Here is a 72,089-nt window from a genome sequence, read left to right as displayed (position 1 = left end):
CTAATGGGGAAAAAAAACTATACCGACCTGCACAAGAGGACAAATAGCTGTCAAACAAACAAAAGGGTCAGTGTTTGGGGTCAGTGTTTGAGGTTTCATTAACAAGATAATGCAAAGTGGAAGCAAGCCAATTTGTAAGTAGATGCCTAGAAAGACTAGGACAGGGGGAAAAAGATAAAAAATGTCAAAAACTTTGGCTTTTTATACAGTAATTACTATTTTTTTGCACACAGGTGGATGTGGAGGTTGAGGCAGAAGTCGATGGATTCAGGTACACAAGTTCCATCCAAAATATATTTGGATTTTACAAAATACAACTGTTCTCAAGTGACACAAAATCAGCTCAGACCAGTATCTGATTTAGGCTACTTATGAAAGTTGGAAGGGTCCGTGTCAATCCTCCTGGTCATACTAGTGTAAAAAAAAACAGATTAGATGCACATGTCATTAAGTTGCTCCAGTTATCACAATTTGTTTGGTTCAATTTGATATGGCTTAACCTGCTTTCATCTCGGTTTGAAAAATATTTTGTCATCTTATTAATTAATTTTAAGTTTAGCTACACATTCTTTTGTTAAATATTAGTTGGTGGGGCACTGGTGTACAGAGGCTCTAGTCCTTGTTGCCCTGGTAACAGGTTTGACTCCTGGTCCTGTCGCTATTTGGTGCATGTCACCCCCCGCTTTTTCCGCTCCGTCCCCAAGTCGTCTCTCTGAAGTTAACATATCAAACAGTCGCAGAAAAACACCTCAAAATAATCTTGAAAAAATATCAGCTGGTCACAGCTGCAGAGTCACTAATCTGCATTCACTGAAACATCTCCTTTCATTTTCAGTGTGATCAAAAGATGATTACAGATCACAAGTTCAATTTGCTCTTCCAATGTAAATATATAAAAACTGAACGCTGGGTAAGCCTTAAAAAAAAACTAAATATTTTGAATGATAATTTCAGTTTGTCATATTTTCTCCACTGAACTGTTTCATTTCATATATCCCTCTCTGCTTTTTGAATAAAACATGCAATAAACTCTCACAGTACGAGTCTCTCCGAGTAAATGAGGGAACGAGGTGTACAGGTATTCAGGGGTTGTACCTGAAGGCAGCAGGCGACCCAGAATATTTAAACCCAATAACAAACATCAAAGCTGCTTTTTTTCAACCACTATTTCCTCTATAAAGACACACCGGCACTTAAAATGATTGCTACTGTACGCTCAGGCACAGCAAGCTTTTTCACTCTGATACATGTTTAGCATTAAGTCACAGCCGGCCTCCTCATCATCCTCCTCCCCCTCCTCCTCCTCGTCCTCATCCTCCTCGTCCTCCTTCTCCTTCTCCTCATCCTCCTCATCCTCATTCTCCTTCTCCTCCTCCTTCTCCTCCTCCTCCTCCTCCTCCTCATCCTCCTCGTCCTCCTTCTCCTTCTCCTCATCCTCCTCGTCCTCCTTCTCCTTCTCCTCATCCTCCTCGTCCTCGTCCTCCTTCTCCTCCTTCTTCTCCTCCTCCTCCTTATTCTCCTGCTCAACAAACAACAGGAGCAGGAGAACAAACACATCATAAACAAAGTGTAGTCTTTTTTAGGGTGTTTTCTTTATATGAACACACTGGTGTAGGTGTAAATGACATGTTTTTGACTACATCGCCTCTCATTGGTCGACCAAACAGAAATAACATTTAACTAGAAAACTTCACAGGGTCCCAAGAATGAAACTCAAGAAAACACATCATGAGGGCCAAATAAAAGTTATTTTTTTACTGCATGATTCCCTCTCAGTGCCTTTCAAACAGAAGTGATTTACTTAATCACTCAATCATTTACTTTAATCTGGCGCCTTCACTCTCTTGTTATTCAGAAGAAGCCACTGGGCACTTACTCTCTTTTTTCTGTTCTTTTATCTCCTCTTCTATCTCTCTTCACCTCCAAAATGATTTTTGAGGAGTTGCACTGTCCAGTCTTAATACAAATCAAATTGGTTAAACTATAAGATAATATACTCACTGGTTTCTGACCAGTGAGATAGCGACATCATGATACATGATAAGATGATTAAAAATCTCCAGCTGCTACTTGCTGCTTACAATTTATCAAAGACAGTTATGTGCCACCTTACTAAGAGTCTTGTTACAGTTCAGTTATACAAACTAAATGTTTCTTTAACCAGGCCACACTTGAACTCTTACATAATGAAGAGTAGCAGTGGTAATAAACTACAGGTAAATGTAAACGATGTAAGCACAGGTAGGTGATACCTGATTCTGCCAATTGCCCTTCCAACAATGCTATGAGCACCGTAAGTAAATGCACAGGAGTAAATACATGTATATACATCGCATGAATATAATTAACCAGTGCATATGGGTCTGTACACTTCTGAAAATGAATTGTTCAATCATACTTCTTCTTCCGCTGAGAGTCTTAAACGTGATAGAGCGAAGTGTTTGTGCGTTCGAGGGAAGCCTGTGATTTAGTCGTTCCTGAAAACAGTCTGGCTGAGCCTCCACACAGAGACAAACCATGATGGAAGGTTACAGGCTGTAATTACACAAGGACAGAGGATGAGTTCAGAGCCTGCACGGTAGTGCTTCAAGTCAACGGTTTGTCGGGATTTGTAAAGTCACCATATGGGTGTCCACAATGAGCCACAATAAACACACATATAATTATCTGGGGGGGGAAATGTAAAGTTACAAACAAATATGGTCAGACTAAACCTGTTCAAGTGTAAGTCATAATGACAACATGCTATTGACGTATGTTATTTTGATTTCATTGTCCTCAGATACAATTAGATGAAAGCACAAATACAGGAATGATCCACAGACGTTATCTTAAATCCTCTCAATAGTATATGGTTGAAAATGTGTATGTGCTTAATCTGTACAGAGCACCTGAAGTCCCGAAAAGGTGATTTTTTTTATTATCTTGAGCATACAAATTGTTATCTTGTGTAAGAATATATTGCTGAGTGCAACTGATCACTTCCTTTGAAACCTACCCTCCTGTAGAGATTTCAGGCATGAAAAAAAAATACTCTAATAAGAGACATCAGTAAGAATGTCACTTTGTCAAATAACATGCTCACAGGAGCGTTAAATATGAAACATAATTCTGTCAGAGGGCGTGGAAGAAGACTTTTCTTTTGAGTTCAAACTTGATGAAACTCTGAGTCAAAGCAGCAGACGTCTGCAGCTGCACAGTTTGGTGACGTGTAAACCAGGGAGCTACACTGCAGCAGCTAGGACACAGTGTTCCCTCATCAGAGTATGCACACAGGTTTTTTTTTTTCTTACTGTATCTGGCTTTAATCTTCTAACCACACACATTCACACACACACACACACACACACACACACACACACACACACACACACACACACACACAGACAGACACGTACACACATGGACACACACACAGAGGCTCTGACTTGCAGGCCGTGCAGTAAGAAGTTAAAGTGCTTTCGATTCTCAACATAAAAAAATGTGTTTCTAAGCTGACTTGTGGATGGACAGAGGACAGAGCTTTATTTCTGCTTCGTCTCATTAAACTGAGAACACATTCACTTCCTGTTGGACAGAAAACATTTTCAGACGAGGCGAGGAGGTGGCAGAAGAAACGTCACTTCAAATTAGCTAAAAAAAACCTGTCAACTATATTTTAAATTTCCTCAAAAAATGTGTGTTAAGACTGCATGATGTTAAATGTAACTTTAAGGGACAAAGCAACTGAACAAAGTGAGGCCCTTTATGCTCCAATGCGGCCTATAATAAGCAGCTCTAAGGTTTAGGTGAGGTAAATGGCATGTATTGTACAATGACACAAAAATAAAAAATGTACTTGCACATTGCAGTAGATCAAAAGTTCTAAAACTAATACCATTTTTTAATCCTTAGTCCCATATAAGTCCCAACAAAATCAAATAGTCACCAGGATGCAAACAATTGACAATCAACACAACCCAACAAGCTTCCCATCTTCAAACTGACTTAAATCAAGTAGTGGTTTAGATCACTTGAATCTGACTTTACATCCATGAGCACCTCACTCACACATGTAACCTTTGGCTAACATTTGCTTCTGGTGTTACAAGTTCTGCTTTAAGAGGTTGCAACAAACTGCGTTCATGTCATCTGTAAAGAATTATGACACTTCTGGCTTCTGTTTGGATCTTTGAGAGCTTTCGATTTTTTTTTCATTCCTTTCTACAACCTCAGCAGATAGGAAATCTGCTCCTTCCCCCCGCCTTCTTTCGCAGGTTTATACATGTTTTATCATGTTCAGAAAATAATTGCTATCAAGCTTTAATTCTCCTCAGAAGCGGCACGTCGGCTTTATGGGAAACTCGTGCTATCTGTAGGACTGCAGCTAAATGCCAACAGAATGTTAAACGTCACAATGTTGAAGTCCAGTGTGCACAGAACAGAAATTATCTTTAGACTTCCAAGAAAAGGGGATCCCATTCACACCATTAGGCAGACAAAGTACTCATCCGTAATGACCCTGCAATATGGGCCCCATGGCCAAACTTGACATTACAGGTTCTACTTATTACTGTAATAATATTTCCTGCTCTGTATCTTTGGCTGGCACAGGCTGACTCCAGTGTCCTCTTGGTTACCGGGAAAGAGTCTGCAAATTCAACCTCCACTCTTTGAACCACATACAGTACATTTTTATTTATTTTGCATGCCTGAGCATGTACATGGTCTTTTCATGTCAACTTTAATCTATTATTTGATCTGTTTCAGGCTCCTTCCTGTGCCGTGGCTGGGTGTGTTTACCTTTGTGTACATGACATGCATCTTTGCAGGTGCATGTAGAATGAAGACAAAACCGTGCAGAACTTCTGATCCATATCACATTCCAGCCTTATCTGTGCTTGTTATTGCACTTATTTATCTGGGCTAAACTATCTGATCCAGATCCAGGGACTCTTTCAATTTTTTGGAATTCAAATCAAAACTGGAATCGCACTTGTACGTGCAGAAACAAGGCAGCTGAACTGGGCGACAACGAATTCCACATGGCTTTGTGTTGTTGTTTTTCTTGAACATGTCTCAACGTTGTCCTCGCCAGGTGCCGCTGCCAGGTCTGATGTAAGAGTAGCAGCAGCGCCCTCAAGTCCCTGCACAACTGTGGTACAATCACTCATTTAGGGGTATGAAGCCTGGTTTGTCGTTGTGTGAGCCGATCTTTGATGGACATCTAATCTCCTCTCCTACACGCAAATGTTTGTTTGTTAAATTCCACCTGTTTTGATATCTTAAACTTATCAATCGCATCAGGTCACGGAGTGTAATGAATTCAGATGAGTTTCTGTTATAGTTGACCCACTGGGAATTGCAGAATCATGCAACATAAAAAGTATTTTGGAGAAAACAATCGGTATGAAGAAACTGCTAAATCATGAACACCTTTACTAAGAGTCATGAACATGCTAACATGATGCTAACATTTTGATGAAAAAAAGGAGGCAAAATGTCATGGTAAACCATTTGTGTTAGACCCATTTGTATGTGCAGTTATCTAGAAACTGAGACAAATAGTGCTTTTCATATTTGTTCAAAACTCCTGAAAAAAACATTTTCAGGGTGAGCTGCATGCTTGAAAACAAACAGCCAAGACATTACCGAACATTTTTCCTGACAGCCTAGAAGAATTTTCTCTGTGAAGTCCCAGTGAGCTGATGTGAGATTGAAGCAGGATAAAGACAATGTACAGCCAGTGAATGGAGGGGAGTGTTTCTGTTTATTCCCTGCAATCAGTGCATGACCAAAGACTGTATGCTATGCATGCAACCGGTGGGATCTCTGTGCATGTAATGAAACGGCTGCATTAGGTTTTCTGTTCCAGTATGTTCTTATCCTCTCTTTTGTTGATATTGTGATTCTGTCAAACTACACAAAGCATTGATATGAAGGCAAATATTCTCATTTTTCATTCATGCAAAGGTATACAAAAAAGTTCACCTCAAACCTGTCTAGTCATTAACATGATAATGTTTCTTTTATGTGAATTACTGGCGAAACGCCTCCATGAATTTCCACCCGGAACGGGACGATACATTTTCACCAAACATAGAGGGAATATACAGCGAGACTCCCAGAGAGACGTGAAGCCGCAGGGTCAGCTGACTGTTTGCTCTCGTCAGTCAAACCGCTCCCCCCCCCCCCCCCCCCCCCGACTGCCGGTAACCCCCTGGTGATGGGTGTGTGTTTGTTTTGGCACACTGGACAGGATCTGACAACCCTGACTGTACCCCTAACTCACCCTCCCCCCACCCATGGGACACAAACACACACACACACACACGCACACACACACACACACACACACACACACATTACCTGTCACTGGTCAGCTGAGGACAGAGTGTGTGAATGTGTGTGTGTTAGGGCTATTTCAGCGTGTTAATATGCTTATATGCTAGCATTAGTGCAGCCAAGCCTAATACAGCTGAGGAACGTTGAGCCAAATCTGACAAACTGAGTCTGGAATATGTAAGAATGGCTGCAATCATAATCTCCTTTGTATGGTCAAAATATGCGGACATCAAAACATCTTGACATGCAAATCCAAAACCATGGCTATTTAGCTGCCGCCAAAATGAACTCAAAATTTGAACGCTCTGGAAACCTGACTTCAAATATTAAGATTTGAAGACTCGGATCATTTCTAAGGACTGTGTGGACATGGCTGCTCACATTTCGATCGACATACGTCACTTAAATTTGCCCCCATTCATTGTGTATTGCGACAATCCGACTCACTGCTCAAAGCATCATGCTAACAGAGCTAGCAGCGCCACTTTTCTCCATCGTTATGTCATAATCATCCACACAAAGACAACGGTAACGATAAACTGTTTGGAAAATAAACCATGGATAGTAGGTTTGTTTAATTGGAAACTTAAATTTAAGACAACAAGTGACCAGCGGAAGGTGGGCAGCGCCTCTCTCACCGAACTGTTGGCCTTCAGTGGGCAAGCACAGAGAGACTGACACGAGGGGAAGCAGGACGCCGCTTCAGGTGTTAGACGGATCTGTTTGGCAAAGCCCGCAGCTTGACTAAATCTGGAAAGTAACTTGTAACTTGGCTTTAAGACTTTTCACCATACAGATGTTGTAACGTAGCTGCAGGGATTTTCTTCCTTTAAGTCACATGTGATCGGACACTGATGTAGATACAGACTGGGTTTTTTCTGTTCATCCCAAAGATGTTGGATTAGGTCGAGGTCAGAGCTCTGTGCAGGTCAGACAAGTTCTGTAAAATTAAATAAGCTTGTTGTTGCAAAGGGCCTTCCACAAATAAGTTGCTACAAACTTTAAAGAACAGTATTTGTAAGTACCATTACTTTGGTTACCATTAAATGTAGCGTACAAATGACAGAAAACGTCCTCGACTGCAAAGTAAAGTTTGCCTGCTTGAGGTGGTTATTGTCACTGTAAAAAAAAAAAAAATGTCCCAAACAGGATATGAAAACTTAACATCACATTAATGTTAAGTATCTTAAACAGATGCAATGCATTACATTATCACTCACAGGACTTAAGTTGTTTATACTGCCACTGTCTTCAATTCTTTACAACGTAAAGGACATTTTCTTTTCTCCTCCAGTTTAACACTTCTTGTATTTATTGCTCTGGTTATTTTTTTTGTTACTGTTTATTTGATCTAATGTAAGTCCCCTGACAGTAGGAGTACTATAACTCAATATCGTCCACTTTATGTTCTTTGTTTTTTGCACTAAATAAAAGACACATTCTGTGTATTTGTACAGTTAAACAGTGAGATGAACTGAAGAGAGGCAGCGTGTGTTTGTGTGTGTGGGAGGGTAATATGATGAATTTGGTGACTGTGCTGACAGCCCTGTTATCTGTGCAGTTTGTGCTGAACACAATGAGTCTCTGTTTGCCTCAGTGGCTGTTTCAGTCCGAGGAGGCCAGAGAGGGAGTCTTTACCCTCTACAGTGACTACAAAATCCTTGATCTCATTATTTAATGAAGATTATAAGCTATTCATTTTTTGTTCTTTGGTTATCTTCAAACTCAGAACTGTTTAAACAAAAAAAAGGATAGTTCCGCTGCTTGGGTTTTTGTAAGATGGAAAGAAAAAACATCCTTGTTTTTCCAAATGAAAAAGATGGTGAAGTATTTAATTTAGAAAAACAGATCAGATTTGTAATATTTCCTAAAAAAAATTCTCGTTATTCCATGATGACTATCTCATAACTTCAGAAAAACAGCAGATTTCTTTATTGTCACTAGTGAATGCTATGTGCTTCCATATAATGACAATGCTATTTTTAAGATATCTTTTTTCTTTTATTTGATAAACAGTGGACAGAGTATCAGGATGAGAGAGTGGGGAATGACATGCAGGAAAGAAGGACTCAAACTTGGGCCGCCCACTTAGAACATCATATCATAAACATCATAAATGACAGATGATGACGTGTCTGCCAGGAGGATTTTAGTCCTAAATTTGACACATTAAACTCTTGTAGATGAGTTTTCTTACCTTTTTTACACAAAACATTTTCTCTTTTTGGGAGGAAAAAAAACACCAGTGGTACTTGTGTTTCTGAGTCATAACTCAGTGGCTGTTCAGTTATATAAAGAGCTAAACATCAGAGAAACTACACTATTAAACACGTTATATTCCAAACAACTGTGTGAGAAGGTATGCTGAGCAAAACTTTACATCCATTTTTTTTTCAGCTCTTCAAGAAAAAACATGAAACATCTGAAAAAGTAAGGCAGTAAGGAGTTTTTTAAACACTGAACAACTCTCAAGAAGAGACTACTTGACCTCACAGCGCCTCCTGGTGGTCTAATTACTGAGTAATTATGCAACATTAACATTCTCATGCCTCCACTTTTGTATGTAGCCAGAAATATGCTGGACGTTTGACATGTGGTGACAAGATGACTATGCAACAATGATGTAGTTTAGTCTGTTTATTGTTGTGCTAATGTGAATGAGCTTTTTTCTTCAGCCTGGATTACATGCACCGTCATGTACTAACAGGATTGTGGAAACTGGAAAAATTATTTTTTGGTGTTAAATTTTGGGCTTATAAATTAGATTATTTTGCCTGCAGGAAGCAACAAATATGTACAAAGTGATGTAGAGAGATTTTTCTTACAGATGACCTAAAAATTTCAAGATACAATTAATGTATGAGTCCTTATAGTGAAGCAATGAAACAATGAGCTGCAACATACTGAGGCAAAACTGATTTTATTTCCTCTGTGCCGACAAATATTCACACAGACAATTAGAAAAGTACAGGAGAAGGGATTATCTGTTTGAGGAAGTAACAAAAGAGAATCACGTTGTGAAGAGAAACGTGTCAGTAAATCTCGATTAAACATGATGAATGTGACCTGTGGTGCTCGTGGATTACCGTAGTGTAAACTGTGTTGAAGCTAAAAGGAAGCTGTAAGACAAGTTCAGCTAAGTTATCTGAAGTAGGTTTTACAATCAGGGAATGTACTTTAAATGATTCTGAGGAATTTATTAGAGTCTTATTGTAATGCTTCAAACACTTAACAAATACAGATGTCTGAAAGTAAAACAAAACAAGTGCTGGAAATAAGAAATAAGATTTAGAATGGCCTTCCTTTCAAAAACATCCTTTACCCAATCAAACTCCTTGTATGTGTAGTAAACTGAAAAGAGGCGTGTTGGAAATTCTTGTAGATTGATTAAGACCATACCACCGTGTTAGAAGACAGCATCATCACTTTCTCATCTCTTCATTTCACTTTTCACACAAACAAGAGCTCACGACATGACCGATAGGATTTTGTTGTCTTTCTCCATACATGTTTGCCAGTTCTGTCTATGCAAAATTATACTAAAATGAAACGATCTGCGTCGATTTTTTTATTTTGTGCGTTCGAGCATGGGGAGGGAACGGACGGGTTGTTGGCCCGTCCATCTCTTCATGAGGGGTACAGGACTTCCAGCATGATTCTTCATTTTATATGAGCAGCAATGATTTCCTGGAGACACAGAGAGAAGACAAGTTATTGTAGGACTTATGTGCTCCATGTGGATTTAGATTTACAGATAAAGACAGATCAATCAGTCCATCAATCTGTATTTGTATAGCGCCAACTCATAGACCTTACTGCCATTTTCTACATAGTCCATGCGTGCTATGTTCCATCAACAGTTTTTTTCTCTGACGGATGGCGTGCACCCTGCCCCACCGGCTCCGTTTCTGGAGTGTGAGTGCAGCCATGATCAGCTGTACACACATCACAGGAGAGTTTTGATGTCATGATGATAAAGTATTTTTGAAATTGACTGGATGATCTGTGCGTTTTCTTGTATGACTTCCTGTTTTCATCCTACAACAGAGACTAAACAAAGCAGTAGCACTTAAGTTTACTTTTTGAAGGTGTACTCATCCTAAACTGTCAGATGAGAAAATAATTCATTTAAGGGACAGAACAAGATAAATTATATTTAGATCTATTGTGCACTAACAGTGTAAAGTGATGATATAGAAGCCTACATTTACGTATTAACACAGTCAGTGATATTATTCCTGCAAGTCCTTCCTACATTTGTCGCTGCAGCTGTGTTGATTTTAGTCTGAATGATGTGTTTAACTTCTTCATACTTTAACATCATCCTTTGCTCTGGCTTTCTTAACTACGATGATCTGCCGATGCCTTCATGTGTATAACTGGTCATAGACTTCCATCACTTCCTCTTCTATGTGAACATGCCCAACCTCTGGATTTACTTATCCAGCTTCATCTGACCACTCAGTGTTTGTTAGGGTTAGTGAAAACAGAAAACCATAAGATACCCTGGGTATGATGACTGGGTTAAAATAATGACTCATTGCTGACCCACACATGTTCACAGATGACCAGAATCCTACACACTTGGAAGGGTGGATGACGGGAGCAGTTATTGAATCGGTTGCAATCTGCAAACTCACAGCTAGATGTCACTAAACACAAAAAAAAGCTGCTCCCATAACATCCTCTAATCCCCCCTCTTTGCTGTTCAGAAAAACAGGTACAGGTTTACAGCTAAGGTTACGGAGATAATAATCATTAACATGACTAACGTTTTATCAGCATTTTCACCCCTTGTACGAGAAGCAGATTCCTTCATTTAGTGCCGTTGTACTTGACCTCCTTCCCACATTTCTCCAGTGTCTTGTGAAGAAATTCCACATCTTTCTCAGACTCGATCCAAACCAGTTTCTTGGGCAGATCAATCTCGAACGTCACACCTGAAAAGATCAAGAAGAAAACAAGACAAAATGAACTTCAATGAAAGTACATTGACTCACACAATGTCAAATACAAGATTCCCTAAAGATGCTGCTCATGTACATGTTTTTCTCCAATTCTGTAATAAAATGTATCTTTTCAATTGTAAATGTATCAGGTTAAGTGGATGAAGAAACTGACTCGGGGGTGGGGGTGGGGGGGATTCTTGTGGTAACATCACAAACATCACAGACAGACCATGAGAAAACAGAAGTGTCACTTACAAATCAATGTTATAAAAGAGAGTACAGCTGCATCAGGTGACCTGTTGGCTGACTCAACACTGTGAGAAAAGGAATCACAAGATGCTTCTGATGCAAGAAGTCTATAAAAGCTGTCACACTGCACTGAAGCTAAATCTTTGAGATGGAAAAAAAAAAGCTGTACGCTCTTTTTAAAACATTCTTCAAGCAATACCATTTATTTTACCAAACGATCTCCATAATTTTAATGACTGATAATATCCTTTAAAAGCTTTTACAAATCTTAAGCCACATTTTAACTGAAATCTTCAACTTTTCAGTACCAAAACATTGCCAATGTATTTATGCAATTTTTGACAGTGTGCAGGAGTTTGACTGCTATTTTTCAGTAATTAAAAGAACTGCAAAGGCCAAAAATGTAGTTTCTTGGACTTGTATTTTTGTTTCTGTGGAATTGAACAGGGATTGAAATCCGCTGATTTTGACTAAAATCGTATCAAAGTTAAGAAATCTTGTAACGTGAGAACAACCCAATTTAGACAGATACAAAGTCAAGTCGAGTTTATTTATAGAGCACATTTTATATGACAAGCATAGACTCAATGTGCTGAAATAAAAATGATTCATAATTTCATCGCAGGTGTTTAATTGAATGTTTAAGATTGGAACTCACATCACAGAACAAGTGAATGGTAGGATCTGCTAATATCCAACTCATTAACCTGCATATTGATATTAAGGAAAATATATTGAAATAAAATGCAGGGACATAAATGTAACCTGATTAAATTAATTCATGGTGGATTGCAATGGGATCAAAATTAATTAGAATTGTGATTCTTAACGTTTGACTTCTAGTAGAAGTTGAATCTACTGTAGGTAGGACAAGGGGGATCATTTACAATAAAACTAAATCGTTTGTATTTTTTAATTAAATTAGATAACCTTTACACTTATTATTTTAGTGAATGGATTATTTATTTGCACTGCATTGTAATCGCCCCAATTTGGCACAGAATCTTGTTGGTTTTAAAATATTGAGGAAAACCTCCGTCCATCTAGGTCCTAATTTATGATCAGAGTCACGTTATTAAAGAGGGTGTTTCCTGGAATAAAGTAAGACTTCGATTTAGTTTCAATTACGTTTTGGAATGGCGGAAATAGAAGATCACCTGGGGGGGTCTGTGTTCTCTCTTCCTATAGCACCCAGAGGAGAATAGAGATAAAGAGATGCAGACGACCTGTCACTCTCACCTTCCACCTTGTTGAGGACTCTGGTAACCGCTCCTGAGCATCCCTCACACGTCATAGCAACCTCAAACTCGTGCTTCTGTGACAGACACATCAATCAATGTCATCAACATAATCTTAATGTCACTTCCCAGTGTTCCCAGTGTTCCCAGTGCATGTTAAGAGTGTGAGGACTGCCTTTTATTTCACTTTGATCATGTAATGACTGCAACACCTACGCTGCAGTTTAAAGATAAGGAAAACCAAATCCAGTGAGGTCAGATCACATATAGTTTAGAGATATATCAAAGTTGGAAACACTGGGCCAAACACAAAACCAGCACTACCAGTATTGCTCTAACTGTGACGTCATGCTCAGCAGGTTTCAGTTATGACATGAGTCAAAACAGATAACTTCATGTTCTGCTAAACAAGTCAATAGAGAAAATCTATTTTCGTGTTACATAGTCTCTAATAGTGCTTATTACAGCTGCATAGATTGTAAATATTAAGTCTATGAGCCAACTTAACCAAGTTTCCAAAGCTAGTTAGGTTGCTACGCAGCACTGAACATAGGAAATGCTCGATATTTTACTTCGCAGTAAAGCTAATTTCAACTTAAAATATGGGTTGTATCTTACCGTCATGTTTAATGAGATCTTGCGCAAACTAGTTCAGCTTTTGACCTGTGCCTCTGATTTCCGAAAGTATCGTGAAAGCCTCCAGAAACGTCCACTAGCTGGCTGGCTAGCTTGCTAGAGTAAAGGTAGCTGTGATTAACGCCACTACAGGATATCCGGTGTGAGAAAAAAATATCAAAATAAATTATTTATTTTTAGAAATAGAACTGTTTCGCAACGTTGACGAGTGCAGTATAAGAATTAGAAGGAAAAAAAGTGTTTATTTTTTATTATTCTCAATAAAAGCGTAAACGAGAAAAAGATACTTTATTTAGCCTGGTTTTAAAAACCAAAACCAGTGTCACCTCTTTCTTTTACGTTGGAAAACGACAGACAGAATTTATTGTTCAGGGAGCTTGACTGTTTTTTGTTTGTTTCATGACAGTAGATCATAAATATCTGATCAACATAGACATATAATGAAATTTATCAACATTAATCAATACAAGCAACTGTAACGAAATAAATAGGCATTAACACATTAAACACTCAAAATGTGCATAAAGTAAAAATAACCTAAATAAATTTGAATACCTTAATCAGGGGCTACAGAATATAATTCAGTGTAATATGATGATTTTAATGTATCCATGTAGCCTATTGAATTTTACCATGAAAATATTAAAAATGGTAAAGGACTAGGAGACTCTTGTTATGTAGCCTATGTGAAATTCACTACCGTGCCTAAATAGCCTATAAGATTTGTTAAATAACTTAAAGGGTGTGTTTTTTTTGGGTGAAAGGCTTACTTGTTTTGGCCAGTGATTTTACAAACAAATGATCTATGTAACTTCAAAGTACTGATGTAGAGGAGCAGTGACAAAATAAGTGTAGGCTATAATTCTCTCTGGCATTAGTCTATTCAACTTCATTATTCGCGCAATGGAAGAAGACAGAATCAACAAAATCCTAATTTCCTATCTTTATTGACTATATATTTCAGGAAGTAGGCTATACAAAACACATGATATTTTATATTAATCTTATTGAAATGAACATTGTCAAATTGTCGAATGCAAGAAACAATGTTACCCAATATAAGGAATATCTTAAAATAAAATAAATGCATCCAGAGACGCCTATACATAGGCATATAGCCTATGTAAATTAATCTAATCGCAAACTTGAAATCAGTTGTCATTTTCTGCACAAACCCCCCTATATTTTTTTCTTTGTCAACTTGTGTATTTATTCAATTTCTATTTTCAACTCTTTTTTTGCTGTTTTGTTTATAGGCTACATTTTGTTTTATCTGACGTTAATTTCTGAGCTCATTATTTAATATTAAATTACAAATCATTCATGGAGGAAATGTCAGTAGGCCAAGGTCTAGAAAAATTTGAATAGGCCTAGGCTAACATTGTGATTTTGTAATAAGAAATGGGGTCATGCAATCAACGTTAGTTACCAAAAATGAAACTACAGTGGGATAGAGTTTATTTTTGTAACTATTGATAAAATGCCTAAATAGGCAGTAGCCTAAACTCTTCTTTTTAAGTTATAATCCGTATCTATGGCAACAGCACGTTGGACAGCACGAAGCAAAATGTATTCACGTACTCCTCGGATACTTGGCCTTCTCAAGTCTAGATAGCGTTTGTCCGCATTTGATGCGTTCAGGAGCTCTAATGTAAAAACAGCGTGGCTGCAAATAAGATATACGTCCTCCCATTGCTCAGAACATAACTACTACAGTTGCCAAACTTATAACACAGCACAAAGAACCGTCTGGACTAAAAGTAAATATGCATTACGTAAACTATTGTAATATCAAGCTAACATTTACTTTTGTCTGTCATTTGCGCATATGCGTAATACGACCTCGGTTGATTAGGCACTAATTATTTTCTCCTACTTTTCCGGTTGTTGTTCCGTTTTCCCTCAGTAAGAGATTTTTTTTCCGATTATTTCTTTAACACTTGAACGCACAGCTACTCGTTCCCGAAGAGGTCATGTGAACACAGCTCTGACTCCCATTGACGACTGCTGTTTTGCCTTCAATCGGTGCAGTGTATCCGCCCTGTATCCTGACATATCTGACATGGCTCCAATATGAAAATAAGAGGTTCTGCGGCGAGGTTAGCCTCTTGAAGCCAGCCCGAGACCAGGGGAGGAAAGCAAAACTGCGACGTTTCTCCGAGGCAGGTTGGTGTTGGGTTACGGAACAAACAGCTAGCTAACGTCTGCTACTGTTGAATGATGACACACACACTGTAGCTGAACTACTGCGTCAACAAAACAAACGAGTATTTCCACGCAAGTCGCAGGTTATTACAAAATGTATAGTTCGCTTGTTTAACATAACATTCTCGGAGGCAAACAGAAGCTACACCGCTTGTACACAACCCGATTCAGCTGTTCTCTTAGCACGGTATAATTAGGCATAAGCTCAGTTGATGGTATAGTTTCCCGGTCAGGTCTCATTAGTGATGTTTGTCTCGGTTCTCTGCCTTAACGCGTTTGTCCATTGAGACGATAGTGACCCTAACCCGGTGTGTCTGCAGTGTCTTTGTGTCTGTATTTGTTTTGCTATGAAAGGACAACACTTTGAATTTACCGACCCGATTAAGCAAATGAAGGCAGGAGAGTTTGGCCTCACCTAGCACAATAAATAATGGACTGCGTGTCATCTTATCATATGTAAACACCAGATCCTGTGATAGATCAACAATTGACCCTTAATCATGTAATTAGGGCTGCAACTAACGATTATTTTAATAACCGAATGAATTATTTTTCCGATGAATCGGGAATAAAAAAATAAAAAAACATTTTGAAGTTTATTCAAAAACAGAACATTAGTTCATTGACAGTGAAAACAAAAGTGCAAAAACAACAGGTTACTGCTTGGACGTGTCCATGAGCTTTGTGAAATATGGAGTTAGATCAAGTCTCAATATTCACAAATGCACACAGAAGGATTCACAAATGTATTTCAATGCACACACAAATATATTTCATTCTATATAAATGTAAAACAAATCCACAAATACAAAAATGAGATTCACAAATGTATTTCGGGGCGTCTGTGGCTCAGTTGGTAGAGTCGAGGGTTCGATCTCCAGCTGAGCAACATGTCCGATGTGTCCTTGGGCGGGACACTTAACCCTGCATTGCTCCCGCTGCTTCGGTGGCGGTGTTTGAATGGATTACGGTTGTACTTACTTACTCTCTGATGTACGTCGCTTTGGATTAAAGTGTCTGCTAAGTGAACTGTAACATTGTAACATTTCAGTGCACACACAAATATATTTAATTCTATATAAATGTTAAACAAATCCACAAATACAAAAATAAGATTCACAAATGTATATCGGATTCACACACAAATATTTATAGTTTTGTATATATGTAATAGAAATCCACTAATATACAAACTGATCAGTCTGCATTTACAAATTGTTTGTCACTTGTGAACCTCACTGCATTTGTGTGTGGGATTTTTGGTTAGATTCACAAATGCAGCCAAACTGGTCTGTGTCGCCGTCTTTCCCAGCACAGCGTGCACTCAGATTTCAATACACAATGAATGGGGATGAGTTTTTAATCACGTCAGGTCGCAGTTAGGGGCTGCTGCACCCGATGTTATGACGGCGTGTGTTTCAGTATTTTATACTGGTATATTGGTCGCACCGGTGTATAAGACGCAGCCAACTTTTAAGACGAAAAAATAGGTATTAAAAATGCGTCTTATACACCGGATTTTACGGTAATTGTTGCTTGAAATTAGTTAAATAAATGAAGAGTGCACAGGTAGCTTTCTAGTGTGCTCTTGTGCACCTCCTTGTACCTATTTCAAAATGTTTTGTTAGGTTATATAATATGAAACATAGCCCATGTATGTTTCCATGGTCATTCAAAGCCTGAAAAGACTGACTTTGAGGCTGCTTTATAATAAATCTTGTGCTGAAAGTTTCCTAGTACCCTAACAAAAATGCTCAGTATTACAGCGATTCCATTCTAACCCATGGTGATGCAGGCCTGTTAGGGGCAAAGATTATTGGTAAATTTGTGAAAAGTTTCTGGACATAGCAATTTCCTGGAGGGACTGAATATTTGTGTCTTGGACTTCTGAAAAATATACAGGGAATTTCAATGCTACCACCTTTTTTTTGTATGACAAAATTTCAGCTCAAAACTAATTTCTTCCTCGAGTAATATCACTCATCGCTAGTTGGGACTGTCCAAATGGAAACAATGAAATCAGCGAATGTTCACTAATTTTAATGATTGCTAGTGTTGCATTCATTAACATTTTATTGTTGTAAAAGACACTATAAGCATATCTGTATTTATATGTTTTAACATTCTTTCACTGTAATAACTTTCTGTTTAAAGTGCCGCTTTAAGTGCACTCCATGCTATCTGCATTGCCACAGTGGTTAGTTTCGTTTGGTCTTCTCATGACACAGTGGTTAAAATTGCTTATAGGCTTGTAATTGAAGCCCTTTAGCCTGCCTTCAGTTACATTGTAGTTGATGTGGAAGTCACACTTCTTCTCTGGTCTTCTCCTTTTCAACACTTGAGAGGCCTTGTATAAAACACAATAGTTTAGGGTAGGGTCGATTCAGGATAAACACACGGGGGGATTTGCAACCCCTTTAAAGGCTTTTTTGTTTGGTGAGAAATCTTGGAAGTATGTTTTATTGTGTGTAAATGCATACCATCTTGTTTCTCAGGTTCTGCTAAGCAAGTGGACAGTAAAGCCTGCATACAAATCCCAGTTTGATTAGAACAAGAAGCTACAACAACATGCAGCAGGTTATGAAGACCTTCTCACAAACCCTGTTGGTGCTTTTACGTAACACTGTGACTAAGCTGGCTGTACCTCCCTCAGAGACCATCCAACAACTCAGCCTGTCAATCCCTAAGCTGCCAGAGCCTTGATCATTATATCTTCTTCCTTAACCTTGGTCTTTTACTCGATTGAAATTAGAGTCTCCTCATAATCACATACTGTAAATCCTTTCCTGAGTAACGGGGCCTTATTATAATTCATGTATATTAGATGCCTTGTTGTTCAAATACAAGTGAAGCCTCAAGCCTTAATGAACATTTTCAAATGCATTTTTAGTTTTTTGAGTCGAGAATGCTTAGTTTCTTTTGAGGCTACTCATAGTGATTATGATTGAAACAAACCCATTAGAGTGATCCCAGATACCTAGTCAGAATCTTCAAATGTATTTTTGTAAAACCATTCGAAAATTTTCTTTATTCTGATATAATACGGAGAAAATTGAAAACTGAGAATATTCTAAAATTCAAGGAGCTTAAATCAATCTTGGGAGAAAATATTTCCTTAAACATTTTTTTTTTATCCCTCATTAGATTTGTGTCTTGAATCTTGAATCAATCAATCATTATTTGTATGGCACCAATTCATAACAAGTGTAATCTCAAGACGCTTTAAGAGCATCTGCGATAATATTCAGGCAGGATTTCTCTTTTGCATTCCTCGCGTTCCTGTTGTCCACACCTTTGTGGCACTGAGGTGGAGGTCGAAACAGTCCGTTCATGAATGAGGACGCCGGTGGTTGTGGGGACGACACAGTCCGATGGTGGTGGCTGGGCGTCGCGTAATTGAAAAAGATCAAATAATTGAGAATTTAGCATTAAGGAGAATAGTTATTTGCAGCTTAAATTTATCTTAATATTGTTTTATAGCCTTCTTCTCAGTGAGAAGTGAGCTTACAGGTTTCTCCTTGTGGCTAAGCAGGCTGCACCTCCCTCAGAGACCATAAAACAGCTCGCCTGTATGTCAGACAATTTCCATGCTAACTGAATTTGATCATATTACGATTTTCCAGATTTTTCCATATAATCCCAAAAAGCCTTTACTAAATAGATGGGACTTATTATGATGACCTGTTTATTAGATGACCAGTGAAGTTAACGGTTTCTTCCCTGGTTGTTTGTACAGTACTGCAACATTACACCATAAAAACACATTTTCAACTATAGTGTTAGCTAAAAGGGGGATATTCTAATTTCTTTTGTAATGACGGAATTGTTGAATGTTTGCAGAGTTCAAGTTTGCCTCTTAAAACTTCTTATTTTGTTCCAGATCCTTAGAAAATTATTTTTGCCGTATAATACTGAGAAGAAAAAAATTCAAGGAGCTTAAACCGGTCTTTGGAAAATTCCAAAGTACTTCCTTGAAAACCAACATATGGGGTTTATTATGCTTGGTTTAATTTCCATCGTAAATAGATTTCAAGGGAGGGTTAGAAAACTAGAAAGCACAAACATGGAGACATTCTATCCATAAGAAAAATACACAGAAACAACGGCTGGCTGAAAATGAGTGATTAGGGAACTGCTTGGGTGATTTATTTCCAGCAGAAATACCAAATTTCTGCATGTTTGATGAGCGTTTTATATCTTTGTAATTCAATATTTGGGGGTTGGGATCTGTTTAATGATTGACTCTTTCATGTTGGGAAACTGATGGAAATATGTATTATTACTTACTTATTATACTCATAAAGGGAAATATTACAGGCATCCTTATTCTAGTTTTTAAATATAACATTTTTAAATTGCCCACTCCTTTGCACTCTGAAATTTAAAATTTTTATTTACAAATGCTAACAACTGAATCAAAGAAGCAACACGTCACTAAACGCCATGAAGATCCGCCCGTGTAACTTCCATTCACTGAATTAATGTTTAAAGGTTTATTTGATGATGTTGAATCTTACACTGATATATTTATTTTTGTAGTGCAAAGCTGTCAATGCTGGACTCTTTGACCTCCCAGCATTACGATCTGTGAGGCTGGGGGAGACGACACCCAGCCAACAACCCGTCCCAACATGATGGCCTCCAGTGATGTGGACACTAGAGGTGAAGGTATGTCAAACATGTGCATTGTTTTTGTCAGTACATTATAATGGGAAATAACACAACTCTGGGTATGGCACACACTTTATATCCACCATAATCTAAAGTAGACTCAGTGGGATTATATGTAAGCCTAGTTGGATGTTTGACAGAGAATCATTAAAGCAGCTTTAATGTCTAATTAATTTGGCAGGATGTCACAACAAAGGATTAAAACACATTTTGATTAATGTACAGCAGCTGTCATTTATTTTCTCCATAAAGTAAAGTAAAGCCTGGCGTAGACAAGGGGTCATAGAAAAGCCTCGGGGGAATCCCCAGATAGTCCGGCTTGACCTGAGAACTCACACTTTACAAGTTACATTGGGATGGAGCATACACAATTGTCAATGGAAAACTCAGAGGGGGGTTTGAAGTCAGATCTACATATTTTCATTTCAGTTGCCTCCTATGCACGGCTCAAATATGCACACCGTCAAAAACGCTTGCTCTCACTCACTCACTCACTCACTCACTCTCACACACACACACACACACACACACACACACACACACACACACACACACACACACACACACACACACACACAATCTGCATCAACAATAAACACATGCTTTCTAGCTGCTTAATCGTAACTAATATTCCCTGTCAGCTGGAGGTCCGCAGTTGTTTCTTGCCAATGTTTCTCTCATGATAGGAGGGGGACGACAGATTAAACAGGCAATCCTGTTGTTGCCATGGTGATTTTAAAAGTTGTCTGTCAGTTTGTGAAGGCCCAATCAGGAAAAAAGTCCCAGAGTTGGGGAATCAGCTTTGCTCTGCGTCTATCTTTCAATATAACAGAAAATCATCTGACTAGTCGGGAACAGCAGTTTGGGCCGTTATTGGCCGTTGTGACTCAGTGTACACTGAACAATTTACCACTTGACTCAAAAATCAGGTCTTAATTTGACGAAAATTGTACAGTATATGCCCAGCTTCACTCAAATATCCTTTACTTATAATCTGTATTGTTACAGAGAGCAGTTCATTTTCAGCCATGCATATTTGTGTTGGTAAAACACACCCTGCAAATACACTGCCTGGCCAAAAAAAAAGTCGCCACCAAAAATAAAGATCACACACTCTAATATTTCGTTGGAGCGCCTTTAGCTTTGATTACTGCACGCACTCGCTGTGGCATTGTTTCGATAAGCTTCTGCAATGTCACAAGATTTATTTCCGTCCAGTGTTGCATTCATTTTTCAACAATAAATTGTATTGATGATGGGAGAGTCGGACCACTGCGCAAAAGTCTTCTCCAGGACATCCCAAAGATTCTCAATGGGGTTAAGGTCTGGACTCTGTGGTGGCCAATCCATGTGTGAAAATGATGTCTCATGCACCCTGAACCACTCTTTCACAATTTGAGCCCGATAAATCCTGGCATTGTCATCTTGGAATATGCCCGTGCCATCAGGGAAGAAAAAATCCATTGGTGGAATAACCTGGTCATTCATGGTCAGCTGACCTCATTCTTTGGGCACATAATGTTGCTGAACCTGACCAACTGCAGCAACCCCAGATCATAGCAGTGCCCCCACAGGCTTGTACAGTAGGCACTAGGCATGATGGGTGCATCACTTCATCTGCCTCTCTTCTTACCCTGATCACCCTGGAACAGGGTAAATCTTCCTTCTAGTTTTTAATAATGTGTTGGACAGTTCTTAACCCAATTTTAGTAGTTTCTGCAATCTCCTTAGATGTTTTCTCTGCTTGATGCATGCCAATGATTTGACCCTTCTCAAACAGACTTAACATCTTTTCCACAACCACAGGATGGGTCTTTAAACATAGTAGTTTAAGAAATGAGAAGCTACTCATTGCATCAGTTGGGGTTAAATAACTTGTTGCCAGCTGAAAGATAATCGCCCATGCAGTTATTATCCAATGGGAGGCTCTTACCTATTTGCTTAGTTAAATCCAGGTGGCGACTTATGGACAGGCAGTCTATTTGCCTTTTCAACTGCAAACCAGAAAGTCAGCTTATAACTCCATCCTGCAGATGTGCAACCCTTAGTTAACTTCCTGCCCTCTCCAGGACCTGTGTTTGGATTTACTTGACTGACACTCCCAGCTACTTAAAGCTCACCAGTGCTCTGTTTGATGATCTGTTAGGTAGGTCAGACTCGGCTCAGCCAGCCATTTTTGGATATAATATGTATGGTGTATGCATGCTCTGCTGAACTTTAAATTGAACCTCCTGTACTTATCAGTGTTTCCCCTACCATTATATTGGGGGGCGGCCCGCCCCCCAATATAATGGTAGGGGACACCAAGATTCCTTCAAGTGTTTGTGTTGTCGTGTCGCCGTGTCGGCATGTCGGCTTGTCCCCACCCCCCCAGCGCTGTAAACCTAGGGGAAACACTGCTTATACATCAGTGTTTTGTTGTGTAGTTGTCAGGAGTGATCTCAGAGTTCAGCCGAGTGATTTTTAAACACAGGGCTTTGTGATTTAAAGACGGGCCTGTTTCATTTCAGTATTCGTTTTCACACAGTGAGTAGACATTTAGCCTGCTGATGCAACAATGAACGCTCTGCTCTTCATCTCTCCTTCACTGAAATATGCCCCCAGTTCTTCTCTGATGGTTAAGGGTAACAAGAGTCATGAGAGACTGAAGTAAATTCCACTGAAGCCAGCAGCCTGAGCGCTGTGTCTCAGATCAATAAACAAGCCGGTGGAAGGAGCTGACTACAGCAGCAGGGCTTTTGTTCAGTCCATGACATTTGTTTTGATTTAATTTCATGATAGACAGTTGTACCAAAAAGAAGTAATGTGTTTATTACTGTCAGTCAGCAGGTTCTAAGGACACACTTTTTGATAGAATCTCTCTATCAGATTTGGTCACAAGATGATTTTGATTCGTGCTTTGCCTAATGCACAGTGAGACCAAAGAGAAGCAAGATTAACGCAAGATAAAAAACAGTTAGATCAAAAACAAAGTAACACTCATACTGAGCTCGTACGGCATGTGAGCTGAAGATTTAATTCAAGACAAGAAAGTAAGAAACTGACATTAGACATCAAACAACAGTTTTAAACTAAATACTTTTTACTTATTTTCATTGCATTTAGTTCATAGATTCACAATAGGCTATCAACAAACAAAACCACCAAGACATCCAGTTTCAAACAGGAACATGTCAGTGGAATATGGGACACTCATGCTTTTTAGGGCAGATGTGGTTTCTGACTAATACCAGTTTGGATTGACTGATTAATTGCTGACTAATTGTTGCACAAATGTAAATATTATACATGATTTATGTGTATGCTTTTATCACTTGTGTTTATTTTGCAGTTGTTATAAGAAGCTGTTTAATGATTAAGTTTTAATTTCATTTCTGTCTTGTCATAAAACAGCCAACATTTAAATTGATGAAATAAACATCAATATAAATCTGCCAACATCTTAGACTGTAAAATCTCTCTTTTATGATGCTGCTGTTTACAACATGCAACACAGTTTTTTCCTCATATATTCTTGTGTTTCCCTCTTTGCAGGTTCTTTGCTCTCTGACCAAAATCCATCAGAAATGGATGCTCTCTGTCCTTCTCCTCCAGGACCTTCGAGACCTCAACGTAACTATGAGAGGATTGGTGAACGGACGGGGACCTCGTAAGTTTTAAAACTTGAATACGTACTGAACAGGAAGCAGTCATTAACAACGGAGTGTCTTCTGAATGAGTTGAAAATGTGATATAAACAAAGTTGATCTGGTCTTAACAGCAGATGTACGTTGTTTTCTTTTCCTTCTGCAGTTTTTGTCAGACTCTTATCCACTTGTTGAAAGGGAACATTGGTACGGGGCTGCTGGGTCTGCCTCTGGCTGTTAAGAATGCAGGTCTGGTGGTAAGTACACCGTTTATTATCTGATCATATCGGGTCACATTTCAGTTCTGGAGACACAGTATTAGATTCTGCTCTAACTCCTGTCAGATACTCATGATAAAATACAGATGTACTCAGGCTTGCTAGGCCACCTGCTGCAGAGCAACCCTCTCTTTCTGTGTTATTTTTTTGTGCATGAATCTATCAATAAGGTAGCAAGAAAGTAAATGCTCTTAAACAGCGATGGTTATATCATTCTTAATTAAATTTTTCACATGTACTTCTGATGTTCCAGGAGTGTTACTTACCAAGCTGTGACCTTGGTTCACAGAATTGTGTAGAGATCTGTGGTCGAGGTGTGAAACATTTACATGTCGCACCAAAGTGAAAGATTGTATTCAAAGCAGTGAGACAGCATGTAAGTGCTACATGATAAGAGACCATCTGTTCCCACAGTGCTCTTAAATAAAACAATAGACACCATTGTGAAAGTAAAAGGACAAGTTCATGAAACAGTCCAACAACATGATACTGCATCATTCTTATGCTTGACCTAGTTTGGTCCTGTCACACTCCTTCCTCTCTATAGCTGTGCACGTATTTTGTATGATCTCTTAAAGAGAACTTGAATTGATATACTGTATGTTATGTACTAGCATGAGTAAATAGTGTAATGCTGGAGTTGTTGCCACTGTTTTGTGTTTTTCTGATATGCAGCTCGTTGTCATGGCTACAACATATGTAATGTTTTAGTGTCAGTGCAGTTTATTTAATTGAATTAATTACTTAAGTTTACTAACTTGCTAATTTCTAATTTGTTTGCTTGCCATTTATGGTAGTTAAATACAAGAAAGGACCAAATATTTGGTTAGCTTGGAATTTTTTTTGTTTCAAGACAGCTATTGATATTTTTCGATTTTTACTAGAATCATATCTAAATTAAAAAGAAATGTGTCCTTTCTGCCCCTCTCTCCAGCTCGGACCTGTCAGCCTGCTGTGTATGGGAATCGTAGCAGTCCACTGTATGAGGATGCTGGTCCAATGTTCACACCACCTTGGTGCAAAGTAAGAAAAAAAGAACATAATGAAGCCGCACTTCATTAACAGACTTATAAAACAACTGTTGGCAATCAGTCTGCTCTTTTAACTGACTACCAGCAGGCTAAGTGGAGGGAAATGTCACTGAAATGTCAGACGTGAATAATGTCAATGCTTTCTAACAAAGCAAACAGGAAATCCTTCATCATGCACATGAGATTTAATAGACCAAAATGCATGATATTTGTATTTATCATGATGCACTGTAAACATGTATTTATATTTATTGGTGAATGTCACAATGGACTGCTATGACACAGGTGAGCAAAATACTCAACCTCTAGTTGCTCCAGATTGGCCAAACCTTTATTAATCAATGGTTAGGACAAAACCATTGGAGTAATGAAGGTTGAATGTATTCCTTGATAAATATTTTGATTAGGAAATAACATTGTTTCCTCAATAAAGTTACTTATATGAACCAAAAAAGTCAAATCCAAACCTAAGGATGTAATCATATTTGTTTTTATCACGGTGTTTCAAATTCATAATTTCTTGGTATTCTCTTCATTCCCTCACAGCAGGTCCACTGTGGCTGTTTGCTGCTTTATAATCTAACAGTGTATGCACCGTAAAACCAATGGCTTCTGCTAGGGTTGCCACATGTATACTTTGTTGTCCACTGTGCCAACAGAGACTGTGTGTTGTCACGGACAGATTAAACTCTACTTAGGTGTCTGTGTCTCTCCACCCTTTCCCCACTGTAATAAACAGCATATGGACACTGAGTTGACTGAGTGTTTGTCAGTCAACAAAGCAGTGATAATGTAACTGACCTGTTATCAGCTCCACCAGTCAAAACTGCTGCAGTAAATGTTGTCACAAGTCAAATTTAAAGCCACCCGATTATATAACTGAGTCAATAAACTCCTAGAATTATCCATTATCTGTTTAACAGCTGTTATTGTGTGACTATTGAGGTGATCATCACTCATATGCACTGCACCTTGTTCTCAGAGCTCCATTAGTGTGAGCTTCAGTGTGCGTTGCTTTTAAACAGTGTCTCCGTCCCACCCTTTGCCCTGTTCATGCAGGGACATACGCAAGCACTGCCCTGCAACACTAAAGAGGATTAAGCAGATAGAGAGCATGAATGACGAGCATGTACTACAGGCCTGCAGAAATAGATTCAACTGCACTTGTACTCTACTTACCCCTCATACTGTTTATCAATCCGAGAAATAAGAAAAATAATGTTTCAGGGATTTCGTTATTACAGAGCTTGATGCTTCACATCCTCTTCTTCACTCAGACATGCAGGAGCCACTGGTTGGATTTTCTGACAACACTACCCACAAGTATAAAGTAGTAAATCTACAAATGCCCATTATTATTAGCAGTTGTAATGAGCCACAGATTGAATTTAAAGATTTATTTTTGGGCTTTTTGTGCCTTTAATTGAGAGATAGGACAGTAGATAGAGTCGGAAATCAGGGAGAGAGAGAGTGGGGAATGACATGCGGGAAGGAGGCCACAGGCTGGATTCGAACCTGGGCCGCCTGCTTGGAAGACTACAGCCTCCATACATAGTAACCACTGCGCCACCAGCACCCCCACAGATTTAATTTAATTTTGAGTTTTTTATTTCATAATGTCATGCTTCCTTTGTTTCTGTCAAGGGTTTCCTGCAACTTTTATTTAATTCTTAGGAGGAGCAAATATATAGTACAAGTATCCTTATGTTAACATGCATACTTATACTTGGTGGTCTTCACTTCTATAGAGTTTGGCTTTTTAACATGGGCCTCTATGGGTTTACCTCGCTGTTGGAGAAGCCTCAAGTGGCCATGTCAGGAGCTGCAGTTATTTGCAATTCTGCATATCATTTTATCTGAACAAACAAATGAGATGTGAACTGAAAAATGTGACTTTGTGTTTCCCTCCAGAGTGAACAGGCCATTTCTGACGTATGGTGAAGCGATGCAGTATGGGATGGAAAACGTTTCATGGCTGAGGAGACAATCGCAGTGGGGAAAGTAAGACAAATGTTTCACCTACTACTGATCCCATCAAAACAAGAATACAACTCTGCTCAAATGTTTTCTCATCTTTTATCAACCCCCGCTCATGTTTTCTTTTTTGTGTGTTTATTTTCCTCAAATTATTATAAACCTGTACATTTTCAAGGAATCTTATACTTCAGGCCTAATGTTTACCAGTGCCCAGTTCAGTGAAGATATTTAGAGTTTAATTTCTCTAAAATACGGTAACTGCAAAACCTTGAATTGTGCAATATTAAGTAATAAAAAGCAGAAACATTTAAACGGCCAATTGAACACTTTTCAAACAAGAAAGTTTGGAATTTGTACAAAAAACTGTTCATTTTTCAAAATAAATACTTGAATTTATGTGGCACTTTTCAAAACAAAGTTTCCATGTTAAGACCATGTATTATAAGTAAGTAAGTGGATAAAGTTAATCTACATTGCACATTTGAAAACAAACAGAAAGATACAGAAACTCATTTTGTTCCCTTTATCTGACCTCTTCCCTTTTTTTGTCTCACTCAGACAGACTGTGAACTTGTTTCTAATCATCACCCAGCTCGGCTTCTGCTGCGTCTACTTTGTCTTCCTCAGCGACAATATCAAGCAGGTCATGATCACACACACACACACACACACACACACACACACACAGAGTGTGTAGGTTCAGTGAGTGCATGGTTTACAAACTCCAAACAAGATGTGAAGAAATAGATTTTAACTTCTCCAGCTCAAACATTCCTCCACTTGCTGTTGTTTATCTTTGGTTGTTGTGTGACCTTTGACCGGTGAACTTATCCCCCCCTATTGATCCTGTGTTGTAGATCTAACAATGTAACTTTGAATGTCACTCAAATTGTCACTGACTAACAGTGAATGTTTTCCCATGTGATATGAGACGAGAGTTATCGAAGACAAAGATGGCTTGCCCACTGCAGGGCTCCAATATTCCAGAAATGTATTTCACCAGGGTGACATTTCAAGCACACCTGCTCTTCGTCAGACTGAGATCTCATGTGGTTTTTCTGTGTTTGAATTTGATCTGGTCTCTAAATTCTGACCATTGGTCAAAGACTTTACCTGGAGAGAGCCCTTCTGTGTGTTAGTTTTTTACCACTAGATGGTAGCATCTGTCTACTCTGGTGGTCTCTATTCTTAAGCTGCAACATGAACTTTACCTGGCAGAATTTAATACTCTACTTTTCTTAAAACCTTTGCACTTTTATTTGTGGTTATTTTAAACACTGCCTGTTTTTAAACCTTTTTTTTTTTTTTTGTATTTTAAATTGTCAAATTGTCCCAAATCACAAAGTTGTCAACTGTATCAGTTAATCATGGAAGTACACACACTAAACATTTTGATCATGTGTTTTATCATTGTAACATAACTTAAACATCATCATTAACTTCTGATAACAATTTATATAAACATGAATAATCTAAAGAAGGTGACTTTCTGAACATGCAAACAACATGTAAAAAACCCAAACCATTTTAGTTGCTTGATAATTAAAATAACTAAGTCTGACCCCATCCAGTCAGTCACTGTTCTGATTTTTAAACACCTGGCCTGGATGAGGAATATTTTAGTCCCAGTAGTGACAATACTAAGAACTTACCCTCTTTCTCATTATAACATGATATTTTCCCTCTGTTCATGTCTTTTCCAGGTGGTTGAAGCAGCCAATGCCACCACCTTCAGCTGCCACATGAACCTCACCAACCAGACGCAAGTCCTGGTGCCGAGCTTCGACTCCCGTCTCTACATGCTCTGCTTCCTGCCCCCCTTCATCCTACTGGTCTTCACCCCCAACCTGAAGTACCTGGCTCCCCTCTCCCTGATGGCCAACCTGGTCATGACGGCCAGCCTGATCCTCATCTACTTCTACTCTCTGACCGTAAGCACCAGTTTTATCTCGTATCTCTTTCTCAGTTCAACCCTTTTTTAATTCAGAGAAGGTTTACTGACTTTAGCTCTACTCATCAGCATGGCCCTTTCTCTAAACTTTGTGTCAGGTCACAAAATACACTTAGTTAAACCAATTAACGCACCTTATGAATCTGCAGTCTGAATACAGCATACATCCAGTCTGCATGCAAATGCTCAACAGATAAAAATCCTTCTGTATTATATATTTGATCTAGGATTTGCATATTGAAGCCGAAGATTTTGCTTCTCCTGTATTATGACCACTTTGACGTCACAGTAGTAGAGTGAATATCTGTTTTGATGAGAAAACATTAAAGACTCTTTGTTCGACCCAATTCAAAAATGTTTAGTTCTCTGAAGAGGCATTTAAAAAGATATGAAACCTTTCTTTCTCCTGATCTGAAACTCTCTAGTTCTTCTGAGACACCAACAAAGTCAAATGACAACAAACAACAGAAGTAACAGCTGTGTCACAAAGACAGAGAATATTGGCAAGAACTGCAGGGACTTTCATATTACAACTGTATTCATGGCTCAGATAGTTAAAGAGATAATTAGATAACAAATACAGAGCATATTTTGTTTCTAGGTTTGAGCATGTTTACTATTACAAAATGCACTTTCCAGCTGCAGAAATCAACATCACAGTTGTCATTAACTTATTTTTAGTTTCAACTTAAAGCACCTGTGAGTAACTTTTGCATTGTATAGGTTTTGACGCCCACCTATGGACGAAGTGTGACAGCTTAATTCTTTGCTGATTTTGTAATGTATGTTATAGTACTGACAATTTGGTGTAATTGTGCGACTGCAGTTACAGTGAATAATATTGCAATTGTGATAGAGTTCAGTTGGTTTGGGGCACTGGTGGTTAGAGCGAGCGCCCCATGTATTGAAGCTATAGTCTTCCAAGCGGACGGCCCAGGTTCAAATCTGCGCGTGGCTCCTTTCCTGCATTTCATTCCCCACTCTCTCTCTCCCTGATTTCCGACTCTATCCACTGTCCTATCTCTCCATTAAAGGCACAAAAAGCCCAAAAATAAATCTTTAAAAAAACAAATAATGATAATTTTGTTTAACTACCAGCTAAAAACTCCCCACATGACATTAATGTAAAAGTTTGTATTTCTCTGATGTAGAAACATCAGCACAAAGAATAGTGATTGTTGTTTGCTGCTCTGGTGCCACGGGTATATTGTTGTCATGCACATCATTACATCTAATGCATCTAGGAATACATTTACCAACCAGTTTAATTTCTCTTGCAAAACCTGGTAGAGAAAAATCAAAGAACAGGTCCCTGTTTGATTCAGAGAAACATCTGGACGAGCTGAAAAAGTGCAGAATATTTGTTTAGCTATGTTTTTCAACAGAAAGTAAATGCATTGCATTGAATATCTGCAATTACTGCACACAGTGTAGTCATGAAAGTACTGTGGTGATTACGGTAGAGATTTACTGTGTGCAGCAGGACTATAAGCTATGAATATGTAATCACAGCAGTGATCTAATTTGACCTTTTCTCCACTTTCTTTTACAAGTAGCCCTTTTAAAGTGCGATTTTTCCCTCCCTGTGTATTATAATCCTTCTCTCTGTTTCCACTCTGCTGATTGGGTCCCCCAGGTTGTTAGTTGTTATGGATAACAGGACAACTGATAGTGACAGAGTCTGCAGATTACCTGGTTTCCTGTTATGGAGTATTTCATCATGCAGCGTCTGCCCTTTTACAGATATATAGCAGTCGTGTTCCCGGAGAAACGGCCTTGCCTTGAAAAAAAAAAGCAATTTCTTGCATCAGAAAGTGTACAAAGATTTAGCACTAAGTGATATATGTGGCCTGTGTGGTTTTTCTGGGGCTGATGGATCACCTGAGCAAGGAGTTTTTTGAGAAAGCTGGAGCATAAAGGCTACACGCACGACTAAAAACTTTTGGAATCGCTCCCTTATTTCGCTCCGTTTGATTTAATTCCTCTTTTTGGTTTCGAGCTCTGCAGTTAACCCCAAATATTAACGTGGTTCAACTTCTTACATGCCTGCTTCAATTTCCTTTTAATGACTGTACATCATGGCTGTAAAGTTTATACCCATCCGGCTGACTTTCATTTTAAGAGGAATATAAAATATGGCCATCCAAAGTGAAATCATAAAGAGGTTTCACCGTTATAGCAGAGGCATTGTCAGCAGCTGTAAGTCCAGCCGACTCTACTGATCCTCCCCCAAAAGATTCACTTAGTTTGAAGTTAGGCTGGGAGATTTATATTTATCACAGTTTTGCAAAATGCTGCCAGTTTAGAGAGTGTCCTGATGTTAAAGGAAACCTGAACAAAACAGAGTGTTAATCAGTTATCAGAATATAGTTTATTAACACATACATAATTTTTCTTTCACACATTTTCAAGTCTATATTCCTCTGTGATGAAAACATAATATAAAAAGTCATCCACTTTATTTTTCAAGTAGGACAGAAACTGCTAACTGATGAGCATTTCTAATTTTAATCCAGGCTGTTAGATATTGATTTATAAGAGATATAAGATTGGAAAACAGTCAGTCGTGTATCTAGACCTTTTTTTTTTTTTTGCCTAGAAGTAATCCACTCAGATTTGACCACAGAGACTTAGTATACAGTCTCTTATTCATTTCACAGTATTTACAGCCCTCCCTTTCTATTCTCTTATTTCACATTGACATATCAAAAAGGTAATCATATTAAATAACTTTGTTACAAGCAAATGTAATTTGCAACTAGTGGAAAACAAAACAAGCCCAACAGGCCAAGAAGCAACCTCGTCTCTGCACAAGGTGGTCTACCGTAATGTGATTATGAATTATACCAGTGGGGCTCTTACTGTAAATCTTATACATAATTAGATGTAGACTTGTAGACTGGTATTCAGAAATGACAAAGCAGCCAGTAGGATATGATCATTGATATGTATAGAATGTACAGTAAGTGTTTACATTTTTCTCTTATTTTCCTACAGAACATCCACTACCCCATCGACCTACCGAAGGTGGGCAGAGCTAAAGACTACCCTCTCTTCTTTGGGACGGCCATCTTCGCCTTCGAAGGGATCGGAGTGGTATGTGACCGGCCAATGATAACTTAAACTCATTTACATCTGATATTTATGTTCTAAACAATGCATACAGACCCACAAAACAGACACACACAGTTTAGGAGTGAAGTACTAAGTACTTGTACCTTGGGCCTGGTAACACAAATTTACTGGCCATAATAAGAAACCTGGCCATTGTTTAGAAACAACTGGGGTATTTGTATTATACAGAGTAGAAACAAAGAGAAGTTTAAAGAACCCATAAAGCTGCTCCCAGGAGAAGCTATAGAGCAGCAACCTAGAACAATACAAAGTCATTCACTTCTTCTTGTTCCTCTTTTTTTCTCCTTGTTTTTGTTTTTTTGTTATTCTTCTTCAACATATTCTTCACTTTACCTTAGTTTGCATTTGTCTTCTTGCTCTGCTGCTTATTTTTCTCCTGCCTGGTCGATCCCTTAACCTTCTCATTATTTTCCTTTCTTCTCTCTCTTCTTCTTCTTCTGTCTTCCTCTCAATCTTCTTTGCCGACATCGTCTTCTCCTACTTTTTCTTTTTCTTCCCTGGCCCCTTCTTCATCTTCAACCATGATGTTCTCCATTTAGTAGTTCCTTTTCTTGCTCTTGTTCTTCTTTTTCTACTTCTCCTTCTCTGTCTTCTTCCTCTGCTCTCTTCTCCTTCTTTTTCTTTTCTATATCTTTCTTCTTCTTCTTCCTCTTGTTTTATTTTTTAGTATTTTCTTCATATTCTTCTACTTCTTTCTCCCTCTTCTACTTATTCTGTTTTTTATTAGAATAATAATTAATGTGATTTTCTGGATACATTATAATGACTGGATTTGACAGAAGACATCATTAAGACCCTGCTTATATCTGGAACCAATTTGAGCTACACTATGATCATTATTCCTTTTTTCATTAAAATGTCTAATTCCTGATCCAGATAATATATTCAGGTACTTTCTTATATGCCATTTTTAAAAGGTTATCAGACATAATATGTATTTTATTTAATGTATTTTGGTTCTTTTGGCTGTTATGAGAGAAAAGTAGTTTGAAAGTAACAAAACTGGACCTGCATTGGCCTGGATTGGAGCTGGATGCCTGGATGCTCATTATGAATTCAAAACCATAAAAGAGAGTAAAGCTCACCTATTAAACTGTTTCACATACTTGACTCTGAAGTGTGGATCGGCCTCGTCATCCGTCATATTGCTCAGGCATTATTAGAATGTGTTGACGGTTTGTTGCAGGAGAGGTTTTTCATCCTGACTCCTGACCGTTACAGACAAATAAACATATTTCTCATAATCATGTGGAGACAGTACAAATTGGCCATTAGCATGCATCACACTGTACTCCAGCTTCACATAAAATACATTTGGAAGAATACATCTCAGTGATCAGCAGGCCGTTTAATCACTGGCAGTTGTTGCACATCTATCAGCGTGTTTTGCCCCGGCATGATCGTAAAAAACGCAGGAAACTTTTTTGTTGTTCTGCATTCAAGAGATGAAAAACTGCTTAAGCAAACTGGACATTAGCTAAGAGAGATAGTTAAGAACTTTACTGCCAAGCTGTGGAAAACGGTCTGCAACATGAACTGTTTTTCAATATAGTAAGATATGCTGATAAGAGATTTCTGCAGAAGTTTTCTCATTTGTATTCACTTAACAGCATCCAGACTGCTGAGAGAACACTGAACTTTCTCATATGTTGAAATGTCAACCCAAATTTAGCCTTCATTATAACGTCCAAAATCAAGACATGGCAGTCTGAGAGGAAGTGACATTTTAAAAATGAAAAGCTCACAGGAACCCTTTAAAGACACTTTTTAAAAAGTCTTTGGGCTCATGTTCAAATGTCAAGTGAAGAGGATGACCCACAAATGACTCGTTCTTTTGGTCCATTGTGCAGTTAACAGCGTGGTTGTGTCTCTTTCTCTGTGGGGTCTTCAGGTTCTTCCCCTTGAGAACAAGATGCAGAGGCCTCAGAGATTCATCCCCGTTCTGTATTCTGGGATGGGCATCGTCACGTTCCTCTACATCAGTCTGGGCACCATAGGATACATGTGCTTTGGAGAGCACATAGGAGGGAGCATCACTCTCAACCTGCCAAACTGTTGGTAAGATCACAGCAACATGCCTGGGGGCTGTAGTTATAAAGCTTCCTTCTGATTCTGATTCAAAGAGTTATTCCTAGTGATGAAATTCTAAGAAAATTCTTAGAATCATCTTGTTTTATTTCCCCTTAAAGTTAATGGTGCACTATGTAGATTTTGTATTGAAATTTGAAAGTTGGAGAAGTGAAACAATTATATGCTTTATTTTCTGAACTTAATACACAAACTGTTCGAAGAATAAAATGGCTCCCTGGAACACTGTTTGGAGCAGAAAAGGTGGCCAGGAGAGTTATGCTTTCACTGCTGCCAGACACCCACCATAACGTCCCGAGTAACATTTTATGTTTAAACAGTGTTCCAGGGACCAGATTTTTGTATTTGACAGTTTGTGTATAGAGTTATGAACATATACCACAGACACTTCTCCAACTTTCACATTTCTCTACCAAAACTCCACAGTGCACCTTTAAGACTAGAGCGTGGTAAACACAAAGAACTTTAAGAGCTCCTAAGGTGCAAACTGTGAGGAGTAGTTAGGAGGACTTTTAAGAAACTTAAGAATGACTCAAGCAGAGGAGAATGCAGCAAGACAACGGAGAGATAGGAGAAATATTCTCCAAAACTGAACAAAAGAGAGTTATTAAATGCTAGAGATTTTTTTAATCTCTATTCGACTCTGACATGTGTTTCCACCGCGAACGCCTTGTAAAAACAGCGATGTAAAAGTTTGCCTTTAGTGCTATTTCTCTGTTTTTGGTGAGACAAAAAGTTTGTTTTTTATTTAAATAAAAGGTTTGTATTTGTGGGGTTTTTCAATCTTAGTCCTGTTTTCTTTTTTTCTCTCCTATTTTTGGGTCTAAATGACAAATGGATAACAAAAGCTTTGACTTGCTTCCTCCGGTAGTTTGCTTCTGCCACCAATCAAAAGTTTTATTAGTGCATTTATTTTAATTGTTTATTAAAGTGTGTGACAATATTTTCAATTCCCCAATTTATTGCATCTCAATACCAACACAGAATTAAGGCTAGGAAAAGTGTTAGTCAAATTATTACTCTACACAGCATTTCCTGAAGGCTGGTGGTTGTTCAATCAAAGCTTTACACTAAAAGAGGCAACAGTAGTGCTGAATGGGAGTTGAATTTCTGTACAGTTTTCCTATGATGCCCTCTAGTGGTCAGCTTCAGTAGAACTACAAACTGTTTTAACAAGACAGTAGGACCATTTCAAAAATAATATTTATCTAACCATCTTATTGAGCCTGTTTTAATCCTTGTACTTTCTTTTTTCAGTTGTGTTTTTTGCACATTTAATTTTACTAAATTAGTTTGACTTTCAACAACTTTTCCCAAAGCTCAACTTGGGGGATTTCATCACAAAGGTTCTAGAAATCATGCACAGATGAAACCAATACGTGTGATTGTAATAAACAAAAGTCAAGCAGCTGTTTATGTTGTACTTTTGGTGCTTTATCTGGTCAAACGATGAAATATAAATTTGTAACAGTGATTTTTTTTTTTCAGACTAAGTTTTTGACTGAAAAGTTAACTCATCAGTTCTCATAAATGGGCTTTCCTGCTTTTGTGTATAACACTTTACCTGAGAATGTTTCCCATGTACGCACAAACCCAGACAGAGTTTCATGATTATCCGGGCCCGGTTTCTAAATAGATATTTTATATTATAATTAAACAAAAGCTTTGAATCTGTCTAATATTACTACTTTCACTTTGGGGCTCAGCACATGCAGACAGAGAGCTAATCTGAAATCTAAAAATCCAGACACACACATAAAGTAGGTTAGGAAATGAATCTTCACTTCACAAAGCAGACTTAACTTTACTGACAAATCTGTGGTGTGTGTCCTCTTCTCTAGTTCTCTGCAGTCCTGATTAACACCATTCATCTTTTATTCTGTGTGAAGGAAAAAAGCACAGGAACATTGTGTACTCATTTTCAGCTCATTTAGACTTTGAGGGATAATAAAGGTAGAAAACCAAACCCTCGGATTGGATGTGTCCGCTCATTACTTGTTAGTATATTCACAGCGGTAGGAGACAGATTGGCATTTAAAACGGTTGGACTGATGCCGCTAATTAGTAGAATAGCTTGTCTGTTCAATGATGTTGAAAACTCTGAGTCTATAATTACTGACATCTCAGTTTAAAAAGTGAGTTTGTTTTACAAGGACCACAAATTGATTCCTCTTCTTCTTGTAATATTTTTCCTCATTGATCTTAAACATGAAAATTAAGGCCTTGTGTTGATGCTTGTTTTGTTTTTGATGATCTGTTTTTGATTTGCTGCATTTCAGCACATTGAACAGATTCAAATATGATGATTAATGGATATTTGGCTGTTACTTTACTACTCAAATCCTTCTCATTTATTCTGTTTAATTGATGTGTCTCTGTCATTCTCTCCTCTTACCCGCTTGTTTCCAGGATGTACCAGGCCGTGAAGCTGCTCTACTGTTTTGGTATCTTCATCACCTTCGCCCTGCAGTTCTACGTACCAGCTGAGATTCTCATTCCACCAGTTTTGGCCCGTGTGTCGGAGAGGTGGGAGAAGCCCGTCGACCTTTTGCTCCGCACCCTGTTGGTCATCTTCACATGTAAGTAATCACCGAGCCTCATTTCTCTGTTGATCAAAGGGAACTTTTAATTCAGACTAGTCCACGAGTCTAAAGGGAAGAAAACCCTGTATCTGTGTTGTGCAGTCGTTATTGTTAGCTGTGTGATCTCTTCGGATCGAGCAGGATCACAGCGTATGCTAGTAAAGAATGTATAATCGGTTTGCCGGATGTGGTTAGCAGTGCTAACAGCCAGCCTTTGATCCCCTTTGTGTTTAACGTCCACATGCATGTGCTCATGTGGTTACACATTGATCCCTTTAATTGGTTATATGCTAGTTTAAGTGCTTAGCCATTAATGGCATAAAATAGCACAAACAACATTTCTGATACAGGAAGAGGCAGATCAGCAACACTCACATTAGCAAGGAAAAATTATGTTTAAGTATTTGTTTGGTGGCTTTTAGAGAGTGATGTAACGGCTGAAATAAGTCCATCAGTTTGGCTGCGGTGCATAGATGTTGGATGCTCTATGATGAGCCTTGCGTCATAGGCAGCATTCCCCTTTACCAGACTTCAAACCAGCTCTCTGATTATTTCCTCCTTCCGTCGGTTGTATGTTCTGATGCAGACACAGTGAAGTTCAGCAGAAAGCCTTCGTTTCAGGGCCCGTGCAGGAACAATAGATCAGTATCTGTTTTGTACTTCCTTCCTGGGTGCTGCAAAGCTTTTGAACTTACTTGTGTGGAGTTTCTTTTATTGTATTTTTTATTAGGTTCATTTAATAACAAAAAATGGAGCAGTGATAATCTGCATTCCAGCTGGCACTTTAAAGGGATCATAGCCAACAACAAAAAAAGCCTTCTTTTTAATGAGTCAACAAATGTGCAGACAAGCAGCTATTTCTTTAATAGCTCTACATGTATCTTTGTTTAAAAAAAAACTCACAGGGGGGTAAAAGTGCACGATAAAGTACTTTACTGGTGAAAATTGAAAAGAGGCATCCCCCTGGCATGAGGTTTTTTAAATGTACAGACAGCTTCAGATAGAGCTGTAGCCCTGAGATCAGAAGTCATGCTCAGACTGTTGTTGGTTTGAATCTGTGGTTGGAAGACGGCTTCTGAGGAGCCACTAAGTGATCATCGCTTCTTGATCAATAAGTTCCAGGTACTAAAGAGCCAGAGGAACTAATCAAGAATCATTAAGTCCTCAATGCACTTTGCTGTTCACAAGTCCTCCACATCTGGAGATTAGGCAAATCAGCTCGATTAGATAAAAAATAAGTTTATGATAAATTCTCTATTGATACAATATAGAGAATTTTCTAATATTTGGTGGAAAGACAAGACGGCGATACATTTTTAACGGAACTGCTTTTATAAGATGATTAGAACTTGTGTTTCCACCTGTGCTAACAGCATGTGAAACGAGCGAGCATCAGCGACAAAATCAGCTTGAGTCTATTGTTTACTATTGGAGTGTCCTAACTGCCTGCAAACAAAGTCAAAAATGTTTCAGCGTAGCGAGGCAAGGCGATTCTTGTCACGGGAAAATAAAGATATAGAGTTTTGATCCCCTTCCCTACTTCTGAGGGTTAAATGATATAATCAGCACATTTTGTATATAGTAGTTAAGTACTTTAATGTGTGAACAGAAAGTTTGCAATTAGGAAGTCAGAGCATTGGACTTGGCTGCAACTTTTATAGTCAATCCAGTCATCTGTATGTGAAACTGAAAGTACCTCTTTTAAAACCTACCTACTGTGTGTGTGTGTGTGTGTGTGTGTGTGTGTGTGTGTGTGTGTGTGTGTGTGTGTGTGTGTGTGTGTGTGTGTGTGTGTGTGTGTGTGTGTGTGTGTGTGTGTGTGTGTGTGTGTGTGTGTGTGTGTGTGTGTGTGTGTGTGTGTGTGTGTGTGTGTGTGTGTGTGTGTGTGTGTGTGTGTGTGTGTGTGTGTGTGTGTGTGTGTGTGTGTGTGTGTGTGTGTGTGTGTGTGTGTGTGTGTGTATAGCAGCTGCTCTTCAGGTATGTGTCTCAAGAGGTTATTTCACCTGTGTGTCTCAAGGAGTGTTTGTTGCTGAGAGATTTGTGTTCAACTGCAATCACATGTGTGTGTATCAAGTAGTGTGGGTGTGAGTGTGTGTGCCTTTTGGTGTCACGTGAATAGAAAAGAAACTCAGTAACTTACCAGCCACGTGTCGTGTCGGTACACACACACACACACACACACACACACACACACACTTCCCATCCGTTCTCCGTCCTCGCACAGTTTCAGGCAGCAGCACACGGTTCCCTGTAATAGCTCTGCCAGGCTATTTATAGCAGAAACAGTCCTCCAATTGCTATTGATTCCCATTCAGCGAGGACTGCTGATCCTTAAACTCTGTTTTTGTCACGTGTCTTCTGGTCCGATCGCTGTGATTCAGACAGGAGGTGCTGAGACACGTTGGGGGCAGACTTCTACCCAGTTAAAGATCATTATCAGTAACTCGACTCATTTGATAAAAATCAGAGCTGTCACAACAGCTTTAGCTTACAATTTCAAATGCTTAATAGCCATTTGATTTATGCAACCAACGCTTATAGTTTATGTTGTTAAGAACTGTTAAAGGTGTTGAAATGGGATCATTAAAATAATAGTATCAAACATGGTTGATTCAACATTGTTTAAAAAACACACATAATGAATATCAATATATTATTGTAGATATTTTTTGATACTCCAGAAGAAATTTGTTATGGATAAAGTGGATAATTTGTTTTTACACATAAGCTCATTTTGAGTAGATTTTCTTTTAAATTTCATGTTTTAGAGTTTCAACCAACATTTTACATTCTTAAAATCTCTACATGTTTTGCTAATGCCAGGGGAAAACATTCTTGAGGATTCAAAACTGTAACCATGGCTTATTATAATTTCATAATTTCAACAGAGATGGGACTTTTTGTGAAAGAGTAAGACGTTTTTAAAGCTGTTACATCATTCTCTTCTAAGCTATCTGATCTATTAACTAAAACTTTGAGGAGTTGCTTGTCTACCACTGCTGCTATCAGTCAGAGAGTTTGTACTGTTGTGTGACTGGTGATTCAAATAACCATAACACAAACACTGCAGCCAAAGTAAGTGCCTTAATGTATGTACGGTTTGTCAAATTTTTCAATGAAGTTTGGTGGCTTTGAAGAGAACGAAGTAAAGTAACAGTGTCCTGTTAAGACGGTCTTAAAGGGGGTACATCTAGCATCTGTAATCTCTCTCATGAGTGTCATGTATAACCAAAATGTGAAGAAAAAAAAAACAGTGATTCCTTGTGTCAATGTGGAGGTATTTTTAGACATAAAGTGGTTGGGGACCCGGGGCCACACCCAAAAGACATCAGAGGGGTTATGCAACCAGATTTCCCTGGAAACAACTCTCCCTTAGAAAGAGAGAAGGTCTCGGGTAGCGAGATAAGCATTTGGACTACCTTCCTCCACAAGAACCCTGAGCTGGAAAACCAATTAATATTTCAAAGTGCTTCCAATAAAAGCTACCAGTAAATAGTTTAATCAACTCCTCCCGCTCAACATGGTTTTTAAAACCAGTTGCTCGATTGATTCTTCCAGTGAGCCTGAATTTGATAACTTTTTTTTTTTTGTAGCAAAATGTGATGGATGGCACTAATTTAATTTGGGGATGGAAGGATTGCAAATTGCAAACTGACCCGCTGCTGTTAAAGAGAAAGAAGGCTAAATGAGGTCTTCTAAACAGCTTACTTTGTCAAAAACAAGGAACTGAAGGAGTAATTGAGTTCGCAGCAGGCACTCTGAAATCGATGAGCAAACTCGGAGTAATGAGGAGGATGGAAGCTCACGTTCACTCTTCAGTGTGTTTACAAAGAAGACGTGCAGACTTGGGTATCAAATCAGAAGCGTGGTGGTTTGTTGTCAGTAGCTCTCCATCCTTTTCTCATCAGCTTTAAATTCAAGGCAGCAGTCAAATTATTTTCAGCATTCTGTAGCACCGATATCAAATTAATTTCAATTAAATGATCACTGTATATCTTTGAGAAATTAATTTGTAGATAATATACATTACCCTTACATTAGCATATCTGTCTTTAGGTTACCTTTTCCTCCACCTTGTTTTAGTGTCTTCACAAACTTCTTAAATCGGTTCCTGTTTCCCTCCTTCTCACACACACCAGCTTGCCCAGCTACTGTCTTCCTTTCTCCTCGTGTATGTCTACTTAAAGTTTGAACTTTCTCCAATTCTGCTTTCGCAACAGCATGTGGGCCATGTGTGGAGGCAGCTTGTTGTTCAAACTTTTAGCAAGAAAAGTGTTGATTTGAAAAAAATAAAATAAAATGTTTCTTAAGATTTTCTTGCCAGATTTTAATTTATCATTATTTGTTGTCATGTTTAAGGTCTCTTAAATTTTCAACATCTGTTAAGATTAAAGAAATCTTTGAATGTGAGCTAAGATAGATCTGTCCCTCCAGTGTGCCTGAAAAAGCACATGCAGTCTGTAAAGAGTTTACTTATCAAACTTGGATTAATTGCTTCCTTGTTGTAAACTTACATCTGCTTGTTTGAAGTTTTCATCTATCTTCAATTAGGTCTATTTCCAAATCCTGTAATTGGTGCAGTGTTTGTTGGCAGTGTGCGATATGTAACATCTGAAGTCAACAATTGAATAGAGGGTTCACTTTCTGAAAAGGTGTTGTGTATCCTACCCACACACAGCAATGTTAAGTGCTTTGCATCGAAGCCTCAATTAAATGATGAATGTTAGGGCTGCAGTTCAAATCACATCACTCGAATGAGGAGGGAAATGTGAGGAGTTCATAGTTTTGCAGACTAATGTGGCGATCTCAGTGTGAGTGTGATACAGATGCTGGTTTCTTAGCACAAAGGAGTGCTTTAGGTATTCAGAAGGAAAACAGAGCAGGGAATAAGATGCACTTTGGAAGCAGGGACGTATATTGTAATAATTTATTAATTTAACTTTACTACAGAAATGTGCAATCCAACTCCAGGTATATGGCCGTGCAGTAATCAGACTTTGACAGATTCACAGTTCTACTTTGTGAAAATGTGAAATTAGGGTTTTCCACACTAGAAATGTCCAGCCTCAGTTCATTACCATTCCCTACTCGCCGCACTTCACATGGAGTTAAACCTCAAGTCACGGCAGACTCATTCAGTTAGAGAAGCGCAGCGCTTGTTAGCCGCAGGATCTTCATTTCCTATATTAGCTTTGATTGGAGCCTGTAGAGAATTATGCAGATGACATTTGACACACTCTATAGGTTTCTGCACATGCATGTTGAAAAGCTAATACAAGGGAATAAATGCATACATTCATGACTGCAGGTCATTTGCAAGGCAACGCAGGGTTTCATTGGCACGGAGCAAAGTGTGTGTTGAGAATGTAGAGACGGTGCAGCAACAAGAAAAGACGCTTCCAGAGGGATCCCATTGACGCATGCTTGAATGAAAGAGGCGAGGGACAGGGGACCGGAGGACGTCGTTGCTCCTACATGCATGTCTGCGAGTAGGAGATTGCTTTTAGTTTTGAATCGGAATACATGATGAGATTGAAGCAGTGCATTGTCGTTGGCGTATGTGTGGATCTTGAAGAGAATGCCTCTGAGAATCTTTGAATCGAGAGCAGATGTCATTTCTTGTCTGTCCGGAGGGAGAAGCTTTTGTCTTCAATGCCACTGTTGTGTTTTTAGCAATGTGCTTCTTTCTGCAGTGCAAGGTTATCTAAGTGTGCAGCGAAGAGAGAGACTGACTGTGCACAAGAAACAAAGCCCTGAACGGCTCTACACAGAGCAGGTGCATCTTCGCTTCAACAGATTGTTTCAGATCTTCTTCCAAATGTGGCAAAGAAATGAAGCAGAACTTCTTTTTTTCTTTTTTTCTTGTTTACTTTAACCAACCATACCTACAGATGGTATTTATACAATGATTGCTCCTGGACGTTTTTTTGGACCACACATCTACTGAAATCTTAGTAAAAAAAACTTCCAGAATAATACAAAACAAAGACATTAAACAACAATCAAATAAAATGCAAATTAAACATATTTCCATAGTATTTCTAACATCAGATGACACAACCTTTCTTAACCCCCAATATGTCAAGTGTTTAGACCTCTTACTGTACGTACACAGTATTTGTCCTTGCCTCCATCTTACAAAAATAAAAGGGAATGCAAATGAAGAGAAATATATACCTGAATCTGCTGGGAAATTAATTTGGATTCCATTGACAAAGTGTCCATATTGCATCACATTTTTTTATTATGTGTTTAATTTTTCCAAACTAAAGTTTATGCAAAGATTAAATCCAAGGAAATGAATATAAGGTTATAAAGGATTTACATAAAAACAGTTCAATCAACTCATCCTCAATGAGCTATCACACCATCATGATATGACTATTTAGTACCATACAGTACATACAACACCAAATAATGCAATGAAAGGGTGAAGAGACCGGGGAAGTATTGTGCAATTAAAGGTTTCCAGCCCTTTGAATGCTTTTGCATTGGCCAATTCCAATAAATAATTTAAGGTTGGATAACAATGTGCTGAACCAATTGCAAGAGATATATTTACCCTTTTCAGTGTTTTCAGTGTTTATTCCCTTATTTCATCAGATATTTTCCCTGTCCCCCTCTCAGGTTTTTAAAAAAAAAGAAAACATGCCTTTAGACAAAGTGAGCTTACAGGATTTAAGAGTGTTCAAACAGGTCACAGACACACTAAACCTCAAACTGTGACATCCAAGAAAGACTTGTGTGATATAGGAAAGAGTAGCAGAGCTGTAACATTTGCTTGAAGGTCGTTTCATCTTAAAAGTTCCGAAAGAGAGGGAACATTCAAGTGAATAGGTGCTTAAGTTTTAGATGTCTCATATTTTGTTTTACACTCAGTTTGTCTCTGCTTAATGGGAGATCATTCAGCCAACAAAACATCTTTGTGTGGATCTATGTTGTCAAAGTGGTGGAAAATGTCACAGTGCGTTGAGTATTGACAGATGTTTGGGAAGTTATTTTGTTGTCATGATAGTACTGAGGAGAGCTGATATGTAAAAAGAGGCATGCATTACCGTTTTCAGTTGTTTCAATAAAAAACCCTCTTTTCCATCAGTGGCTTCAGTTTGAGCTAAAGCAGTCAGATAGGAGGTAAAAGAGAAAATGACTGTGCGACTGTCTCTCTGTTCAGCTGTGCTCTGACTCATGCTCCAGCTGGAAAGGTCAGTTCATTTCAATGCAGGGAGATCTCTTTTGAAGTGAACTCTTTTCTAATTTAGCTGAGGAGCTTACTTTTACTGTTACTGTTGCTTTGGATCAGAGAGCCTCTCAGTGGCAGCTGTAGAATTGCTACATGACTTGTTCTTGTTTCTTGCAGATTTATGTACGTTGATACAGTTATGTTACAGGGTTCAACAAGGTTTGCCAAAGGTCGAGTCCTTTGATTGAGGTTTGATCAGCCTATAAACTTCAAATGGGAACTTAAATTCTCAACAGTGAGCGGGCTCGTAGAGCTGCATTAAGTGAGTCTTGTCAACCGTATATAATGATGATAGAGTGTAGTCTGGACTTTTATATGAAAAGTGCCATAAGATAAAATCCCTTACAGAAGACTTTTCTCTTTTTCACATGATAATGTGTTGCAAAATATGGTCTTAGATGGAAAATATCTTACATGTGTATACTAATGCGTCAAGTTATCAGACGTTTAAATGTCAATACAATACCAAAAAAACCAAACAGTATTGAAACCTGTAATGATACCACAGCAACCAAAATAGAAGTCCTAGGCACCTGTATTTAGGTAATTTCTTGTTTTTATTTCATAGAAAACATAGAAGCAAACTCCTTCACATTTTCTGAATTGTACAACTATGTACGTTGCCATGTACGTCACCTCCTTTAGTCTGTCTGTACGGACATAAACGTAACCTTTCCATGAAGGAGATGCCGAAAAGACTTGAGAAATACTATTATTTCAGTACATTTGAATGGACCACAGCTGCTCTCTCTCGTATAACAGACTGTTTAATTTAAAAACATGTAGTATCAGTGGGGAAAAAGGTCACTGAATACTTTAATGACCACCCCATCACCCTATACAAATAAACTGTCTTTACTGGTGGCAAATAGAGTTCTTAAACTTCCTGAATCTTGATAAACAATATCTCCCATTTGGATTGTGAATACTTGTGTAATAGCATTTACCAGCCAAGTGTAGGTGTTACTCAAGGCAAGGGGACGTGTCATAGGATAAAGACCCGTACATCGCTTGGGGGAGCTGTCTGGGGAAATGGATGGGTCAAAATTTCACCTAGATCGGATGATGATGGGACACCAGAAGACCCCTGCAGTAACAGATGGGTGATGTCACTCAGGCTCTGTCCATTAATATTTACAGTCTGTGTTAAAATCTCATAATAGCATTCATTACTACATATAAACTTGTGTGAAGGGCTTAAACAGTGCAGCAACACAATAACTCTTAAAGTCCATGTGTTTAAATGCAAATTTCAAAATAAGCAAAAGAGGACACAAGACTGGATTATTATTACAGTATATCATGGCGCAAAAAAGGCACAATGCCTAAAATAAAAATGGATCTGAATGCTGGAAAAGAAACGTTTGGTGCTTAAAATGTTAAGTGGTGAAACAATCGTATCTGTACAATGTAATACTTCATTGAATTCTCAGAGCTGAAAGTTTCCAAGAGTACACTGCTGCAGATAGAAATCCGCCCCTGTGGTCTCAGCTGAGGACACAATGAATGGGTTGTTATCAACATATAGAATGCCCCATTCATGATGGCAATTTATCTACAACAAAAAGTAATGATATCAGAATCATTTGAAAGATGCTGTCGTCACACCAAATTGTCCACATAATAAGACGACTAATGGGAAATCCAACTCAAGTCTAGACAGTTCTCCTTTCCATAATGCCTCATTTTAAAGGATGTTTAAATACACAAGTCACGTTTACCAATACTTCCTGCAAAGCAAGACACGAAACCAAACCTTCTTTTCCTGTCTGTGCAGAGCTTCTTAGCTGCACTGGTGGTTTTACTTTTGCTTCCTTTGTCTGAGTCACTTTGCCACAGGCTTAAGTAGAACAGCTAGCGTGTGTTGTGAAGCTGTTGACGGGAACAAGAGAGGACGGGAGGATGTCGCGTGAGCCTCCTCTTCTCCTCTTGTTTCTTTCTTCTTCTTTTTTTTTCAACCTCATCCTGGAGCACTCTGGCACAAAGGTGGCGTGCCACCGGGAATGCATGCTGCATGTTGCTGGACTGGTGCTGTCATGTTTTTACCCTTTCAGAAACATGATGTTTGCACACGTTCACCTTTAAGTCTTGTGGATGTAACTCACCTCTACTGTTTGGCCTTTGCTTTCAGCGGCTGTTCGGCCTCATCTGAATTACCTCGTGTCTGTTAGAAGAAGTAAAACCCCAGGATCAGATGACCTGTGGTGTGCTAAACCGACTGTAGATCTAAATGTCTGTTACACAGAGAACTCTAAGAAAAGTACTACATTCATTACAATAAAAACTAAAAGCAACAATTAGTTATATTGAGAGGAAAGCAGTTGAGTTTATCTTCCAAAGAGCATTTGCTTTATGTATTTTATATCAAAAACAGTTCATTTGTATTAGCCTGAGCTAAGTGAAAAGTAAAAACTCTAAAATACAAGGGCCAAACATTACACCTAAAAATGTCTTTCAAAACCAAGGCTTTAATGTTCTATGCTTTAATGCTCCTGCCTCCACTGTCCTGGTTTCAGGCTTTCCACCAAATGTTAAACCTGACTGCAGGGATTTTCTCCTCTTCAGCCAAAAGAGAATTACTGTTCTCCAACACTGATGTTGGGCAGTAAAGTCTGGCTTGTTGTTGATGGAAAGTCACCCATCATGGTTTTTCTCAGTCATTCAGGTCATCGTTATTCAAAGTTTAATCCAAAATCATCTCGACTCAACTTTAGTCAGTTAGAGTTTTGAAGACATTTTACATTTCACCCTAAAGGCTTTTTGACTTCTTAACTGACGGGTGGATGGAGCTAGAAAGCTTACAATGATTAGCTTCGTATTAGTTTAAACTTGCATACAGATCTTCAGAATATATTTTTAACCCAAAGCTGCCACGTTTGAAAGAGAAAGAGCCCTGTCTAAATTGCACAACTGTGACAACCCTACTTGGCACAAATTCATTGGTTATAACTAGGGCTGGGCAATGATTAAAAGTTTTAATCACGTTAATTGCATGAGTTCCTGTGATTAATCACGATTAATCGCATTGTTATAAGCAAAATCCAATAATGAATTCAAAAGTAGTGTATAGCGCACTGTTATTGTAAATGTACTTCTCAACTTAAACAATGTAATCAAAGCAAATAAATACAAAACCAAAGCTTATTGCCACTGCAAGGGCATAATGTCATCCTGTTTGTTATATAAAAAAAAAACTGCCCAGAAAGGTTTTCGGCTAAGCGGTATAATGAAAATGTCGGGACGCCATTTTTAAAGTGGGGGAGAGTGTGACAGGTCAATTGAGAACATTGATGTTTATTGTTTAGTTATCGGGGACCCCACAAAAACACATTTTTGTTGTACGTGTCATTTTGAAATTCTTTAGTTTATAATCTTTTTGAATTCATCTTCAAAGTTGCTAATGTTAATGTATTTTTCTGAACTGCAACATTATTCAAGCAGTCCATGTTGACATGTTATTAATTAAATGTGCTGCATAATCTACACCACTAGGTGGAGTCTGTGAGTGACAGTGACATGCAGGAGTTCAGAGAAGAAGAGTGTTGTTGTTGTGATGCTCCGGAGTTAGCAAGAAAGCTGTAGTTATTATTCAGCAGCTGAAGAGACTCGTAGGCGGAGTGAATGAAGGTACTGGGTCTTTGTTAAACGCTTAAATAAAGTGAAGACAAGTGAAACGACCTTTCAGTGTCCGCCTGAGTTTCTAGCTGCAACATATTTTGGAGTACTTATCAAGTACTCCGGTGATAAGAAAATTCAACTTCGCAGTGGTTACAAATAACTTTGGCTCTGTCGACTGAGCTGTCTGGAAGAACTTCAAAATGAAAATGGCCATGTAAAAGTTCCGTACACTTCTCCATGCTTGATTATCTGCCAATTCTTTTCTGGCTGTTTCCTCTTTCCTGTGAGCGCCGCAGCAGACATGCGCAGCAGTAGGCAACATACTAGGCTCGCTCACAATGGAATTTTACAAAATAAAAGCCAGTGAGCAGCAGACTTTTACAATAAGAAAATAAATCATAAAAACTGCGTTAATGCGAGATAAAATAATTGTTAGCGATAATTGATTAATTAGTTAACGCAAAAATAACACGGTAACGTGCCCAGCCCTAGTTATAACTTTATTAATTGTGAGATTAACTTACTTTTACTCTTCATGTTTTTCATCAAGAGAATTTAAGAAATGGAAACAACAAACCGCCCAAAACTACTGCAACATTTGAAAAATGGTTGGAGGTAGTCTTGGCTTTGTTTAGGTGTCAGAGGCAAAAAACGGGTTGGGGAACCATGGTCCAAAATATAATTGTTTGCTCTATCAATTAGATATCAGTTGACCATTATGCCTCAAAACGCCTGTGATGATTATAACACCTTACATTGGAAAGTGAAAGAAGGTTGTAATTAATCAGAATAATGTCTGAACATGCAAGGCACGTTATGTTTCGATGAGAAACTCTCTCCACAAACATCCAAACAGTAGCTCTGTGTGAGCCAGCTGAGCTACAAGAAGCACAGCCGGAGTAGCCAAACTGTAAGAAGACAGGTCAGCCTGAAGAGTTCTGTCTTGAGCACTTACCTCCTGCTGATGGGGGAAGGTCAACATCACCCTCAAACTTCATCTCCCCTCACTTCAGCCCTCCTCTGCTTTTCTTATGCCTTCTGCCCTTTCTTCCCTCCATTGTTTTTTTTTTGTTGTTTCCTCACTGTCAGTGTCCAGATCAAGTTAACGCAACATTTTCTAGCCTCCGACATCATTTTTGGGTCCTGAAAAAATGTCAAACGACATGAAAAGATGACCTGTATCCCCTCAGTTGGAGCATGCGTACACATTTCCGTCCATTAAGGCGAATGAATGAACCAGGCTATTTTTGCATGCCCTTCTGTTCTGCTTAGCAGGGCTTAAGTTGACACCTAACAGAAGAAAGGAATGGTTAGACATGTCCAATACTTGGAAGCTACTGAGTTACTTTTTTTTGTCATGTGACATAGTTAATTAACCAGTGTTCATTTAAACACAACTTTATTCCTTTTTAAGCTTCTAAAGTGAGATGTGACAAAATGCCCGCATCTAATTTGCCAAAAACAAACAAATATTAATTTCACATTGAAAACATAGTTATAATCTGAGCCAATAAAGTTGCGTGTCAATGCGGCCACTAGTGCAATGTATTTTTATTGTATTTATTTTCTAAACACAGGAATCAAATGATTTAAGCTTCAGGAAGAAACATAGAAACTTTATTACATTTGAAAATACAGTTCCTGTCCAGGGAGAGAAAACACGAGTAATCAACATTTGACCCATGCCTCTCTTTTAGATTTCCTTTGGTATAAATGATCACTGAGTGGCTGAGTAGTGAAATACGAGTGTGCTGGATGTAGCTTAGTGTCCTGACAGTGTGAGACTTTGGAATCTTAAGGTTTCAGAGTTCGCAGTTTTGCAGCAGGAACGTAACTGTTTACAGACTGCAGTACGGCTTTTATACAGAGGAGAGTCAGCAGAAACACAGGAGCCTTGTCCCGCTGTGACCCCCAAGCAGTTTTATTCATCTTTGTTCTGCAATCGGCACGAGGACTTGTATCGAGAGGTGTCAAACTCCCTTTCTGCTGCGTGTACACAGACCAACAAAAACGGCCTTATGACTCATGACAGGACAAAAAGTTACATTTCTTTTGAAGGACAAACAGGTCAACACACTTTTGTAAAAGAGCCTGTATGAAGCCTATCTTGCACTTTCAGGCCACTAAAAAACTTGGAGGGCCAACCAAGAGCCCTTAAGTATAGAAAGGTCAATGCTATGTCTAGCAAGTGAAGGACAACAGTCTCTCTCTCTGATCCTGCAGCTCGTTTATTCTCAGCCTTGTTTGGCAAGGAGATAAAGTATTGTGTCCACTGGGAGCGTCTTGGCCCCGCAGTGCTGGACTCTTTTTGTCATTATTTCCATTGTAGTATTCCCAAAAGGTACTTACAGCTTTTGTTTGTTGTTTAAAGGAAGAGGCTTTGGCTTTTTATCAGTCTAGTTCTTTCTTCAACATCTTTAAGTAAATAGAAGACTGAAGGCCTTTTGACAGAGTGTCCGCTTTGTCGGTACAACCTTCAGTTGCTTATATTGATTTCAAATTTTCAAGGTATCAAAACTTAACTCACTTGCAGTCAGAAAATACTTGTATATAAAACATTATTTTCTTGATTTGATAGTTGTACTGAAAGAGTTTGGTTTGTCTGATAATATCGTTTACAGAAATATCGAAGTATTCATAACTGGAGTAAACTTTTATCATGGTGGGAAATGATATACAAACCAGAGGGGGTTGGTATTTGAACCATATCTGTAGTATTCAAGCCCTAAGCCTTTAGTAAAATACATGTTAGACATGAGTAAGTTAGTCTATGGATGTGCACAACTCATGCAACTATTACTGCAAAAAATGTCTTTTGAATTTTGTAGGTAGGTTGATAAACCCCAGAGGATGACCCTTGATCATTTCAGTCTGTTTGTCACAAAACATTTCATTGAGTTTTTTAAGTTTTTACGATTGATTGCTTTTCTCCTTTATCTTGTTCAGTCAAGTTATTGATGCTTTCGTGAACATGTCAGCCTCCAGGTGTGATTCCAGGGCCTGTAGACTTTAAGCACTCTTATTTAGTGAATGCCTTCAGTTGTTTTTAGAGTCTATTTGTTTGTTCGTATTATGCTGCAGGAGTGACATGATAAAAATGTTGGATTTCTGATGAAGAACAGGGCAAGCTAGAAAGGTCTTTTAATGTAACATTTGTTGTTACAAAGAGAGAATGGCTCTTAATGGTATGTTACCAGAATATATACGGTAGTACTAAATATGAAAATATGCTCTTTTCCCTTATACAGACGTGTATTTGAATATGCCCTTCAAAGTTAAAGTTCTAATGATTTCAGTTTTTATCTATTTTTTTCCTTTGTAATAATTGAGCGCCCTGTAAACATTCCTGTTTAATGAAAACTATAGGTTAGTTGTAAAGTCACAGAAAAGCGTTAATCTTGCCTTGATTTTCTGTTTGCAAACCGAATACACTCCTCTTTATTCAAATTGTAGCCCGGCACTTCCCTCTCATGAATTTGACCAGTTCCTCCTCATCGTCTGATATAAACTTTTTCCATCTCATCCACAAAAACATGATTGCTCACCCCATGTTCCGCATTCCATTTTGCTCAAGATGTACGTCAATTATTTCAAAATTACAGTTTCAGTGGAGATTGATATGGATTTATTCATGAAACGGGGCTCTAAACAAGCAGCAAACATACTTATTTATCATACAGTCCCTCACAGCCATACAATTTAGAGCAATCATTCTTCACAATTGTCGTCTTTGCTAGAAAAGGTAAACAGTCGACTGAATTTGTCATAATTCCCCCTTGAAGCCATGCTGCGTCTTTTCTCATAAGCACACATACGCATACAACACGCTGCACTCTCGTTGATGTTTAATACGCCGCTCACACATCCTATCCAGGCGACTTTTGAAGGCCAAATCTCTCATATTTTAGATCAACACTAAGAGATGTTTTTTATACGCCTGGGTACGTCACAGTCCTCATGGTTTGGTTAAAAGCTGCAATAAATGAGTGGGCCTTTTTGTTTACTAGACATTTAAAGTGAGCTTTATTTCACTATGTTTGTTTCATTTTGATTATCAGCCTGGGCTTACAGTAAGTGCAACTTTTAGATCATGTGCGGTTACATAGCCAGCGCTTGTATGGTTTAGTATTGTCTTGATTTTGATCATTTATTGTTTAAGGGCTATGAAACTTTGGTTTGTTTTGCCTTTCATCCATTGACTTGAAAATAAACCCCCCCAAAAAAACACTCACCTGTTGCTCGCCTGTGTAATTTGTTAAATACCAATTTGATTGAGTATCTTTGACCATTTAGTTGGTTCAATCAGCCTTTCCAACTTGTTTAGGCCACATCAATGCTCCGTCTGCTTGGCTCAGACACCCAAAGTTGTTTTGCTTTGGACAGGTGTAAAAATGAATGAGGATGGCAGTGATTGTGGGACGACACAGTCTGATGGTAGCGGCTGGGTGTCAGGGACGTTGGGTGGGCCAGATCGCCTCACTGGAGGTTGGGGGAGCTCCATCTACTTGAGAGCCTGGCTTCTTCTGCTGGGACAATGCCTCCTGGGCTTCTAACTCACTGACACAAAGAAACCTGCTACTGCTTGGGCATAAAACAGACAATTTCTAAAGTATTCTCAACAGATGCTTTCATCATTTCGAGAATGCAGATAAATTTGCCCTTTATTTTAATTGTAGGCTGTATGTAAAGGTTTAAAGAAAGTTCTTCAAGTGTTGAAATGAGTTTGATTTTTCTCAAGAACATTTCAGGAAGATTCCAGACGCCTGGAAGTTGTTGAAAACAAACTGTGAGTCAGTCTGTAGCTCCAATACGGCTTTGCTTTCAGTCACTACACGTCATGAGCCAATCAGTTTAGTGGAAGAAAAAAATATTTTACTGCTAGAAGCTTACCAATAAAAGGTATCACACCACATGCTGCGTCAGTTTAATGGTTTTTTTTGTGCGTGTGTCTGTGGGTGTGTGTTTTCTGTTTTTTATAATTCGGTATAGGTTCCACCTAAAATATTTTTTGGGGAAACTTTGATATCAAGCCTTCCTGGCTAAATAAAGGTTAAGTGAAGATTAAATGAAAAATGAATCACAGATTCGATTACCACCCTCCAGCACACAGTCACTTCCTGATGAAATGACTCTCGCAGGAAAGAGTTGTAATAACAGCGTCTGTTGCCTGGTAGTTTTGTAATTTCAAACAACCACAAGCCAAGATAAATTGAATTGGTAACGCTGATTAGTGAACATCCTTTTTTCCACTCAACGACACTGCTCTTGCCAGTTATCCCCAGGGCTGAAATAATGTTTTAATTTCCGAGGAAATGGTTTGCCAATTGTTGAGCATCTAGAAGGAATTGTTGAGTAAGGAACGCCAACCACTCAATCAAGAGTTTGTAATTGAAAAGCAAGGAAATGTTTCCACCTTCCACCAAACATTCATGATGGATCCCTTCCTCGGGCCACAATGTAATGTTTCTCATTGAAGTGGAAGTTGTTCTGTTTTTGTCCTGGAGCCATGATGACTCACATTTACTTCCGTAATATACAAAGTAGGGCTGAGTGATATCATGGACCAAAAACCATATCTACTTTTTTTTGTTTTTTAGTTAGTGATACACAATATATGTCTTTTTTTTGTCTTTTCTTTTTTCAAGTCAAATCCAATTGGGCCACGGATAGGCAACTTAAACAACAGCCAGCTGCAAAATGTCAACGTGTGCATAAAAAATGCCAACATAAATGACCTGTGTGTGAAGAAAAAAAGTCAAAAGTAAAATAAAATTCCTCTCCTGCATTAAAAATACATATAGCTTTGTTTTTTATTATGCAGGCACTTTTGCTCAGAAAGGGAGAGAGGCAGAACAGGGTGAAGAGGGTCAGACAGTAGGAGGAGAAATGGCGGCTGTAACCTTATTTATATAACTTTATTTTATCACATCATAAACTATATCAACATAAAGGATATTGTCTAACACAGTGGTTCTCAAATGGTCCAGCCTCAGGACCTACTACCCAGTTAGTTCAACCAATAAGATGGTTGGTTGAGTTAAGGAAAAATTGTACAGTTTGGGCCTCAGACAGCACAAAACATGACAAAAAAAAGAAACAAAATAACAGGTTAAAAAAGCTGCTGCATCAGCTTTTTGACAGGGTTTTTTGCCACCACACATTCTGCGACCCACAGAAAACAGCTCTGGAAACTTTAAATGTAAAGTGAAACAAAACTGAATATTGAAGCTGTAGAGAAAGTTTCTGTCTATTCATGATCAAAGACTAAAATGATCTATTATCAATATAAAACTTGAGTTTTTACATTACAACTTAATTCCTCTGCTCTTCTATTAGGATTGATGTGTCTCGTAGTGTCTATGTCATTGACCTCACATTGACACTGAAACAGTTACAGCTCCATCATTCCTTTCTCATCTTGTGGCAGAAGAAGCTCCCTGCATTGGAAACATCAGTCCTAAAAGAGCTGTCTTAAGTGAGTAACGGAGAACACAGTCTGTCGGCTCATAGGGGTGAGGAGAAAAGCTGATTGCTGACTCAACAGCGTGATGAAGTAGTGGGAGGGAGGGAGGTGAGCCAGAGGTTAGCTTAATAGCGGAGTGGAGGGCAAAGGGGAGGGAAAATAGCAGAGGAGGTGTGTTTGATGCCAAGGTAATGATCGTTAGGGATCATGGCTGTTTAGTTAAGTCATAAACTCTGCGGGCAATGACAAGAGCAGAGAAATAGTAAATCGCTTATGTCAGAGTTTTATAACTTTGTCTTCCTCTTTGCAAAATCATGGTTAATAGATTTGTCATTGAACAGAAGACCGGCTATACTCTCTGATGGTTGGGCAGATGGCATCCATGAACTAAGCATTAAACCACTGCAGGTTCAAGGAGTCCTCACTATTTTCCTGGTTGTGAATCACTTTAACTGTTGTGTCTATCTACATACAGAACATTTGGCAGTTCAATTACACAGGACATTAAGAGACAGCAGCAACACATTACACAGGAGCCAACAGCAAGGACTTCAATCAGGATTGCAGAATGTATACAAGATGAACAGATCCCATTGGAATAACTACACAACATTATCTTTAGGTGAAGTTATCCTGCTGGCTATAGGACATGGTAAAATAATATCTATAAACATATTACTCAGAGGATAATATATAGATTAACATTGCTTCTTAATTGTGTAGTATAAGATTTTAAATGCAGTTGATACAATGTTGTACTGCAGGCAAGCATAAACCAATACATTACACTAAACCACTGTGAACCAGCAGCTACTGTAGATGAGCTATACTTTAACTGTATCCTCCCAAGGGGAAATTAGTTTTGCAGTTTTTTCTTCTTGAAGTTGCGTGATGATGTTTGAGTTATTGGTCACATTTGACTGGAAACTTCCGGAGCTCAGCTTTGGTGAATGAAGACGTGAGCAATTTGAGCTCTTTCTTTTTATTTTGAGTGTTAGCAAAGTTTAACCTTGCTACCACTGCTGCTACTCCAGCTGCTGGCTCCATGTTGAGTTAAGAGACTCCTGGCTAATTAACATTAGCATATGCAGACCTTCAATGTTCGCTGGCTGTTGGTCCCAGTGAATATAGCCCGGGCGTCTGCTTAGGAGACTGAGCTCCACTCCATCTTTAATGAGCTTCAGTCCAGTAGCAGATAAGCAAGCTCTGGGTCCAACCAGATGAAAGTCCTGAGCTGGAGGCAGTTGGTTCCTGTGGCTCCGTCCTGCTGGTGGCAAGGTGAAGAAATTACACAGTGAGATGGCTCCCCTCGACTGTGGAGAAAAAGAAACCACGACCTTCCTTACCAATCTTTGATCCAATCTCCAGTGCAACCACTAACAGCTGACTGTTTCTTTGTGCCTCTGGAGGCAATCGACTTCACCTGTCTGACGTGCTTGTCTCTCCCATTGGATTTTAAAGTTGTGGGCTCAGTTCAGAAAATGCCTGCTGACAGTTTAAATGCATACAGAAGCCCACTTCCCTCCTTCCCTTTGAGCTTCTCCTTTATTTTCTTCTGCTGACACTGTGTCTGTGTGCTACTAGTGTAAAGATAAAAGCTCAGTGTTTCTAGTTTTTAATGGTGTGTGGCCCTGCATGTGTAGTTAAAAGAATGTAACACAAGACAGTAAACTGGTGACAATAAGGCTCTGGGACATCTTTTGTTCAACTTTTTTTCATTTCCTTACCAGGCTTTGCACTACGTCTTGGCCTTAGGCTGTCTTGATTGAAGGTCAAGCTCCAAGCTTTACCTTCCCTTCCACTGGATGTGCCATTGTCAGTCGCTACATCAAAATCACCAAAATCATAATACATGAACTAAACATGAATAACAACTTTGCTTGAACTCTTTAATCCTCTCCTGGACTAGGGATCCTTATGGTAAAACTCGGTCAATCATCCTACACCAATGTGTGGTCAAGTCTAAATGATGTTCAGTCTCTGGTTGGTTTCCTTTCATTTGCCACTAAACTCGACTCTGTCTCAATACAGATACTTGAATATTGGGCCTATTAGTCCTATTATAATCAGTTTATAGTCTGTATTTTTTTGTATTGTGTTGGATCCAATAAAAAACTTTTAAAATAGCAATGTCACACAATAGCTCAAACGAACCCCACAGAATGAGGAACCAGCAACTCCTGTATCCTGCAAGGTAAAATGACTTTGGGGAGAGTTTGTTTTGCATTTACTGGCTGATGGAATCTACTTGAGCAATTCCAGACAAGAAACCTTTTTTTTGTTTTTTGTTTGGTGAGATTGTTTTGAGGATTTTCCTGCCTTAACAGAAACAAATGTCTGCAGATTCGATGCCAAGCCTTAAAGTCATACTGTAGGAAAGGTCACTCATTCACTTTGCCTCTTTCAAACATTCTTTACTTTACGCAACATCATAAAACCATCTTGACATTTCCTCCTGCATTTCTTTTGTTGAGGCGTCTCTCAATGTATGCAGTGCTCTCCGGTATACCGAAGCCCTAGCAGGCTGAGGTGGGAAAGAAAGTCATATTTTCTCTTTGTTTATTTTGCGATCGGAGGCTGGAGAGCCAAATTAGTGTGCTCGATGCGATCCCTCTTCAGCCCCTTGAAGCCGCCTGATGATCCACGTTCTGACGGTCTCTCGGGATGGCAGCCAGACTTTTTAGCTACAGCCTGACAGTTTATTTGCTATGAAGTCTCAATACAAATCTTAAGGTATCTTCCCCCCCCCCCCCCCCCCCCCCCCCACTAGCCGTCCTCTATCACGGCCACGCTCCTCTCGTTTGAGGAAAGCTTTTCAAGTAGTTTGACCTTCCTCAGAAGTGACAGGTTTACTCCCTTGGAGCGAGTGGCTGCGTGGTGCTTCTGCCGTTACTTGTCACATGAAAGTTCAACCTTGCCGCGCCCCCATAGGTTAATTTGACAGATTTTGTGAAGACGGAGCAGTGTGCAATTGATTAATGTTCAAAGGGTCTTTTATCAGTCGCTGGTAATCGCTGTCCGATGTACTGAGAGAACAAGAACATCTGACTTGTCCTCTCCACTCACTTAAAGCTAGATGCTGATGGACAGAGCTTTCCTTGTGTGTGTGTTTGTGTAGCAAAGCAAGTGCGTCTCTTTTCAAGTGTGTCCATGCGTGTAACAACTGCCCAAGTGCTTGCTTCAAGGTTCGAGCTTCACTGTGGAGTTTGTTCGCAGGAACGACAACACACACCTCGGTCGTGACAATGCTGTCACTGGAGCAGGGGCTTGTTTTGTCTAAGCACCACTGCACATCGCTGTTTATTCCTGTCCCCACGGCAACAGATAAAGGTGACTCAGGTGCCTGGTGGCCATAGCAGCGTGGTGACTGCTCCTGCCCACACGTGAAAAATAATCCCCAGAATCACAGCTTTATTTTGTCACTAGAGGCCCTCTGCTTCTTTCTCTTTTATTTTTCCCACCTTTTCATCTTTCTGACCTCATCCATCTCTTTTACTCCCCTTCCAGCGTCCTTCCTTTATTACCTACTACATTTCACCTCATTTCTCATCAGTCCTTCTTTTCTGTTTCATCTTCATAACCTCCTCCGCCCCCTTATCTACTGTCCTTTTGATTTTCCTACCAGATTTGTGCAGCAGAAAACATGAAAAATAAAGAAACCGTCGCTTTTATCTTGCCAACAACAAAAGTCATTTCCTCATCTAGCTCTTCCATTACACGTGATCATTCTTGTGTGAGAGGCAGTGGATGGGTAAAATCAGAAAATACGTTATTTTTCAGAGATGGTATTATTGAATTTGCCTGCAAAACACATCGTAAGAAGTTGAACTTTTTTTTCCCCCCAATGCATTATCCAGAAATGCAGCTAATAAAGACACCCAGCACATTGAGTCTGATGCCTTTTTGTTAAAATGCTAATTTTGTCACTCCTTATTGTAGACAAAACTGTAGAAAAAAAGGGGAAGCTGTATTGGCTAAGAGCTTTAGAATCAATTTAAGATCAAATTTCTATTAATCCTATCCTAAACTAAAGAAGACTCGTAGCTAAATGAATTTCTTTACTCTGTTAACGTACCAAATCTCTCTTTGTCCTCCTCCAGGTGCCCTCGCCATCCTGATACCCGAGCTGGACCTCGTCATCTCATTGGTGGGCTCGGTCAGCAGCAGTTTCCTGGCGCTGATTTTCCCCCCCTTACTTCAGATCCTCACGTTTCACACAGAGGGCCTTTCGCCGCTGGTGACCATCAAGAACGTCGTCATCAGCCTGTTTGGGCTGGTCGGGTTCCTCACGGGAACCTACATAGCCATCGAGCAAATCATCCAGCGGAACGGACTCAAACTCACAGAGGAGGCGTTCTCTCCCTACCTGGTGCAGTGATAAAGTGACTGTTGGCAGGTGGACATGAACACACCCACACCATTCAGAAACCATTTTTAGGGCACATTTATTATTATTGTCTTTGATTTGCTACTGTTGGATGTGGTGGCCATTTTCAATTAATCTAGCACATGTTTTAAAGAGTTTCAAAGTCCAGTTATTTAGTGCAATGTAATGATAATATCAGTATGATAAAAACAGCATCATTCCTTCAGGAGCGAGATACTTTTAGAAGACTTCTGAGAGGCTTTTAGAGGTTAAATATTGTCTGGTGTGTTAATATTTCAGTCAGAAAAATCAAACTACCTCACAGACTGGTATCGATTTTGGATCTTTGAAAGTCCGGATTAGACACTGTTGCTGAAGTAGTGTTGACTTTTAAACTTTATCCCAAGCGGCTTCTTCAATAAAGTATCCTATCCTTCTCCTGTAGAGCTTTTAGAGTTTCACCAAACACCCTTCTTCTCATTTAGACAAAGACAATTTAACTTTTTGTTGCACTTTGATTTATGCCTTATTCAGTGGAATGGCGCTCTACTTTGAAATAATTCCAACAATCAAGTAACTGTAGCCGAAAAATAAATGTTTTAAACTGAATTCATAGAAAAAAAAAGGGGTTGAGTATCCAAATGGTTTGAGCTCTGATTCATGAAACCAAAATATTCTTGAGGATTGTGCTTTTCAATTTGTCTATTGACTCCTGCTGCGTATGTCTACATCATCGGGTATTAAGGATGCCTTAGAGCGATTATTAAACCTGTGACATCACATATGTCTGGGGGGGGGGGCTTTTGGGCCAGGAAAGCTGTAGAGAGACAGGAAAAAGCTTCTGTATATGGAACACCTGCGTGACCAACTGAGCGATACTGGCACTAAATATTAACACTCAATGGTTTTAAAGCACTTACTTAGATCATCTCTGCTTACTTTCAGAAAAACAAAAGATTAGAAGGTTGTTATCTTGACGATGAATCTTTCACCATCATCTTGGTGGTTAACTCTCAAGTGATAAGTGAAATCTGTGTTACGGAGCAGACATTTGCAGATTATTGTCTGTCGTCCATTGTCCATCTTAAAGTTTCCATTTTCGATCTCAAAGCTCTTGCAAGAAACCGTCGGTTTGTGATGTTTTTGGCGCCCCCTGGAATCAAAGCAGTATGCTTTATCTCTTCTGATCTGGTCCTTTGAGTAGGTAGATGGTGTTTTCTGGCAAAAAGGTTAAATCCTTCTTTCTTTTAAAGGTAAAATATGCAACTCTTGATCCAGTAAATGTTGAATTCCAAAGTGCAGCCGTTTGTAGGACTCATTTCTCTTCAGATAAGGAGCCCAACTGTTATTGGGTTCTTATTTCTTTGAAGTTTTTTTGACCCAACAAAGTATTTCATTCGGTTTGGAAAGTCTGACAGCTTTCCTGCAATTGTACTACAATGACACTCTGCAATTATTCCTCTACAAACAACGTCCTTGTTCAACGGAGGGGATGTCTCTCGTTCAGTGACTAGGAGGAATTCATATGCCCCCCCTGTAGCCGTGGTTACAGGATTCATAATCTTCTTGATGGTCTCATTTGCTGTTTTCGGTAATAAAGAGGCATCAGTATGATAACAGTCTGTTTCATAACCTGATAAGAACTCTTCACAGATGCAATAACTAATCAAACAGAACTACAACCACATTTTGCTGGTTGATGAGCAATACTTTTAATATAGTACGCTCAAATTACAAACTGCGTTTGATCGTCTGCATGTTTCCGTTCAGTTTGGCCAGGATTTGATTAACACTCAGATTGAAAAGCACAACCAGAATCAATGAAATCAAACTGATGCTCGACAAAATGAGTTTGATTAAATGAAAAACAAATCAGATTTAAGACATTTTTACTGTTTTGATGTTGGAGGACATCAGACTTATTTTTTTTCCTTTTTTCTGTCTTTTTATTTTTTTTATCTGAATATTTTTTTTATTTGTTTTTATGTTTTAATATATTTACTAAATGAAAGGCTTTTTGTATAGGTTTTTTTTTTCTCCATATTCAACAGCTTAGTAGACTTACACCTAACTTTTAAAATGTGCTTTCAGATTAATGACAGAGAGGCTCTGCATGTAAGATAATGTAATATCAGTGTATCATAGAACTTAAGTTTTATTTCCAGGCTGTAGGTATATCATCAAGGTAAACCCTGTTAATCTGCTTTAGTGAGCAGAGGACAAAGACGTACTGTAAGTTCACTCTAAAGCTTCTGTACTGTTGTCTTCAGTGTTTCTGTGGCAGTATAAAGTTATTCATGGTTATTATCGAGCAGATGACATGCTGGTGTTTATCAGTGGAAATGTGTCTCTGAGGATGAACACTTTTAGCCTTATGTGTAAAGAATTTGTTGACGTCATTTGTGTTAGTGTGAACACATTTGTTGCACATGTAAACGTCTGCACACGTGTACGACAATGTTGAGTCTCTTTTGAAGCGACAAAATGCCCATTATTATCCATCACCTTTTGATTATGTGCTAAAACTGTTCAGATGAGATTTCCTGCATTTTTACCCATTGGACACTTTAAGAAATGATGATGATGATGATGTGCAGCGACCCAAAGAAGACTAGATTAACTTCACTCACTTGATTTTAGGGCTGCAACTAAGAATGATTTAACTCAGTTTTAACAATTTGTTATTTTTGTAATTAATCGATTAATCGTCCAGTTAAACAGAAATTTGAACTTAAACAAAAGTTATCCAAATAAACTGTTGTTTTATTAATGTAATCAACCCAGCAGACAAGACACATCTCAATCAGAGATAATACACCTTTAACCAATAAACATTTTCATTTCAGCAGTCTTATTTCTCTATTCCATGCTCAAAATAAAAAAAACATTCAAGTATCCCTTTGGCTTCGCTGTCTTTTTTTAGATTGTTGTCAAATTAGCTCTCATTCTATCTCCTTTTTTTCTGCATCAGCATCTGAATATTCCTTTAGCCAATGTGATCTCCAACAGTTTGACCTGATTGTGCATTGGACAGCTTGTGGTAAGACTGGAATGGACCAGACACTTTAAGTTTAATTACAGGATAATTTCTTATTTTTCACAATTAATCTCCATTTTAGACATGTCAGAAAACCATATACCTTTGTGTCTGCGTGGTCAAGAACAGCGTGGCTAATTCACCATCTCCATGAGCTGTGTCTGAATTAACTTCCCAGCTGTTTCCAGCTTCATGAGGCTGACCAGTGCCCAGTTTGATGATACGTTCACCAGGACCAACGCACGGTTTTCTCTGATGAACACTAACTACAAGCTTTTGCTTTCAGCTGCTGAGGGCCTGTACATCCGTCTCAGGTAAGTGGCAGTGCATCTGGACTGTAAACTGGTTTACAACAGTGGTTTAGACCCACAATAGATGGATTTTGCTGTGGTTAAAGGGTCAACATTTCATGATGCAGAACAGGAAAAATGCGCGCTGCTGAATGGTTGAATTTGCATTAATGGTTGCGTCTACGACTTGGCAAATCCCTGGATGGACTGACAAAGATGATGCTGACGGTTATCAGGATGCAAGGATGGTGGATTTACTTCAAATCAATTCTTCATGTTGCATGGCACCAATTTGCAATGTCGGCATCTTTAAAATCGAGATAGGCATGCTTAAACATTAAACAAAGGTGTTCAGTGGACTTTCTATTGATCTGTGAAGACCCTAACATTAACCCTGACCTTAAAAGGGACATGTGGACCAAAGTCATCCAAACAAAATGCCACACACCCCCATCAGATTCATGCCAATATTCTACTTGTTCCATCAACAGAAATATGTCCAGTAATCAAATGTTGCGATACTTAAGAGATGGCAACAATACATCTGTGCAGACTAACTTTGAATGAGACAAATAAAAAATGGAGGACTTAAGGGTTTATGTGTGATTAATATTCCCATGATCCAGCAGGGAGAGACTACCTTAAAACATTTGCTAATATATAGAAGGTGATCCGTGTAGGTCATAGATTATCACCGTCACCTTTTACGTCATTAAAGGGCAACATGTTATTTTATCAGGAGCTGCTTCATTATGGACTCGAGGTCTCACCTTGCCCTTGCCCTGATAAGCAGTTATCCATCCTAAGGGTTCATACTCCATCATGACTTAATTACTGACTTTATTACAGTATTGATGCCAGCAATAACGTCATATACGCTGCATAGGGTCTGATTGATCATCCCCCTCACAGTGGTGCAGTCATATCTATGTTACCTGTAATTAAAATAGCACCAATGACTCCTTATCTATCTTGTCCTCTTAGCTAAATCCAAACAAGTTTCATACTATCAAACTGTAACACGACAAGGGCAGTCGGAGCTTATCTTATATCCTGTTCTAATAAAGAAACCTATAGTGTGACATGTACATCACATAGAAAGGAAAGTTGTTTTTACTTTTGTATCTGCACGAGTGTTAAACAGGTAAAAAAATAAAAGATCTTAGCTTGTTTAAAAATGGCTCATGCTAACATTTTTCAGGTTAGACCTTGTTAAATAAGTCAACTCACAAAGGGCATGTTGCTGTTAGTCCTAATGCAGCAGGATTAATGCATGAGAAGGCTTGCGTTGCTGTGGCTGTAAAACGACATAATACTGGAGGTTAACACACCAGTTAGGGCTGGAGGAAGGTGTTTGTGAGTTAATCAGTATTTTCTATTTATTTCACCAGTCAGTCAATCAATAAAAGTAAAAATCAAAATCATAAAAGGGCAACCTCATAAATAAGTCTATCCGTCACTGTTTGAGCCTTTAATTCTGTTTGTGTCGATGCTCTGCAGAATGTAAATTCAACCGAAATAAAGGACCTTGGAGCCCCGAGGCCCAGTTGTTTCTGCATCCACCTCTGCTTGGTTCTTACATGTTTTTTTTTTCTCTCGGCATCCCTGAAGTACAAACGTTTTCAACATTCACTGCACAAGCAGCCCGAGTAATCCTGTTTGCCGCCTAATTGATACAAATGAGAGGGAGGCCGAATGGATCGGGAAGGAGAGAGAAAAAGGCTCCGTTGGGGTTAATTTTCCTCCATACAGCTCCACGCTACACTGACGGTCAGCCAGAGATGGAATTTCATTAACCCGAGTGGGAGCAGGGGAGTCTCTAATGTAGACCGATGTATTCTTACAACGGCACCATGAATATTAGATGAGCCAGTCATTATAGACCATGTGTGTGCCCGCATTTAGCTTCATATCGGCAAACATGTGATATATATTGAGTGTAAGGAATAGAAATGAGTTGTTTTATTGGTGTAAGTTACACACTGAAATCTTACTGGAAAGTTGTGGCCGTTTGATTTACCATTTACGAGACAGATATTTCCATTGTAAATTTCGCCTCAGGTGGCTTTATAGTTTGTACAGCGTACATCAACCTTTATCCTTGGGCCCCTTAAGTGGAAGAGAAAAACTATCTAAAATGGCCCTAAAATGGAGAAAATAGCATCAAGAGCATCAAAATAAATATCCCACTCTCAGGACTAAAAGGAAAAAAAAAAGAAAGTTGGAAAGCATATAATACAAATGTTTAGATATGTAGATTGTAAAACAAAAAAAACAAAAAAATAAGGAGTATGTAAGAAGAACATCATGGCCACACCGATTTCAAATGGTAAATATGAATTATTTACAATTTGATATATTTGATTTGGCATTCTGTTGTGTGGGAGAACCCTGAGGACAGTCGAGCGAGCACTCTGTGGATTGGTACGTCTAACGAAACAATAGCCAATTGGAAAGCGAGCTGAAGGAAGGAAGCACAACAATCACAGTAAATCAATTTTCCCTTACCTTTAGCTCATGCTGTAAAATATTTAGACCCCATGTTTACGCTGTGCCCTTGGCTTCATCCATAGTTCTTTCTTTTCTCATCATGCATTTTTATGAAGTTTAGTCCAAAATCCATTGCGAGTTCTTCCTGCCCCATCGTCCGCCGCGTTTGTTTACTCCAGAGTCATGTTTGGTCGTGAGAGATTTTGTGAGATTTCCAGTTTTTAGAGTCAGGACTCTGGTTGTTGGTGAATCAACCTGTTAGTGTGTGGTGTGCTCTTTTGCTCATATGGTTGCTCTTCACACACTGTAGGAACAGAACTCTTTAATCTGGCTTTATTTGTCATCATGTGTGGGGTCTCTAAAAATCCTTCAGTGTAGGTCGGCTTAGGAAGAAGGGAGAAAAAGGAGAGACTTGATCTCTTTGGGGACCAAGCTCCAGATCAGCGTCAGGATGAGACACCAGTGGGCAGGAGAAAGAACGAAAGAAAGGTCCCAGGACTTGTCTCTGTGCAGGGGAGCTTGAGTGAAAAGGACAGGGAAGAGAAATGGGGAGGGAGGCACACAGGAGATGCTAACAGCTTGAAGGCTTGTTGGAAACAAAAACAGACTGAGAACTGAAGATATAGTGATTGTGGTCAGCAGCACTTTCAGGGCTAGGGTTTGGAGATTATTGAGACCACCAGCCTGTAGGATAATGGCAACAGATGTGAGGCATGAGTTATTAATAATAAATTAAGATTAAAAGGCCTCAGCAGAGTCTGATTGTCTGAGCTCACAGGGAAGATATTCCGAGGGATATTTGCATAATAACTGCACAGCATGGGATATAGGACTTAAGGAGATCAGACCGATATATGAAGAAGTAAATCCATTTCTTATTTCATGAGTCATCAGATGTACCTTAAGGTATTTTCTGACACGAGTAAGGGACAAGTGAAGATAAATTAAAAATGATGTTGTACACTAAAATTCTGTTCTTAAGTTTCCGACAGTGGCATTCAGCACCATTGGAGTTAAGTAGCATGCAGTAGACATGAAAGATATGTTACAGTATATTTTTGGATATTATGGGGACACAAAGGTAGGCTGTGGGAAGTTCACACGAGCAAATGACAATTTTAGGCACGATTTTAGTAGATAACATGAGGACGTACTGGTCGGAGTAGAGGGTCTTATCAAAGCTACCAAGGATTTGGGCTATTAAAGCAGATAAATCAGGCAACTGTCAAAAGTTACAGTAGCAAGACCAAACTGATGTCCATGTTTAGCAGGGCCATTAACCAGCATCTGAGGGCGTGATTCAGGCCTTTGCGCTCACTTAACGTATGAGTCAAAAAGACACAGTCTTATTCACAAAACACACGCAAAGGGTTAAATGCTCCACAAACTGTACTGCAGAGCAATCAGCCTCTCTGTGCATCATCACTGTTTGCACATATTTAAATGAGCCATTCTGCAGTAATTTGGGGTGAAATTACCCCTTTCTATAGCAATTCAGATTGATTGCAAAAAGCATGTAATTCGTAGACACAGACGTTAATAGCACCAAGCAGTGAGAATGGAAAAATGACCATCTGTTGAGAGTTAGAAACTGTACTGCAGTAATTATAAGGGATCTGACATGTAAACGTTGCAGTAATCAGGAAAACAATTCTACATCTGTATGACTTAACAATAAATGATCTGTAAATATTACTTCTAGATTACTATCATTGTTAGAGCCAGGGTTTGAATCAGAGAATGGAGGCGCAGATAGCTTTTATCCATATTCAGAAGACAAACAAAAGAAATTACATGGAGCCCGACGACCTTCTTGACATGTGAGCACCACAATATCATTAGCTGTGTGAATGAGACCATGAGACCATGATGCACATGTTATTTTTTTTTAACCCTGTAAAGCCTGACATATCAAGAAATAACCAGAAAATTCTATTTTTTTGGAATTGAGATGTTTATTAAACCCTTAAACAAAATCTCCCAAAAATGATGATGATATTTTTTTTGTATCACATTTGATACATCGGGTGTTTTTGGCAAATTTTTGCACACAACAATGTTCGTTTTAGAAACAAAAACAAAATATGCCCTTCACATTTTGAAAATACAGAACATTTCACGCAGCTTTTCTCGTTGTTTTTTTTAACATAACACTTTTTACAGCCTTTTTATTTTAACATTTTGAAAATACAGAACATTTCAGGCAGCTTTTCTCGTTTTCTGTTTCTTTGCATCATCAGACACACTGAGGTTGTCCTGAAAGTGAATCACTGTCAGCAATTTCAGAAACCGATCTCGAGACATCACATGACAAACTGCAGGGAGCCTCGTCAAAATGTATTTTAAAATGGCATTTCAGTCATTAATTAGATTTATTAAAAAATCAAAATAGTGTGTGTTTGTATAGTGGTAGGCATGATGTAGATTACATTACAAAAATGTAAAATGACCGTTCAAGGATAAAGCACCTTATATACCTGCAGTATCAAATGTGATACACACATTTTTAACACAATTTAACTGTAATATGAAGAATGAATTATTAAGTAATGATGCATTGTTTTAATAAAGAATATACTCATATTAAAGAATGAGTAACAATATAAATGTTATTCTTACTGTAACTTCTTGAAAATTAGCAAAGATTTTCCTGCTGAAAGTGTGTGGATGCTAGCATGATGGCGGCCGTTTTGAAAAGGTAAAAAAAAGCCCTTCCACTGCCTGCAGTAGAATGCAAATCCTCTAGGGGGCAGAATACATGTATCAGGTCATATACAACAGGTTTTTAAGGAAAGTTTTGATCATGTTGATAAGACAGAGGTCTCAGAAACTTGCGTAGCAAATATGATACAAGTGGTTTTATAGGGTTTTAAGCTATCAGCGGCCACAATCCATTCCTAGTGATTTAAGCCCTCAGTTTGTCAGGACTGAGTTGTAAGGAATGACACGACATCCAGTTTTTCACAGTGGACAACACAGCTATTTAATACAGGGATAAAGCTGTTTATCATCAGTATAGAGGTTGACTTTGTATAACTGGACCAAAGATAGAGCCCTGAGGTGCTCCATATTTCACAAAAGAAAATTGTGTTACAATAAGATGAGCTTTAACCTCAGCCATACTACCAGTTGTAAGTGATATTGTATATATAAAGTATATAATATTAGGCATTGTGGGTCAAAGAGATCTCCAAAAGTGCAGTTAGCAGAAAGTTAAGGAGGCAAGTAATAGATTTAAATGCTAAACTTAGTCTAGAGAATATTCATTCATATCTAATGCCATCAATTTACCAGAAACGTTTAAGAAGTCACGACCCGAAAAAAAACATTGACAGACAGTTATGACTCACAGTATCATCTTTTGTTGATCCATGGACAAATAGTTTCTCCCTCCTGTTCCTCCTGAAATGACCTTCTTATTATTATTATTACCGTCTAAGTGAGGAGGAGAATAAACACTGTGATGACACCTATTCTGCACCTTCTAGTTTGTTTTGAATGAACATCTATTCACTCACACAAAGCAGTGTGTGTCTGAAGCAGCTACAAACACACAGCGGATATGAGACACCGAAGTCAAGTTTGTCTCAATGTGTAAATGTTTGGAGCTGTGCTGAACATCAGAAATGATGTACACGTGAAATCCCAGTCATATAATTTTCACATCCATCAAGCAGAAAATGTTGTCCACAGTGTTATTATTGGTGATCTACTAATTCAAAAGAGCACTGGTTGTTTTACTCCAGTGGTTCTCAAACTTTTTAGACTGCGTACCACCTTTGAAAATATTTGGCTCTCCAAGTACCACCATTATCCTAGATGTGAAAATACAATGTAGGCCTATTTCTACAAACATTTGAATTGTGTGCTAGGCCTACTAAGGGCTAGCACTGGAACTGGCACTTAAACTCTGACATTTGCCCAAATCAAAAAAAGTGCAGAACAATAAAAATGACAACATTATACCAACAACCTGTTTGAAAGTCTCCAGTGTTTCCCACACAAAGACGATACCTGGGTCCAAGTATATTTCCCACCTGTTCTTATTTAATTTTTCATTTATTCATAAAGTTTCTGAGAGAGAGAGAGAGAGAGAGAGAGAGAGAGAGAGAGAGAGAGAGAGAGAGAGATGGGGGGAGGGATAAGGTCCGTACACTCTTGTAAATGCATCAAAACTGAAGCTTCTCCTGGCTCCTTTTAAAAATGTAAATGTAGAGCTGTTTGCAGCCGATTCTGTGCTGAACTCCAATAAATAACAGAATATCTGTTAATGTAGGCCTACAGCTGCTTTCTGTTGATTCAGTACTGAACTGTAACGGAATGTCGAGTGGAACTTTTCAAAACGTGAGGCGTACTCCTGGTGTTTATGTCTGTGCGCGTACGAGAAGGAATTGAGCACATTAAAGTTGTTAACTAAATTAATTTAGAGGGAAACACATTTGATATAATACAAACCTAATAGATACAAGACAGATAAGATAAGAGTAGCCCACGACGACAACAACAACAACAAAATTGTCGTTTTATGCTGAACGTTTTTTTTTATATATATATATTGTGGAGATTCCCTTGCGCACCACTACAGGGAGCCCGCGTACCACCGGTTATTAAAGGATGGTTGGCAACATTTTATGTAAATTAAGAGCAATTCTTTAATATTGACCTGTCCAACCAAAACCCTAATTTTCCACCTGAGGCGTGTAGTAAAACTGAACAGGTGCTTGTGAAAGCAGAGCGTGTCTCCTGCTGTTACCTTAAAGACTGTGGAAAACATTTTAAGAGTGATGTTTTGAATGAAGCTGAAGTATCATGAATGAGCTACTGCACCTTTTCACAGAGAATAGGCAGATAAGGAGAGAGAGAGAGAGAGAGAGAGAGAGAGAGAGTCAGAGAGAGAGCTTCCCTGTGGACACGCAGCTCAAATGATTCTTATTCTTATTCCTCATCTTTTGAGAGCAGTTTTCCATTTCAAAACTGTGGCAGAGCCGAGCAGAGCCGAGCTGAGAATAATGAATATATTTTCTGATTAAAAAAGAAAAAAAAAGTTTTTTTAGGATGGTTGGTGGCTTTCAGTGAGAGGAACAGCCAACCACTCTAATTGAAAATCAGCAGCTATACTCAGGAGATTTCAGAGTTTGTACAATGTAAAATGTTGAAAATGTTTTTCAAATAAGTGTGGTTTTGTTGACTTTGTGTTAAAGAACTTTCTCCTGTTTTTGTTTCCGACAGGTTTAGATTGTTACTGTTAGTGACAGAAAACAACAGAGGACGACATTTTAACAACTAAACAGTTTTCTTTAACTAAACAGAAACCATCGTTATATTGCTCTTTCTTTAAAGCAACCAGTCTCCATTGACAGAAAAAAGCAATTTCACTTTGCATTTCACAAGACATGCTAGTCTACAGCTTCCTCGATTGGTTAGTTTGTTTCTGTTATATGGAAAATGGACTTGGACTTGTATATCTCTTTTCTAGTCTTCTGACTATTCAAAGCACTTTTACACCACACGTCACACCCTCCCATTCACACACTGATGGCAGAGGCTGATATGTAAAGTGACCATCAGTATTAACTAATCCATTCATACACATGCATACACACCCGACAAAGCAGAAGGAACACACGGGGGTTGTCAGATCTGTTGCTGCATGAGCTGGGGATTCAATCCTCGACCTTCCGGTTGAGAGAAAACCGACTCTACCAACTGAGCCACAGCCGCCCCTTACACTGTAACTGTTGTGTTTTAAATGGTGAATTATGATCATTCTAAATATGTACAGTATATATAATGAGTTCAGGCAGCAGTAGACGTTCAACTCCCAGGTTCTGCAAGCTAAGATGATTGTTTCTGTCAACAGAGTCTGGTTTACTTCAAGGTTATAGCAACAGTTTCTGGTTTAAAATGATCCTTTCATTCATGTTGTCAGACATTCACATACATTTTTTTCCCTATTCACATTAATTGATTTGAAATCTGTGGGCAAGGTTTTGTAAACTATGGGCACAGATTTGAAACGATAAAATAATGATTTAATGATATAAGATAATAATATTGATAAAAACTTTTTTTATTTTTAAATACAATATAGCATTAAAACTTCCTTTAAATCCAGATACATTGGACTAACGGATAGATTGTGATTGGTAGCTGTAGAAATGGTCCATTTGGTTACCAATGGTAGCCATGAATTTGTGACTACAGATCAACCCATTGCTCTTCTTTTTTCCTCTGCTGAGCCTCTGTCCAAAGATGCATCTTGTCGGTTTTAACCAGGGAATTGTCCCTCGTCTTTTACTTCACAGCCACATTTTGCCCTCCATAGAAAGTTTTGCGATTACGTCCTTACCAGCTGCAAATGCGTCAGTAACACCTGACCAAACCCAACAGCGTCATCATTCTTATTTTAGATGTTTGTTTCCTTTCATCGCCTGCATGTTTTTTTGTTTCCTGAGGTTTCACCTGTCAACACGTGGAACAGAGCTTAGTCTCTGTGACCTATCAGCTTCTGACTCTGAACTATGACTCAGACCGTTCTCACACACGACCAAAACACTTTAACCCAGATATGTCTTCAGTTGTTTCCATCTGCAGCTCATCCACTGAACAATCTTCCGGCTGCACTTTAATCATCTAATCATCAGTAATTGGAAACAGAGAATATTCTAATTATCATTTTGATGGTGGTACTTTAATTTTGGTCTTTTGATATCTTCGTTCAAAGTTTTAATGCCTCAATCTGAATACATCTGGATTTCAAAATTAATGAAACTTTATAACCAAAATTCGACTGGGTGCCAAATAAACCGTCGCAATCATCATTGTCATCAGGTCTGCCATTTAAATTAGAAGTTTATGTAGATGTTGCAATTCTGGTTTATTTTATTGGAATAGAAACTTAAACAGTTCAGTGGGGAAATCTTGCACACTCACAGCTTCCTCAGAGACTTTCTGCAGGTCTCAGCCCAACATCCTGCTCTGTTACAGCCTACGATTGATTCTGGATTTTGCGAATTAATCTCTAAAATCTCTGGGACTACAACATCTGTCTGGACCCCTTTTCTTTACATGTTAAAGATACTTTTGACAACTTGATTTCAAAATATTCTCAATTTACATCCATGACCATCACAGTATAGCCCACCTATAGATATTATTTCTGACCCTGTTAAATTGCTCGTTTTAGTTTTATTTTCTGATTCAGAAAGCGGGGATAGAAATGTAACGTTTTTTTCTTCCCCTGGCATCAACAGTATTGTGAATGACATCTTACCCACAAACGAAGCAGAAGAGGATAACTAATGGTGCTTATAATGTCGAGCACGCACCTCCTCATGAACAAGTGGCATTCATCACGTTGAAACGAGAGATTTAGGATTGTTATGTTCTCCGTGCTGACATGTGAGAGCCCTTCAGTCCTCGTCCTGGAGGGTTCTCCAGCTGCATGTGTAGGAGACAATCAATGAGCGTCTCTTGGGAGTCCATGAACGATCTGACCTTTCAGACCCAAGCGATGCTCTCTGCTTCCCGGAGTCATCTCTGCGCCTGTTTCCTCATGATTGGCTGTGACTACATTGAAATTCAAGCTCACAGCTGGCTACATAATTAAAATATAAGTAGCATTATTTTCCCTGAAAGCTGTGAC

At 38.7% G+C, this 72,089-nt stretch overlaps 2 protein-coding genes across 4 annotated transcripts; one reads left to right on the top strand and one right to left on the bottom strand.

Moving 5' to 3' along the window:
- Nucleotides 1-9,228: 9,228 nt before the first annotated feature.
- atox1 (antioxidant 1 copper chaperone) lies at nucleotides 9,229-13,537 on the bottom strand. Of its 2 annotated transcripts, XM_061048570.1 has the most exons (4): nucleotides 13,379-13,537; nucleotides 12,762-12,837; nucleotides 11,097-11,264; nucleotides 9,229-10,011 (listed from the first exon to the last, which is right to left on the bottom strand). In XM_061048570.1, the coding sequence occupies exons 1-3, from the start codon at nucleotides 13,382-13,384 to the stop codon at nucleotides 11,140-11,142; spliced, it is 207 nt and encodes a 68-aa protein (XP_060904553.1). In that variant the 5' UTR covers nucleotides 13,385-13,537; the 3' UTR covers nucleotides 9,229-10,011; nucleotides 11,097-11,139. The 2 variants fall into 2 exon arrangements, with proteins under 2 accessions (XP_060904553.1, XP_060904552.1); XM_061048569.1 differs by lacking the exon at nucleotides 13,379-13,537 and having other exon boundaries at nucleotides 12,762-12,852.
- Nucleotides 13,538-20,140: 6,603 nt separating this feature from the next.
- slc36a1 (solute carrier family 36 member 1) lies at nucleotides 20,141-59,499 on the top strand. 2 transcript variants are annotated; one of them, XM_061048572.1, is made up of 11 exons: nucleotides 20,141-20,269; nucleotides 23,807-23,921; nucleotides 24,065-24,155; nucleotides 25,111-25,199; nucleotides 27,119-27,208; nucleotides 27,743-27,827; nucleotides 28,888-29,115; nucleotides 32,133-32,231; nucleotides 34,162-34,328; nucleotides 36,768-36,937; nucleotides 58,362-59,499. In XM_061048572.1, exons 1-11 carry the CDS (start codon nucleotides 20,233-20,235, stop codon nucleotides 58,637-58,639), a joined length of 1,449 nt encoding a protein of 482 aa, XP_060904555.1. In that variant the 5' UTR covers nucleotides 20,141-20,232; the 3' UTR covers nucleotides 58,640-59,499. The 2 variants fall into 2 exon arrangements, with proteins under 2 accessions (XP_060904555.1, XP_060904556.1); XM_061048573.1 differs by lacking the exon at nucleotides 20,141-20,269 and adding an exon at nucleotides 22,285-22,418.
- The last annotated feature ends 12,590 nt before the right edge of the window (nucleotides 59,500-72,089 follow it).

Source organism: Labrus mixtus, chromosome 10, assembly GCF_963584025.1.
Source record: "Labrus mixtus chromosome 10, fLabMix1.1, whole genome shotgun sequence".
Taxonomy (NCBI): Eukaryota; Metazoa; Chordata; class Actinopteri; order Labriformes; family Labridae; genus Labrus; species Labrus mixtus.
Note: the sequence above shows the minus strand (reverse complement) of the source record. Positions and strands in the feature narration are given on the sequence as shown.

Excerpts from the sequence above, each read along its gene's own strand:
- slc36a1 (XM_061048572.1), top strand. The coding sequence starts at position 20,233 with ATGATGGCCTCCAGTGATGTGGACACTAGAGGTGAAG. Across the intron at positions 29,116-32,132 it reads TCTACTTCTACTCTCTGACC|AACATCCACTACCCCATCGA; the intron begins GTAAGCACCAGT and ends ATTTTCCTACAG. Across the intron at positions 32,232-34,161 it reads CCTTCGAAGGGATCGGAGTG|GTTCTTCCCCTTGAGAACAA; the intron begins GTATGTGACCGG and ends TGGGGTCTTCAG.
- atox1 (XM_061048569.1), bottom strand. The coding sequence starts at position 12,852 with ATGTGTCTGTCACAGAAGCACGAGTTTGAGGTTGCTATGACGTGTGAG. Across the intron at positions 11,265-12,761 it reads AGTCCTCAACAAGGTGGAAG|GTGTGACGTTCGAGATTGAT; the intron begins GTGAGAGTGACA and ends TGATCTTTTCAG.